Source organism: Styela clava, chromosome 4, assembly GCF_964204865.1.
Source record: "Styela clava chromosome 4, kaStyClav1.hap1.2, whole genome shotgun sequence".
NCBI classification, from domain to species: Eukaryota; Metazoa; Chordata; class Ascidiacea; order Stolidobranchia; family Styelidae; genus Styela; species Styela clava.
This window is the reverse complement of record NC_135253.1, coordinates 5,660,694-5,732,782: the sequence shown is the minus strand read 5'-3', so window position 1 is coordinate 5,732,782 and position 72,089 is coordinate 5,660,694. Positions and strand designations below refer to the sequence as shown.

The 72,089-nt window shown below is 35.0% G+C and overlaps 4 protein-coding genes and 1 long non-coding RNA gene across 7 annotated transcripts; 3 read left to right on the top strand and 2 right to left on the bottom strand.

Annotated features, from left to right (window-relative positions):
• The first annotated feature begins 1,727 nt into the window (after positions 1–1,727).
• Positions 1,728–5,719, top strand: LOC120335430 (uncharacterized). Its single transcript, XR_005568665.2, has 2 exons — positions 1,728–3,215; positions 3,293–5,719. It is a non-coding gene; the product is annotated as an uncharacterized LOC120335430 (long non-coding RNA).
• An 8,330-nt stretch (positions 5,720–14,049) lies between these two features.
• LOC120335449 (uncharacterized) lies at positions 14,050–50,850 on the top strand. Its single transcript, XM_039402954.2, has 40 exons — positions 14,050–14,430; positions 14,875–15,054; positions 15,353–15,439; positions 15,884–16,074; positions 16,963–17,058; positions 17,475–17,546; positions 18,339–18,454; positions 19,250–19,375; positions 20,785–21,006; positions 22,039–22,114; positions 22,958–23,165; positions 23,670–23,944; positions 24,185–24,308; positions 24,626–24,917; positions 25,628–25,821; positions 26,380–27,030; positions 27,862–28,092; positions 28,952–29,298; positions 29,872–30,081; positions 30,795–31,048; positions 31,463–31,678; positions 32,632–32,824; positions 33,787–34,017; positions 34,140–34,715; positions 35,259–35,369; positions 36,093–36,348; positions 36,796–37,220; positions 37,675–37,828; positions 38,733–38,904; positions 39,398–39,963; positions 40,656–40,810; positions 41,483–41,632; positions 41,716–41,852; positions 42,545–42,584; positions 42,970–43,076; positions 44,601–44,752; positions 45,257–45,439; positions 46,061–46,177; positions 46,342–46,421; positions 46,791–50,850. The coding sequence occupies exons 1-40, from the start codon at positions 14,202–14,204 to the stop codon at positions 46,887–46,889; spliced, it is 8,301 nt and encodes a 2,766-aa protein (XP_039258888.2). The 5' UTR covers positions 14,050–14,201; the 3' UTR covers positions 46,890–50,850.
• A 1,166-nt stretch (positions 50,851–52,016) lies between these two features.
• Positions 52,017–56,794, bottom strand: LOC120325704 (general transcription factor IIH subunit 3-like). Its single transcript, XM_039391814.2, has 6 exons — positions 56,605–56,794; positions 56,406–56,445; positions 55,793–55,937; positions 54,881–55,003; positions 54,267–54,400; positions 52,017–53,566 (listed from the first exon to the last, which is right to left on the bottom strand). Exons 1-6 carry the CDS (start codon positions 56,790–56,792, stop codon positions 53,294–53,296), a joined length of 903 nt encoding a protein of 300 aa, XP_039247748.1. The 5' UTR covers positions 56,793–56,794; the 3' UTR covers positions 52,017–53,293.
• Positions 56,795–56,818: 24 nt separating this feature from the next.
• On the bottom strand, positions 56,819–64,364 carry LOC120325703 (protein arginine N-methyltransferase 3-like). 3 transcript variants are annotated; one of them, XM_039391811.2, is made up of 2 exons: positions 64,286–64,364; positions 56,819–58,987 (listed from the first exon to the last, which is right to left on the bottom strand). In XM_039391811.2, exon 2 carries the CDS (start codon positions 58,903–58,905, stop codon positions 57,286–57,288), a length of 1,620 nt encoding a protein of 539 aa, XP_039247745.2. In that variant the 5' UTR covers positions 58,906–58,987; positions 64,286–64,364; the 3' UTR covers positions 56,819–57,285. The 3 variants fall into 3 exon arrangements, with proteins under 3 accessions (XP_039247745.2, XP_077967579.1, XP_077967580.1); XM_078111453.1 differs by lacking the exon at positions 64,286–64,364 and adding an exon at positions 64,259–64,277; XM_078111454.1 differs by lacking the exon at positions 64,286–64,364 and having other exon boundaries at positions 56,819–58,307; positions 58,794–59,232.
• A 793-nt stretch (positions 64,365–65,157) lies between these two features.
• LOC120325702 (protein CIP2A homolog) lies at positions 65,158–68,680 on the top strand. Its single transcript, XM_078111452.1, has one exon. It carries the CDS (start codon positions 65,332–65,334, stop codon positions 68,203–68,205), a length of 2,874 nt encoding a protein of 957 aa, XP_077967578.1. The 5' UTR covers positions 65,158–65,331; the 3' UTR covers positions 68,206–68,680.
• Positions 68,681–72,089: the final 3,409 nt, after the last annotated feature.

Below are 72,089 nucleotides of genomic sequence, written 5' to 3'. Positions count from 1 at the left end.
TTAGTTGTTGCGTGTATTGAAGGAACGCATTTCATCATGATGTAAACCAGTTTGAATTTTGAGGACTTATTTCACAACACTTCCGATTCCGTGTAATCTGTGTAGCATTTCAAAATTTTGAGTACACGACCAAATGTTATGTGCTTGCTTTTAACTTTGGTATAATATATGTATTTTCAAATTTCTATGTATCAACCGAATCAATGGATATACCAGCCGAAATAAATCTATTCTAAACTAATTGAACTTAAAAGCTTAAAGAAATGGTCATCGTAAGTCTGCGACACCAAAATCTAGTACGAGTCAAAATTTAAATGAAATATGCTCAAGACACAAAAAAAAATTCCAAAAAATTCAACAATAAAAAAAATAATAATATAAATTTTGACAAAGGATTCGAATATGAGAAAATGACTTAGTAGTCGAGGGAAAGACAATTAGGACACAGTATTTTAAAAAATGTTTCATTATATTATTCAGCTGTACTTTTGTACGATTACAGAGCTCAAATTTTTATTTATTGACACATGCAACATCAAAATGCACAATCATTTTTATTCGAGCTAAATAATACATATGTACGTATTTACAATAAAACTGTGTGGTGGTTTTTAGTCAATTCGCCGCAAAAATCTTGTGAAATCGGTTTTCTGAAGTTAGCAGTAACTATCCGGTTAACCGGATAGTTAAAATACGAAATACCCGGATATATCCGTTATCCGGATAGTATGAATTATAGGTATCCGAACTAACCCTATATACAACTGATAAAGCAAAGACGCATTCTCACGCTCATTCACGCAAAGAACCGTCATGAGCACATTGTTACATAACAAATTATATAGATAATGCCATCACGTGTCTTGGTTGGTGATTTCGGCTGCCATGAACTTCGTTCGATTTACGTTGAACAGTATTCCCGTTGACGCTAACGCCGTCAGGCAAATTTATAACTTGCGGACACTATCTTATTAGATTGCATGATGATATTGCAGTACAATATGTGCTTATAATTTAATGTTAATTTAAGCCTTAAATAAACATTGGTATTTGTAAGGTATACGAAGTTTTTGAAAAATTGTAAAAGGTATACCACGATAAAAAAGGTTGAAGAACACTGCTCTAGCCATAGACACATTTTTGCCTAAATCACAGTGTGCCATTATGACGTCACATGACTGCGTCATACAAATTAACTTAAATCCGGCTACGATCAAAAAGTTGAACTATGGCAAATTAAAGACTCTCAATGGCATAGCAATATCATTAGGAAGTTTTTTTACGTTTTTCTCAAAACAGCTAAAAATGACTTACGCAATTCGGTTATTAGCGTGACGAAATATAATTTTTTTTTACATATACAATCAAATCCAATAGAAAACATGATTAAACGTGGGGGCCGGGGCGCCAATTTCATATTTTGCCCCGGGCGCAAAATATGCTGGCTACGCCTCTGTCCGGTTCTTTAGGAGGGGGAAGAGAAGGAGAAAGTTGGTACTATTAGACCATAAGAGAAAGTCAAAATCAAGAAGCAACCTGTTCCAGTTAGACGAAGTTCGCGAACTGCAAGAGGAGTACCACCTATACGATTCTGACAATATGATTGACCCTAAAGTTTAAACCTGATAAGAAGTTTTATAGAATTTGAAACCTAAAGGGGGAGATGTTGTATACGCGTCTGGCCATTGTTTACGTGTGACGAGAAGTCCCGAGAAAGTAATCAACTGCCAGACTCGTACGCGATCTGCCCGGGCACTTGTCGAATGTTTATCTGGCGTGCGGTACTGCTTTGCTTTGTCTTACTGGTATAATTGAAGTCTTATGTTATGCTGTATTAAATCTTGTGTGCATCTCTCACCGAGTCTTTTCTGACCTTGCGAACATAGAACAGAACAAATGGAACAAGTTAGTTTGACTGCAAATGCAGTGAGAGTAAACATGTAAATGAACTTGATATGCTTTGGCACTTACCTACGTCACATGTTAAAAATTATCGGAGAAGTTGTAATGCTTCCTCCTTAGCATACAAAACTGTAACAAAAAGATGAGAGCGTAATTCACTGTGGTATGGTACCGGTGCCTTAACTCACCAGTACCATACCGTACCTGTAAGCCTGATACCGGTATTCGATCGTGGAATGATTCTTCTTTGGCATATACAAACTCAATTCATTTTCTGTTGACAAAATAAACTAATACGTTAATATACAAAACTTTGAATTTGTGCAATAGTAAGTCACCGTGCTGAGTTACGGTACCGAAACTGTCCTATCTTCACCAGTTCCTGCTTTGTGCCAGCTTCAATTGCAATTGCAAGATGATCCGACCTGCAACTGCAGTAACACCAGCGATCTGAAACACCACTGTGTTATAAACACTACTGTGTTATAACACCAGGTACGGTACCACCAACGACAAACATACCGCGCAGTTCACATTGAGCCTTCTGGAAAAAAATTCTATCTTTAACCACTGAAAATTTCAAAGCAATTGGTCCAGTAATCAAAGAGAAAAGCGATTTCTTCAAAACGTGTCAAAGAACAAGAACAACATAACAAAACGATAAAAAACAAATAAATAAAAACTGATTATGAAATCAGGAGAGCAAACAAAACCTTAGATAAGGTTCGAAACGTACAGAATATAAGATGTGAGGTTTTGCCAAAAAGACTTGGTACGTGTTCCCTCATCTGAAATTATTGAATCAATTCACACACTCACACACACAACCATGGGACTATAATAAAATTAAAAAAAAAGAGAGCTTTAGATAAATTTTACAGTAAACAAATAAAAAAATAAATAAATAAGTAAAAAAAAAAATTAGAATAAAAATAAAACTTGTAATTAGAAATGAGAATTGTTTGCCACACCATTTTGTAAAAATCCCCAAATCGAGTACAGATTATGTAAACAAGAGTGAAGGGTATTTAAAAAAAAGAAAAAAAGATTGATGCCAAATTGCCCAATCAACCAGCAGGGTCTGCCACTAGAAGCTGTTGCCACATTCTTTATTTCTACAATACCGGAACACAGCACAGTTCGTCACGCAGAGGTGGAAGGTGGTTTTAGGTGGAACCAAAGCGTAACTATATATAATATATGGGTGGAACAAAGTCACTTTGAGGTTGAATAGCCTGTTATTATAAAGCATAATTCCCATGATTACGATTCGGAAGAGCTGAAATCTGGAAGGGGTGAATTCTACATGACAGGTTAGATTGTGAATATGTACGGCCGGTACCTATGGGAAAGTGCATTTTTTATTTCACCTTATACATTGTAATAGCAGAATCTGGCAATAGCATAACTGCAAACGGAACAATTCCTCAGCTGAAAGTATAAGCACATATCTAGTCTTTGGTGACTGATGATTGAGAACGGTACTGAAACTTATAGTCGAAGATGTTTTGAAAATTGAAACATAGACTATACCTGCAGACCTGTGGTGAACTGAAGCTTGGTATATTTGCTGTTTGCCAAAATTTTCTCCTAGTATTAAATTTTGCCGGGTATGCTGACAGCTGAACTAAGCGGCACAAAGATAAAACACAAGAAAACTATCATAATATATATCAAATTTGCAGTGTTTTTATGTAGATAATATACGGTACACAGTATTCAGGGTGGCGTAAGAACCCGCTTTTGGAATGTGATAATCAGCGACCCATTTTTGATTTTAGAACTATAAGTTTGGCAGGGTTTTCTGAAATGACAGAACTGAAATGACTGCTCTTCGAGAGTTCAATACAAGAGCAAATCTGTTCTTAAAAAATTTTAAATCCCACAACTGTATACAGTATCTCGACGTCACGAATCATGCTGAATACCCAAAGTCTTAACCATGATGGCTCAATCAGTATAGTGATCTTCACTTCTGAATTCAATCAAGTGTGCAAACAACTAATAATGCATTTATTTCATGGATTTTATGCGAGAACTGCCCTAGGACAAAAAAGATTGTCATTCCACAAAAATGCTAATGCCAAATCTTTTTGTAACGTTGTTGCACAACATTTTTAAACCAGACAAAATTTAACTTTCAGACGTATCAATGCATGGTAACTGTTGGTACTGTCAATAAATTGAATAACAAGTTTAAGCAATGCAAATATTTGGCAACAAAAACGGTCTCAAACATTTTTCCATAGGTGCTCTTGTTTTATTGTCCTCTATCTGTGAACTTCTCATCATTTTGTTGTCAGAATAATAAATTTAAGGTGTGCTCCTCAAACAATTTCAAATCATGCCTGATGTAGTTTTGATGTTCAAAGCGAAGTTTTTATATCTGTTATTCTTAAACTACAAGTAACCATTTGAAATGTATATGCTGCCTGTGGATTGATTCTATACAATTCTTTAATTAAAATATATCTGCATGTGTTATTGATTTGCCAGGACCACCCTAATAATATCATTTTAGTCAGTGACCCAAATATCAATTATATTTGAAATCATCACTTGGCTTATTCAGCAATGTACTGTAATTCATCCCATTTGACTTTTGTTAAGAAGGAGTAATGTCACTAGATTGTCAGTACAGTACAGTACAAAAAAAAGTGCTTGTGGATCCAAAAATCCTCATTTGTCTCACTATCATTACTTCCATCTGTATAAAGACTGTATCAATATTCGTACTCTGAACAAGACTCAAAGACAAGCAGTGACTGATATCGGTCCAAAATCAGCTATCCATTGTTTTACTCCATGACGACATAGGCATTGTGACTCGGATCTCACCATGCTAAGATGATTAAGTCCTGCGCCTCAATCACTATGCCCTTCACACTATGAGAAAGTTGTTGTAGATGTTTTTTTAATCATACATGTAGTATGTGTTTTAGATATAAATTCATTTTTATGCTGCCTTATTATAACGGCTTGCAATGCACTTGGTGCTCGAAGATTTTTCTTTTGATGTATATTTTGTGATTAGCCCAAAGAATTTTCATTGTCCTGTTAAATGGTATTCCAATGTTCATGGAAGTTTTCTCAATGCAGTATTAAAATTACTTAATCTTTATATTTCGAGAGTTACAAGAGAATTAAGCAAATATTTACCAAGGCTTAGTGCCCATGCGTATAAACTTAAAGCTACCTTGTGCTAAAATACATAACAAGATCACCTTGCTCTTTAAAGTTGTGTATGTTGAAATATTTGCTATTCAACACCTATCCATCAATAGAAGTTGAACAAAATTCCCCATTGCTATTTCTAGTATGGAATTAAATTTAGTTAATCATTATACTTGTGACCCTAATATCCCAGTTTGTTCTTCAAATGGAGTGACATTGTACACTATGTATTTGTTTGCATAGTTGAGAAGGAAAAGAATGTCAGTTCATTGTGTGTACCTGTTTATTCCTATCTTTGTGTTTTGGGCAGCATGCTTGAAAGTGACATATGTTCGTTTGGCTTGAAATTACACAAATCTCTTAATAAGGAGTTCAACTACTCACATATTGCATATATGGAATAGATCATTAAATTTGTAGAGAATGTAATTGTTTGTGCTGAATTATACCTTTAGGTGTTTGTTTATTATTAGTGCATAATTCGTTTTCACATGGCTAGATGAAACATGACATGAATTTCATATTATGATGTTTTAAAAGCATGCTATACAATGCAGATTGCATTTTGCGCAATGCAGTTCTGCAAGAATAACAAACTCGTTGAAACAGACTTCAATGGATGACCTGACTATGTCACCATCATGGTATCGTCTCGTTACTAGAACGCCAGCAACAGATCTATTCGTGCGTATTATATTTGGTCAGTTAACCCTTACCGCACCATTTGGGCAATCTACCTTTAGCAAAAATCGATATGCGCCGCACGGGGAAATGTGGAGTAAATTCTTATTTTGCTCGTCTCCGCAATTCTCACACTCCGGATATGAATGGCTTATTTTTCTCGTTCCGCGGAGCAAAGAGCCTCCCATTCAGGTAGGCTCGGTCGTATCCCGGCATAGTATTTTGATAGCGTTGTAGTAACTACACCAGCGAAATACCATGCTCTTTCAGGCGCAACGTGATCGCGCAACAGCCATATTTCTCTTTGTTTCTCTTTTATGATTCGGTCGATATTAATAACGCAGGCCGGCTCCGAGCGTCACGTTTGTGTGTGTTGTGTAGCATTCTGCTCGCGTCAATGGAGTCCAGCAACTCTCGACAATGCAGCATCGATACCCGCTTACTTAAGCGAGACAGCAAACGTTCAGTTGCCACTTTTATACGCTTTTCCGCGTATTTTTATTGCTCATTGCATTTTGATTTTACCTTCCTATCGATCTTTATTTCTAATATTATGTAATCAGTCTACGGCGAATAGTAACTACTACCACGAACATTTGATTTCGCATCGGATTTTGCGCTTAGAACAGTGGTCTGATTTTTGGTAGCCGTATCGTTGAGTTGTCTATTAGAAGTGTTATCTTCTTCTTTGGCGAAGATACAATTGTAGTGTATATTCTGAAAAGGAGCCAGGAATAGTCCATATATAATATATAGTTGAATAATGTTACTATTAAATAGGTTTGCACATAGATTGAACAGTAGTTTTCAAGTTTTTATCATCAGACACTGTGTTACAATTCCGGTTGAAAAATCAACAAGTTTGCGAACTTTACTCGTCGCACGCCTCACCCGTGTTTGTTTTCCCTCGTCAGGCAACAGTGTGAATAGTTCACACCGTTGCTTGATAAGTAGTTCGGATATATAAATTAAACCTGATTTGACCCCATAAATTTCGTGCTTTTCAAATTAGAGTTTTGCGAAATATGTTGCATAAAGCACTTTATGATCACTCACAAATAACACATTTATTTTTATGTATTTACGTTGTGTAGCCTCCGTACAAAACATTTTTTTTCAATCGTAGCAATAACCCGAAAGGGCTGAGTTAACGCCGCGTCATGGGCAGGTCCAGGCGTGTAAAAGAGCATGTAGCGCATTTCTGGTGGTTTAGTACGAAAGCGTTCACTTCGCTGAAGTGCGCAACATTCGTCCGGTGCATGACCCTAACGACCAGATCCGCGGTTATGTTTAATAGTAAAAGGATCGATTCATTTTTTATCATGCAGCCCGATCTTCGTAATAAAATATGATATACCTATTGACTGGAAAATAATTTTATTCGTTGTTTACCAAAGTTTTAGCCACGACATTATGTGCACGGAATCTGGAATTCTAACAAGCTCACTAATTGATAGGTGCTTTTGCAATGTGCATGATGTCTCTTATACTGGAGTATTTTTATTTGCGCCCAACTTTGCATGGAAACTTATGTACGATCGTGTATATATGCTCCCTTTGCTTGTATGTTATTTTATTGGTATTTATCACCTATTGATAGTTTTAAAAGACGGGTTTGCTAAGAAAATTACAGTATTATAATATGATACCCAACGTCGACCGGTATTAAAAGGCATGTTTTTGTAATAAAATCTCGAATGCAATGCGCCATGTAATGAAAACAATTTCACTTACGAAAATATTGTTGGATGACGTCATCTAGTGATTATCCGGAAATATTTCTCTGTAGTTGATGTTACACATACATCAAACAACATGGGCCACTGGACGGGAGAAGCGTTAGTGATGGTACGAAACAGCATTATAGAGCGTGACGGCGCTGGCATATTATCTATTTTAGGTTCGAATCTATTTCGTCATTTAAATAGGAGCAAAACAAGACCATGTGCATGCTTTCATCGCGTCGAAACCAGGCTGCAAAATAGTGCATCTTGCGAGGTTAAAATCAAATTACGAAAACGAATTGGATTTACTAGGAATATACTATAGTGGAATGAATACTCGGGTCGAAGCGGATTTTTAGGTTAGGCAGGGGTTGTCGTTTTTTGATAAAAAATCTTGACTTCCCAGCCAGCTGCTTGAATATCTTTGGGCAAGAACAATATTTTGGCTAGCTACGTGAGCTCTGATGGCAATATATGCACGAGTATATCTGATGGATATTTTTGTAAGATTCATCAAATAAAGAAAAAAGATATTGTAAAACGCGATTAAAGGTTTCAAAAACCATATCTGTTTCCTTGCATGGGCTGTTGATCTTGCATACATTGCTCACTTGAATATATTTCAACGAATTGATCCATTTTGCCATCTATAAAATTTGATTTATATATATATATATTACAGAACTTCAGGTCAGAAAGGAATTCACACAGAATGAATTAGTTTCGCAATTCCAGCACTTTTATGTGCATCGTAAGCAGGTTTACAGGGCTATGAATATTCCATGAACATAAATTGTTTATAAGAATATGACGTGGACTTCGGTAGCTTATTGAAACACCGACCCCACGTGTATTTCGTTTTTATTCAAGATCATGCTTGGAATGAAGATATGGGGCAAGAATTCAAGTAGCATTAGCGTTTATCTTCCTTGCTGATATCGTGAAAGGACGTAGTCACGTAAGTTCGAGATACCGTTGTCAAATTCTATACTGCATCGTCAATAGTATAAATTTATAGCCGTTGTAAAAAAAAAAAAAATTGGGAGGGTTCAGATTCCAGTTCTTTTTAAGTTCTTCCTCTATCGTTAGTACTTACTTGTATGGCGGAAGTTGTGACAAACATTAATTTTTTTTTATACAAAATCGTAGTTCGATAATTGTCCCATATCGTGTAACTAACTCGTGTAATAACTTCACGCTCGGTTACCTACTCATTATTTTTTAAACGAATTAACCTACTTTACATCTGGACTGCGGAACCGATATCGGAGTTTTTAATGGGAATTGAATTCTATCCTTCATATGTGATAATATGTAAGTTAAAATTTTCTACAAAAGCATTGAGCGTTTTAACATAACAAGTTTTTGTTATCAAAAATCGGTCATCTCTTAAGTTCGGAGCTGGAGTCGAGCTCGAAATTTTTCTTTATCCCTGGTCGGACTTAATTGTAAAAATTTTTAGACTACACAGCCGCGCTTTTCACTGCGTGCGGTTAAGATCTTTCTCGTTGCCATCCTTTTATTTGAAATTGCTGCCGAAATGGCCTCTCCGGGTTGACGAAAACCGATTGGTTGCTCTAGTGGTGGCCCGTATAAACCCTATCATCCCACTTCTGCCCGAGACGTATCTGGTCGTGATTACATTTTGTAACGTAACACTTTATACTGTGATACACACACGACCCGGCAATCTAAACCGCCAACGTCATGACTGAGCTCAAAACAAATACTGATGTCTCGTTACGAGCCCACATAGTCAATCAAATCTGTTTCCCGGCTGATTTTTACTTTTCGGCGACATGTGGCCAAACTTGAACTAAGCATCGATTCATCAATGCGCACGAGTGACGAATGTTCCAAAGCAGTCGCGCCTGATTGAGCAAGATAAATGCGAACAACTTTACGTTGCCCGTGGAGAAAATCGTAGGAACTATTTTGAGCAAGTGTCACGCCCGTAGTAAAATCATTGAAAGGCATTTCGACTTTCGCGAAGTCGTTGTTTGTACAATGGCAAGATATATGTTAGTAGATATTGTAGGCTTGGTCAGTTTTAATAGTAGGGAACTCTTGTTTGAAGAAAAGTGCAGAATTGGTACAGCTTGGATTCAGTCTCTATTTTTTATCAAATTAGGCCCAAATTGTATTGTTGTAAGGGATGTAGTGTACACATTATGTCAAGTAATTGGGTTGTCCTGGAGTTGAAAGTGTCCAATTTTGTATTCTAGAATTTTTTCTTATTGATTTATTTCGACTTTAAAATTTGATAATAAATCTGTTTTGCAGCAAAATATATTTATTGTTATAGAAAGGCGTGCCTAAATATTGTACACTTCTTTGCCTAAGTGGATGTGTATTTATTGGTCGAAAAGATACTATGTGATCAAAACGACAAAATTGAATGGTTTAAATGTCTTGCATCACGTATCCACTAAATTTAGCCGTACCGTTTTGGTGTGATTAAACTGCTTGTTTGCGGAAGTCTGACTTTGGTCAGACGAAATGTTACAAAATGGAATTGGTGAAGGTCTTATGCAAGGTCTTCGAAGATTCAATTTTGCCGTGGAACCCTCAATATAAATACAGTGTAATCGTCATTTTACTGAAATGCTGACTTTACGGATAAAAGTACGATTCCGTTTTTCGCCCATTCTTATTCTCATAACAAATTTTCCAATAAGAAATAATTTCGATTCAGATCAAACTGAATCTGCGCCTCTCAATGCGTGGTACGTGGTGGCCTATAGATATGAGGTACTATTTCAGATGCGAAATATGTGTTTTAGTCTGTTAACTCGAACTAAGTACCGTGCTTTATCAATGTGCGCAATTAGACCAATAAGCTACATGGGCGGCAAATATTATGCTACATACTGTTTAAATGGGAGAGTGTAGATGAAGCATGTCAAACATATAGCTATCTCACGTAGTTGACTGGTACTAGTCGATTAAATGGCCCTGCGTCATTCATTGTTTGATGACTGGAACTCAAAGGAATTTCGACCGACGCATTTCTTCTTTGTGTTGTTGGCTTTTGCTTTTGTCAAGCAGAGATAAGATAGGCGAGTGTGCTTGTAGGTGAATGTGTGTGGAAGGGGTTTCCATTCTTAGGCCAAAATTGCCAATGTCGAAGTTTATATATTTAAAATGGAACTATTAAGCAGGAAAATGGACTTGATATACGCGCTGACACCGTTTCAAAGCGTGTTATTCCGGAATTGGGTTACGCAATGTTACTCGTTCATTTGCATTGCTGGTAATTCTATATTTTCGTTGCTCAGATCGACTTCGGTGCCAGGGTAATTTTTACTGACATTGTGTATGATTATAACATTAGCGAACCCACCGCGCCGAGAATTAAAACATAAACCAGGTTTTGCGCAAAAACAAGGCGTGCTGAAGATTTATCCATAAAGCCATTCGGTCATTCCATAAAATGAGTATTTGATCCATGTTTGAAACCGGTGGTATTTTCGGAGCAGACTTCTGTCTAATGCCGCGGTTTCATAACCATCGCTTGCAATCTTATGAGAAATAGAAACGAACTTTTTTATCACTTATGATTCGCTCATGAGTTTGATATTATTCGTTTAAAATTGGTGATATAATATAGTTTTCTACAACTTATTATGTACTTTTTTCAAATTTTCACACTGTACCTTTATAAGAATTTATTGTGTTAGTGATGTTTACGGTTATGCGTTTTGAAACAAGTAACGTATTTGTATGATAAGGAATTCAGCGACCAGCATTAACATAGCTTGAGGTATTGCGGTACTATGATGCGTAGCTATCGCAATGTGGTTCCTATAAGAGCACTCGTTTGTACGTCCCGGTACTGCGATACGCGATATCAAATATGAAATTTGCGGTTTATTTCCAACGTATCATGCGATTTATCCATGCAGCTTATTACGTGAGCTGTAAATATTATTAAAATTTGAATGATTGATAATTTAGCATTGTACTAATAGACGCGACTTGTATAAGCCATTTCTGCCAATTCCGAGATTCAATTAAGTTTGTGCAATTTTTTCTTTACGTAAATTTGATTGGGGCATTGCATTAGAAAGAATATACCTGATACGCAGACCATATTTGTCACTTTAACTTGCATGGCATGTTCTCTCCGAGCACGGCGCTAACATAGTGAGATTCACAAGGACGCTAGGACGTTGCAATATGAAGTTTATCTAGTTGACAATTTGATTTATTGCCGTGGAAAATTGCAGTTAACGTGACGAAAATTGAAAATAAAAGTCTTCACATTCATAGCCGACAGGGGTTAGGCCGAGCAAAGAATTTTGTTGATTTTGAGTTATGTCGTATGTAGTGTTACCCGCAGCTAGAGATATTCAAAGCATTAATACCAAGTGAAATGAATATTTTTTGTCGCTAATTTTTTTTTCTGAATGAAATATTTCATCGCAAAAAACTTCCGTCTAGGAATTTCAACATTACATTAGAACATTAGGCAAGGGAGTCATGGACAAGTTATCAAAATTGAATACGAAACTCCCTCCTGTTCACAAAACAAACGAGTTGCGCTCGATTTAAAATGGGGAGTAAACATTGTGTCTTGTTGCACGATGTCAGAAACACGACGATTAATAAATGTATTTATTGATTTTCGCCTACGTTGTGCTGTGAACGAGGAATGCTTTACGTGTTCTCCTTTTGAAATTACGTGATATTTTTTAATTTTAAACCCGGCTAAACTTCAGACAACGAGTCGTCGCTGTCGCGCGGTGTTTGGGTTGTAAGAAGAAAGGAGATGCCATGATATTTGCTTGTTTTTTTAACCCGATTAATACAAACAATCTCTCTCGCCTTTGTGTATGACCGTGCGAACGATGAAGCGAAACGTCGTTTGGCGGCGGATAGTGATAACGTGAAGAGTTAATATTTTATAAGTCTGGTATGCCTGCGCTTCTGTTCCGCAGCGTAGTCGTCAAATATAGATAAAGTTTGTTTTCTTACCATTTAAAAGTGGCGTGTTAAATAACTTGGAAGACTGAATTTGCAAATAAAACATACGTTAAAATTTGTTTACTTGGTGATTTGATAAAACGTCATTTTCGTGTAGGTTGATATTTCTATGATTCCTAAATATAATTCTGGTGGCATTTTTCTTTCTTGGCTTAAACATGCTGTAAAATAGGCTTTTGATTTTGTCGCAGGTGCGCATGTCATATAAATACCTTAAGATATTGTCTGATAGGCTGGGACTGAAAATTGATATGCAGAATCATTCTTCATTCACTTATAGCCATAAATGTAAACCTAGAATGGTCGGACTAAATATGCCTCCAACTGGATAAATGAATTCAATGAATAGACATTCCTTAGCCCAATTGTTTTATAGTTTTCTGTGGCGTCCTTGTTGGTGTGAGAATAATTTTTGTGTCGGATCTATCTCCCACAGAGTGTTTACCAACAATACCATTTCTTTTTGTTTTCAAGTACCTCACACAATGCACAGAGGTATTCATTAGTACAAAGGTATAGGATATGATTGAAGTACATAGCCCATTCATGCTATTGTGCCATACCAGTCTGAATTGATTAATGATCAATTCGCTGAGGTCGCCTTTACTTTGTATCACATATAACCCGGACTATTTCAACTTTACATTTATATAGGTATGCTTTTACTTGCTTTGTGTCTATCTATCTAAATTTTGATCACTATTCATATTCCAATTTGATAAAAATTTACATCATACCGTACTTTCTTACACATACCTTATAATTCAAGAATAAAGCATGTGCTTTGCTTTACATTTAGCCTGGACTTTTCAAGCTTTTTTTCATCAATATATGGACATTTTACTTGCTCTGTGGCTGTCCACGTTTTACCAGTTATATGGTATAATCACTATTTATTTTCTGATTATATAAAAATTTCCACTTTCCTTTCATACAAACACATTTTGATTCAGGAAAGTTTAAAGATGTTATCTAACGAGGATGTTTAGTCAATTTTTTTATTTTAAACATTCATGTATCATAAAAGTTTTCTAAAATCTAAATTTTTAATATGTAAATTTTTCAATATGGTATCAATATATGGTAATGTATTGGCTATGCGCAAATTCCATATTTTTTGTGGGTACGAAATTTGCTGATGTTGTAAAAAATGTACCTTATCAGTTTCTGTCAAGTTATTGAGCAATTGCAGCTAGATAGCAGGACCTGTGAGGAGTAAATGAATGTCAAAGTCAGCTGTGGTTTAGTATTATTGTAAATGTTTACAGTTTTCAGTGAATGGACGTTGGGAGGTGCTATTAGTGATATATTTCATCTTAAGTGTTTCATGGTAAGCATAGATAAGTGCTCCTCATAGCCAGGAAATTTCTGCAGAAAAATTGTTATCAGGAACCAATACTGCAATAAGAGCTTCTTATCTTATGTTTTTGAGAAAGTATTAGTCACTCTCTAGTTTCCACTCAATTTATAAAAAGGAAGATGGGTCAATATTACATTAAATTCCATATAGTATATATCTCTTCACTACGTATATTTCAAAACTTTCATATAACTGACTTTTCTCAATATTATTTACAGAGTGTATGTCTTAGCACACATTTGCTTCAATAGGTGTGTTATGGCAAAGAGGGAAGTAATTTCCTCTGTAGGCGCCGTTGTTTTTATTACATTGTACTGAGGCAGCAGCCAATTGCTAGCTGCCCCAGAATACCTCTAGCAGCAACTGACTCGGCAATGATATCATCGTTCTCAAGTCAAACTGCAGTGCACATGATGTCCCGCATGCCTGGCTATGAAGGTATGCCACAAAATGAAAGTGGCATGCCTGGCACTTATTCGATATCCGAACAACATCCACCAAACCAACAATCTTCAGCCGGGGCTGTCCATCTCTCTAGACCCAACACTCATCTCATAGTTCAAACTGGGAATACACGTCAAGCTTACAATCTAGGCAACACAGGTAATACCGATAATGTTATTTTGTCAACATTGCTTTTTTCAAACTAAAATATCTGTTATGACTTTTTTGTTATGGTCTGGTAACAATTTTTCTATTATTTTACTATTTCCATGGTTTTGGAAATGGCTTCAAAATTATTTAGGGGAAATATTTACACTGAGCCAGTTTTTAGCTAATGGACAGCTTATGCGCATATTGGTTTAATAGGTTGTAGTATAATGGAAACTGCAAAATATTTGACAAAAAGATTTTTTATTGAGGCGTGTGCTCTTAGATACACTAATTCCACATTCGTGTGGTCAGGAGAATTGGGTATTGTTAGAATATTTTTTTATTCAATCTCCTGCTTATTATGTAAATTTGATCATAATTGCTATTTGTTATTCATACTTATGTTGATAATTTTAAATTGTTTATTATTGAAATACACCTTTGTTGTCCAAGGTCGCTCAAGCCTTCCTCACCTATCCACAACTCAACATCTTGCTGGTCACATGACAAGAAATCTTGTAAATCAAATACCTGTATCTAGTATTGAAGCAAAGCATATACGAGATGGGCTTGCTTTAACTGATCATGTATCTTCGGAATCACCACAGAAGAATGATGGACCAAATCAAGCAGGTATGCTATTTATAAAAATATTCCAACTTGAGGTATCAATTTGAGAAAATTTTGCTTCAACGGAAAACTGAATTCAAAATTATTGTCATTTGATGAAAGTGTAGTTTTGGAGATTAGGTAATTAAGGTTACTGTTTTTAGTCAAATTTATCCAATTATTCAAAGCATGCTTTTTGGAATATCATACTAATAATCGAACAAACGAGGTAACCCTTAACCACAAGCTAATGTCAATGGTGTCCAGTGCTAACATTCTACGTGCCAAATCAAACAAATAATCACATACTATTTTCTTTCAGGTACAGTGACATATGCTACTCCCCAAGGAACTATACTTCCTCCACCAATGTGTCGTTTACCTGGACCCAGACCACCACAGCAAAACAGTATGTACATTCTACTCAATATTTCTCTACTGATATTCTATTGCCTTAAAAGTCAAAGGATTTGAGTGGCATGCTAGGAAATGTATCAATGCGCAACCAGTGAATACAAGATTTACATATTGATCACTAAGGGTGTCCAGCAAATCTTTCACACATCACTATCCCTGCGTGGGATTCGAACCTGTAAACCCACTCAGGGCTATCTAAAGCGCTTAGCATGTTGTGCCACACTGCTGTGAGCATTACCAGGTAAAACAATTCAGTGGAGAAAAAATGTAGATCTTTATTGTAAATAAGTATTTACCAATAATACTATACTTGTTGAAGGATATTACATTTTATGTACCATTATTAATGGTCAATAATCAAAGGATTGAGTTAAATGGTGTGCATTGATTGATATTTTTTTTCCTTTTGCTAATGAGATTATTGACTTTTTAACAGATCACAACACAATTCGGCGAAATCAATCGCATCCAGAAATATTGGAAGGAAGACAAGTCACTCCACCTGCTCAGACAAGTCGCTCACGACCGTCCTCTTCTCTTGGCGTTACTGGCTCGGCTGAAAAAAGGAGAAAAAAGAGAATTTCAGACACTTTATCTAATCCAACCATTTCCACAGCTTCTCGTTGGGTAAGCTAGAATTAAATGAGCACAATCATGGCTGAAATGTTATTGAACTTGAACCATATTCATTATACCTCTGAAAATACATGTGTTTTATTGCATTTAGTTCAGAGATATCCAACCTTATTTATTCTGAAAATTTTTTGAGTTCTCATAAGTTGTACAATTAACTTACGAATCAATGCTAAGTTTTTAAGTCGTGACTAACAAACAGACATTCATCTCTGAGATCACAATAACATTTATTATACAACAGAGAATGCTCCGATTCCAAAATGTTGCATTCTTCTACTTTATTACGGCAACATATGATCATGTAATAAATGGGAACCTTTATTGGCCAATTTATTTGTGTAGTAATAGTGTCAATTTATGGCTTGCCTAATTTTCCGGTTGAGAACCCCTGATTTAGTATAGTTTGATTATTTCTCAATTATTTATATTGATGGACAGTTGGGATGTTTGTTTTCAAATATTGCTGTATTCTATCTCTATACTTATATTAACCAATTCAATTAAAGTTTTTTTTTGATCGATTTTGTATTAAAATCATGTATTTCACTGCATTAGAATCAAATTTTATAACAAGGATTATATGATATTTGAACATAAGTATAGTCTTTGGTAAAATGTCATGGTCATGTGAACATAGTTTTTCATCCAAACTGATTTGCTCTTTTGATTCGGATGAATTTAATGATTTTTTCACTTTTCACGATGCAGGCATTTCTCCTTGCAAATTTGCATCAGTTAGTCTATGTGGCACTTCTTAGTTTGGGTAGACAAGTGGCTGTTGAACTTTTTAATGACATCCTTCAGCTCTCCAATTTTTTATGTCAATACAACAGTTTTTGAGTTAATGTAAAAGTCATGGTGATTTCCCATTCACTTCAGACTCACTTGGAAAGGTGTCGTGGACTGGCGGTTTTGGCTAAACGAGGGGACACTTATAAACAAGCAAAGTTTGTTAAAGTCAGGTTGGATGGTCAGGTATGATTCCCACTTCTTAAAATTTTGTAACAAGAAAGTTATACAAACCAGAAAATAGCTACTGACATGTTCACCTTGCTTGTGTGGTTAATTCTGTTTGCTTCTGGTTAATTAGTAATCTGCATTTTGTAATTTCAAACCTCAATAAAACAAACTGATGGTGAGAACTATGGGATATTGGGAGAACATGAAATGTTGAAAACAATTCACAATAATATATTACTTCTAAAACTTTGCATCGCTATTTTATAGTGCTTACTTTTCCGAAGTTTCGTTCAGAGTAATAATAGTAACATCCCACAACAAATCTCATTTTGGTAACCATAAATTTATATTTTTGCCTCCTGATTTTATTCATAATGTAATAGTTGGTAATTTATAGTTGTTCAATTTTTTATATTATTTTGCCTTGTTAGGTTGGAGTATTGTTTGATGGTGACAAAGATAAAGCAATCAATTATTTTATGGATCCTGAGAAAACTGATCATGTGAGTTGTTAATTTGAGTTCAATAAAAGTTTGAGTTTATAAAAAGCATATTGATTTCATAGATATCAACAAGGTTCATCAGGGGTGCTTACTTTTTTGGAAAATAGTTTTTTCCTCAGTTATAAACTTTACTAATACCAAGTTGTATGTTTTTATTCTTGCATCTCAATAATACACACACTTTTTGGTTTTCTTCAATTTATCTGCAAATATTTTTCAGTGTTTTCTATTTTGCTTAGAAAATTTGATCATGGCGTAGGTTATATTTTGCTATACAAGTGAAACCTGTTTGAACAAAGAAGTGCTTTCCCCAATTTTTCTAGTTACTGAACAGAATGGTGTAATATTATTTTACGATTCAACAGTTTATTATTGTTGTTCAAGTTAGTTTAGCAAACTTGTTTTGTGTATTTCAAAAGAAATATTTTAATGTGACAAATGGGGTTTTCAATTTTTTTTATTGGGTTAGTGCATGCTATAAATGCTTTTATTACATCCTGTCATGAATGAAAATGTGTAAAATGAAAAGTATTATATTTGGAAAAATTGTGTTGTGTTGAGTATTCTGACTTTTATATTATATTTTTTACTAACAATCTCATTTATGGAATTTGCATGTGCATAGTTTTTTCTCTGATGATATTTATAAAGGTCATAATATAGTAGCCTAGATAGTGTGTTTAGGCTCGTATATATTTATAGCTTGACTTAATGGATTTTGTTTTGGACTTTGCGTTGAAAGCTCAATAATTTCCCATATAAACTCTTTTGCCTAATATTACCACTCTTTAGGTTATTGCTGATTTTCCATTGGATAAAGAGCACAATTTACTTACCAGAAGTAAAGTAATTTGCAAAGTTCTTCCTGAATCTTCGGTTTATAAAACAGCGTATGTGCAAAACTATAAGTAAGTTATATTCATATGGAAACTAAGAAATTTACCTATATTAGTTGATACCGGTATATTCAGGAAAGCATATTATGCTGTGCTTGTGACCTTGTTTGAAGTGCAAATGCTAAATTGTTATGCAAGTACATAGGAATCATTCAAGGTGTTTGCATTCAATTTACTTCTAACAAACAGCTACAGGACCAGAGTGACTTAAAATTTATTCTTGGAACAATGGTTTTCACTTCTCAGTCCGAAACTGCTGGAATTATCAAACTTCATCTTGAAATGATATATTGATGTGTTTTTGTGTACAAAAGGACCCTCAATAAACTTCTGTATAAGAAATAGTTGCATCGTCTTTTTTTTATCGTTTCATTAATGACAATGCATAATTCAAGTTAATCACGGATTGGGTGGTTGTAAAAGAACAGTAAATGGTACATCATTAAGAAGGTCTAAGAAGCTTCACATCATGTTGTTATCAAATATACCGCTAATAATTTATTATGTAACTTCGAGTTGGGTTGCGCAAGACTAACTCCCTATCCTTCCTCAATGCCTTTATGCTAGTGGATTCGTATGCGTATAATGCTAGGATTCTATCTAATTCAAGAGTCCTTCTGCACACTAACACAAATGTATTTCTGTATCGTTCCGTCCAACCAAAGTCAGACTTCTTCAGACGAGCAGTTTACAACAATGGCCATTTGTGTTAGTGGGCAGCAAGATTGTTCTTGAATTGGATTATTTATTATCATGTTGTTGTTATAACAATCATGTTGATTATTATTATTATGTTGATAATTTCAGTGAAGAAACTGGAATCTTCACTGTACGTATGGAAGATGACGTCAATGATTTATTCGTCCCAAGAGAACGAGTCCGTCAGATGATTGCACCATGGCTTTTTCCTAATCTACCTTCTCCACCTCCAAGGTATGTTTATTGCTGGTCCAAGCATGGTACCACAATATACTTTTATCTTCGAAATTTACATTTTTCATAGTATTACTATAATAAAAAAGCCATATGATATGGATAAAGGTATTTTATTCATGAGGTATCCCATAATTGGATTTTTTGTTTGATAATAGTTAATGTCAAGTCTATTAAATTGGGAAATTATTCTAATTCTAAGTATTGTAGATAATTTTATTGTGAATCACTGGAGTAGAGATTGACATTATTAATGCTCACGAAAATGTCACTAAGGACAAGTGGATAAACAAATTTTGAATCAGGGTGTGCAACCTTTAATACAGGAGGGCCAGACACCAATACCTGGGTGAAACCGTAGGCCGCACCTTCGTTTAACATATGCTTACTAGTGGTTGCTGGTACAAAAATTTGGGTTATTGATTTTATGACATGCATTGTTTCGCTTTGCATAAGCTAGCTGGTAGGGCATTGTAATGTCATGACCATAGATAATAAATTGGACTCAGGTATAGGCTTTCAACGCAAAGAGATTGAAAAAATTCACACATACCAGATTGAACAAAATTAAAAACTCGTTACGCAGGCCGAACACCATTCAAAATTGGCACTTTTCCGAGGGCCGCAAGTTACAAACCCTTGATTTAAATCATGGCGATATGTAATTGAATTCGTGTTGAATATGCAATAATTTTTTTTATATTGCCTTTCTCTTAAGAGCAATGTCAACATTTTTTAAACTTTATTCACTACTTTACCATCAATTTTACCATGCCATACTTGAATCAATCATGCAGTGACTAATGATCTAGACATGATCAATATCACCTTCAGGCAATAATACACAAAAAAAATTGCCGGTAATAATGAAACTCTGAATACTTTATATGGCATTTACAATGACTGAACAATAATGGCTTCAATGGTGGGTCTATGTTTTGTGACATACTGCAACACAAAATGATTTCAGGTGCACTGTGGAATGTTATTTGATTTCCCAAAAAATTATTTTTTATTCAGCCTTATTTAGAACTTGTCATAAAATGCTAAAGATTGTTAAAATTAATGCTGTTAGAGAAGTATGATCGACTATACCAGCTTATGTGTTGCTTTGATTGTGAAACTTTTTCTTGTTGTAATTTACTCTGAGGTTAAATATTCTTTCCAATACAATATGATTTGTATAATATAACATAAAATAAAATCACATGAATTTGAAATGTTTAAGAATCTCTGTTCTGTGCCACTAAAAAAATAAAGATATTTTTTTCATATTGATTTCCCAAATACAGAGGACACAGGATCTTTTTGCTGTATTTTAAATCTTACGTAGTGTTCATTGGTAATTTAAACAATTTCAATCAGAGATAAAACCCATTGATTTTCTTCCTTTCGTTGTCAAATTGCAGACACGAAGGTGATTCAGATTGTGATTCTGATTTTCGACCAACAAACACAGACGATGAAGCAACAGAGACTGCTTCGGAATCCGACAGCGAAAACAACAACAATAATTCGTCGATGAATGCTGATATATCAGCGGAAAGTAGACGAAGTGCTTTAGTAAGATCTCGTAGAAATCCAAGCGGTGAAGTCAGGCTTCATATGACTGGATCTTCCATGGACCACAGGTAAAATGTTTGAACTTCTTTTTTTGAAGAATTATCTGTACAGAGTGTCATTACTATTATGAAATGTCATTGAAAAAAATTTATTCAAAACTTTTAAACTTCAGTTTGTGTATGATGGTACCCAAATGTTTCAGGAATCTAGGAAGCTTTGCGGTTGGTACAAATATTGTGTTCTATCTAGAATATGTTCCAAATGAACTTATTTTTTCGGGTTCACTTTGAATAATTGTCCATTCAAGAATGTCTGTAGTGACCTTTATTAGGAATCGAACTGTTTCTTTTTTGCCTTCTCCTGCTTCTAAATCAAGTTTTACCTCAATTAAAATTTAAGATATAGGGTAAAGTAAAGTAAATATGCCTGTTACAGCAGCATATCCTAGGCTTTTCGTCTTATTTTGTATTTCACATTCATATTTACCCTCCTCATTAATGACAACTGGTAACTCCTTTCTAATTTGTATTTCAATACTGACTACTAAGTCGTGTTTTTCTGGTAAGTAAGCAACCAGGCAGCCGGTTGATATTTTTCGCTGACTGGATTTGAAGGCTAATTTTCTTCGGCTTATCCTACTTAAGTATCAGCAAAGGCTCTTGTGTGTTTGGCTCAATTTCAAAAATTGATTTTGTTCTGGTAGCTAGAGAGTACAGTGAAATGACCAAGAAGAAATCAGATATTTAAATATGGCCAGAATTTGTCTCGTTCCATATAGTGAATTGAGAATAATAAATCTTGAAACTATGCCGTTTTAAATACCAAATAATTGTCATTAAACTAGCTCATCAAAATCAAAGTTCACAATCAGTGTCGTTTCATCATTATTTGCAAAGCCCATGCCATTTCGTAGTCAGTTAGAATATTCTATTTTATAAATGAAAGAATTTTGCTAGATTTGTTTTCAGAATAGTGCATTATTGTTACTATTGATAGTTAATACTATGACATATGCCATACCATGTTTAATAATTTTTTCAAGTTAAAATGATATTTGTTTTTGATACAATTGCTTACCCGTATTAATCAACTTTATTTAGTTTTGATGGAAATCCATATCTTGATCGTTCACGTCATCAAAGTGGAACAAGTGACATCAGCATACCTAGTCCTGAGGTATGGTCTCACTTTATGTTTTTTAAAATATCTAATGGAGATTTGTAGAAATTATACAGGGAGTGGGTATTATAAAATTTTCAATATTATCTTTCTTGAGTTTTTTGAAAATGTAATTTCTATATTTATAGTTATATTTTGCTTTATCATTTTGTTTCTGGCCAGACATTTAAATACTTGTTACTCAGGCTGCATCTCGCATGCAAATCTTTTAATCTCAATCATCTCGATGTTTTGAATTTTTGAGAACATAATTTCTATATTTTATAGTTCGATTTTGCTTTTTGGTAGGTATTTAAATACTTGTTATACAGGCTGCATCCCGTATGCAAATCTTTCAATCATTCAATAATATTTCTTACTTAGTTCCACGCAATATCAATTTTACATTCGAAGCGAGTTTTAAAACGAGTGAATATGCAAATTGAAGTGAAATATTTTCGAGAAAGCAAATGGTTGCTATACCTTGCTCAACTAACAGAAAATTTTGAATTACGATATACCATATTTCTTCGCGTATAATACGCACTTCCAAGACCAAATTTCAAGGTCAAAATAAGGGGGTGGGTGCGTATTATGCCAAAAACATCGTAAAGAGTAACGAAAACCCAATATGCGTATTATGCATGGATATCAAAAAATTCTCGCCACAGGTGTGCTAAAATACACATGCGTGTTATCTGTGGGTGTGTATTATGCAAGGAGAAATACGGTTATTTCAACCTTTAGATAATATATATTTGATATGTTTGAAGTTTCAAATTTAGAATTTGGGATTACTGGACTATTCAACTGTGATCACTTTTTATTCATCGAGTTTTGTTATTTTTATGTTTTTTTCAGATGATCAGAGGAGGTCGAAGTTCATCAGCTAGAGCGATGCTCTCCTCCCCAAGAGGAAGTTCTTTGTCGCGACCAAATTCTGCTCTCAGTGAGCGCAGTATCAGTCGTTCGTCATCTCGTTCTGTTACTCCAGTAACTGCTGGTCAACAAAAATATAAGAAAAATGAAATTGTCACCATGTCAACTGGTGTAAGGAAGAAATTCAATGGTGTGTTTAATAGCAACACTTCGAACAAAGCCCTTATACAAGCATATACTGATATCTAAAGCTATCATATGTATTTGATTTTGCGCCCACGGTTCAAAAAACTTTTTAGTTTTAGCTTAGTCTACTTAATTTGATAAACACTGCTGAGATTGGCTACAATTAACTATTTTTTTAAAAGGAGGTGCAGACATGGAGCCACTATCAGCAGCTTTCACTAGATATCATTACCGATGACTGCATTAATTTTAAGTAAATTGACTGCGGATTGTTTGATGCTTTATTCTTCTGCTTCAATTTGTAGACGGAAACCTGTTTAAAACAAAACTAGAGTTTTTTTAATGGAAAAGTAGCGCACTGGGTATTGAGTGTCTCAGGAAACGGACCACGAAAATAAATTTGAGAACCTCTGGGTTAGGGATATTGAAATAATAGTCTTCATTCATTCTTCATTATTGGAACCTGAAAAATGACAGAATAATATAATTTCATTGTATGTATAAACAGGTAAACAATGGAGAAAATTATGCTGTCGAGGAGATTGCATGAAGGAATCGCAAAAACGGGGACTCTGTTCAAGACATCAATCCATGCAATCCAGAACTGTTCCATCGACTCCTAATGATGAAATATTGGTTGGACATCAAAGTAGAACTGCTGACCCTCTTCCTGGTAGAGCAGCATCTGCCGTTTTACCATCTGAGTCACCTATAAGACATCGCTATGTCCACAGAGGATCTAGTTCTTCTCTACAGGGATTGTATTCTCCTACTAAGGTTCAGGTAAGATAACAAGTTTGTAATTATATTTTGTTTAAATACAAAATTTCAAATAAAAATAACTAAGAAATTGAAGTTAAAAGGTTTTTTTTATCTATGGAAATTTCTGTTTTTCTATAAAAATGACCATTTGTCTGTTGAAATATTGATTCATACCAAATATTTACAACTATTTTCAGCATTAATGTAAGTGTGATGCAAGTATACCCTGTTATATTAAAATGTGGAAAATTGTTGTGACAGGTTAAGCCACAATACCACTTATCACCACCTGCCGCATCTCCTGCTCCTATATCTTCAAAATTTCGTAAACGGTACGTCACAGTGACTGATGAGCACGAAGCTGCCAGAAGTCTCGTTAAACTAGGTACTGTGGTTTTGTGTTATTAATTTTTAGTTTCAGGTCACCCAAAAAACAAAAACCATAAATTATCAAATACTTCTACCAAATTAACAAAATGTATTTAACACTTGAACTTCTGTGTGTGTATGGTTGTGCCCAAACGTTTCGGTAATCTCGGACACTTTGCACAAAAGTTATGTTCTCTCTAGAATATTTTTTAGATAACCTGGACTCTGTTTTGTCACCCTGTATGTGCATTAGAATAGCAAGTTTTGTTTGTTTTTAATAAATATATTATATATTGCGTTTATAAATCTTCGATATTATCATTTGTTTTACAGCTTGCAGCCCTATTGATTCGAAAGTACATGCTGGACCGAGCCCTCGAAAATCCAATGAATTTGTGACGACGCCAAGCCCATTGACTGTTCGTAATGGTAGCCAGTCGAATCTATTTGCACCCATACCCCAATCTCTGACAAGTACACCGTTCAGAGACAGCTTGGCAGTACCTGCAGGAGGCCAGGGTCCCATTGGCACTGTTCTTCTCACCAACACAACGCCTACCAAGCAATGGGCACATGGAAAACGGCATGAAGCTGTAGAAATGGTATCGCCACAACTGCCGATAAGGTAAAGTATTTTTCTCCTGGCTCCACCATTAAACTTTTATGTACCAATAACGTAATATGAAGATTAGAGCAGTGAGTGTGACTAGATTATTACTTATCGATCTTTAGATCGGTAAGTATGTTGATAGGTATTTGTCTGTTTGTCTGTTAGATGAACGCGATATCTCACAAAGGCGTGGTTGAATCTGCTCCATATTTCGCATGTGCATTCATCATATCTCGGAACAGAAGCCTATTGATTTTGGATGAATTATATTGTATAATTAGCGAGTTATTAATTAATTAGTGATGGGACACGCAGTGTCACTATAGAGTCATGAATCGAAACCGCAGTTTCGATCGATGAGTCTTCAGTCTCCGACCGATATTCTCGTTTTGATGTCGAAGGTTAAGGATCATAGGTTTAATTCTGTGGATCTCAAACATTTATGATGCTAAAAGTTTTTTTCTAATGGGTTTGCCTCAGTTATTTTGTTTGGTGAAAAAAATTGATAACAATTAACAAAACAGTTAACAAAGCGCAAGTAAAAGAATAAGTACATTTTGGTCACAGAATTAAACTAATCAAACTTAATTTAATATCACTTCTATTGAATTGAATTTACAAGTAATTGTTACCTTTTTAGATCCCAGATTTTATATTTATCAAAAAAATATATTAAAGACAATAAAGTGAAATTGATTTTGTTAATACTTGGGCTTTTCTTTTAGACATGGTAGTCATATCGCACCTTCGTTTGGACAAAGTTTGTTCAGTTGTAAATCTCCAAGCAAATCAAGACATGGGGTTTTGCTGCAACCTAGTTTGCAACATGGAAGGTACTCAATTGCTTTAACCCATGCAACTAACAAACCTGATGGCACTTCTATAAATGATGGAGCTGACTCAGGAGTGGAAAGTATAGGTGAGTGCAGAGCAGGACTTGATTGATGAAAAAAAAAAAAGGAAATTTTTTGTATTTCCCTCTCCTAAATAATTATCGTATTAGATTAAATAAGTATTCAAATATTAGTTTATTATATATTCAAAGTATTACACAAAAATAGTTATTCTATTGGAGATTCTATTTGCACTCTTTTTGTAAATCTCTAAGTTTTTTTTCCTATGGACCTCACAGACCAATCAGCTTCAGAGCATATCATCTTTTTTTTTTATCTTATTAGAAAATAGATATCTTTTTAGAAAATAGAAGCTGCGGGAATAGGTTTTCATCAAAATGTTGCAATGTATAGCGAAATGAAATGGCTTAGCAGTAGGAGCTTTTAACACATCTGTGTTGGCATTGAAGATCACACATCTCTGGTTCAAATCTTGTGCCCCGTTTTATCCCGGGTGTGATAAATTGGGTAGATCGGTCCTTCCAAATAAATGTAGCTTCGTACTTCGAAAGATATCAACGGCTACTTGTTTGGGGTCTTGTTGAGAACAAAATAATTACAATATTCTTTCTTGTCATAAACAGGTCACACTCCGACTCCTACAACCCCTGGCATTAACTCAAGACCTCACAGTCCTAATGTTTTTGTCAGTCCATCATCCAGTGGAATACAACCTGGTGTAGCTCAAGCTGTTGCTGGCCATTACAGTCACCATTATTCACGGAACGAGGGTTATGTGATTTCACCTCCAACGATAATATCTAATCCTTTGAGAAATCAAAGGTTTTTTCCTCATGACCAAGGTCAGGATGGTGGAACAGAAAGACAATCTCATTCCGGGGCAGATGCATCAGTGATAAAGCAACCCGTAGGAAAATACATTCGGGCGCCTAATTCTTCAAGGCTCAACTACATGCCAGCGAATAATCAAGACCACAGAAGTGGTATAATAGCACCTACCCCTCAGCATGCGGCCACATCTTCCAGTGGCAGGGTCCCACAGCATCCTCCTTTACCCATCGGGGCATCACTACCATCTTCTGTCAAATATGGTAGAGAAGGTCGCTCCGCTTTTCGAGGTGCAGATGGAAGGAAAAGTGAGGACCGAACTCGACAAGAACAAAGACCTGATGAGGCCGGTGGTATTTTAGTTCCAAGAACACGAAGCACTTCATCGTCAACCACTATATCTGCTAAATCAAATTCAAGAGGCAGCACGCCTGCTCATGACCCAGGTAAAGTACAAAATTAATTTAAAAAACATTGAAATTAAATTATAACAATATAGCTTATTGGTTTGAAAAGTGGAGAACTTCATATCATTGTTAACTGTGAATTTTTGGTTTTTGTATTACTTTCCATTTGTATCCATTTTCACACCTCTGAAATAAATTGATCTAAATTAAATTGATGACCTTAGTTTTCCCGACTTCGACTGACCACCAAATCACAACAATTTGCGCAGCTTTTAATGTTGATGATGTCATCATACCCCCAAAAAACAATGAATCCCATAGATTTCACTGAAATTTTTGAAATAGGCAAAGGTAATAGCCCGCTTGCGACAATAATATTAAACCACTCAAAATTTTCTTCAAATGATTTTTTGTAAAACCTCTTATGCTCAAGAAGGTAGGTAATTCTGTTGTTGTCAATGGTCATGGGATTTTCCTAATAGTTAAACTGAGAACTAGTTTCTCCACTATTTTTTATTAGTACTGATAGATGTTCCACATATCTGGTATTCTCAGTGTTCAATATTAATACACTTCAGCTTTTTTGCCAAAGCCAAATAATACAAAACATTCTAGAATCATAAAGCTTTTTTCCAAGATGCTTGCTCTGAAACTTTGACTTTGCGATTTGCAAATATTTTATAAAGTATTTTTAACCTCGTTCTGAATAAGGTTTTGGGTAAGCATGTAACAAGGAGTTTCAAACCGAGTTCTGTAACATATGACAACTATTTACGTATTACAGGGCCATTGACGGAAATATTGTTCTGTGGGGAATGCTCCATTCAGAGCCCCCTAGGTACTAGCTAATCTTTATATTTCTTTTAACAGACTCTAATGCAAGCTATGTTGACCAAAATCAAATCACTGTGCAACAACAACATCAACAACAACATGTTCCTGTACTAACCATTCCTGAACAAAGACACACTCGAATTGTACACAATCAACCAACAAATATACCAAGTGTCAGCGCTCATTCTAGTGCCATGCCACATTCAAGGTTGCAAATGCAACAACAAGCAGTGCTTCAGTACCCTGCTACACATTTGGTTCAGCAAGGTATGTAAATAGCTACTAATGCAAGCAAAAGTTAGGTTAAATAATTTTGAAGTCGTAATTTTTTAGTGATGTAGGGACATCATTATAAAACTTTATTTGAGTCTTGACTCTGAGTATTCACCATATGTTGTGAGAGGATTGCTGGACTCCTCGCCGATGTAGTGTGTTTTGCATAACCGCTGGTCCACGTAACCACTGGTCCAAGTCCATGCTTTCGAAAACTGACTAACTAATCCCATACCCAACATGTGGTGACTGGACGAGAGGCCATGGTTCGCCATATGATTAAGTTCTTGTATCGCCTTTCCTCGCCCCCAGGATAAATATGTAAATCATATCCTCTTATTTAATTTGGAATGTATTGGGTCTAGGTGTGTAGTCGAGTAACTTAAGCTGGATTTATTCAATAAATGATAATAATGGAAACAAGAATGAGACCTTCCAGAAGTATGCGCATCAAGATGTCGCACAATCTGAACTCAGGTTGTGTACCAAGTTAGTGTTCAGGTTATGCGACATCTTGGTGCGCATACTTCAGGAGTACCCAAGAATGATATATCTGTACACAAAGATCAAAAGAACAATTATGATTACTGCTACAGAAATAAAAGTTATACTTAATTTCTCTGAAAGAATTTGATAAAATTGTAATAGCTTCTAGTGATTTCTAACTTTGATTACTGGAAATTTAAAGTTAGCTGTGAAGAAACATGATTGTTTCCCATCAATAAGTTAGCAAAATGATCCATTGGTCTTCTTTATTCATGTCCAATAATATAGTTTCAGAGAATTATTTCAAGCTATTGATACTTTGAAAAAGATCTGAATTGTGATGACATACAATTCAATTATTTTTCAGGTAATGCTATGCTTCGAACCGTTACTCCTGGATTATATCCTTACGTTGGTTCTGGCTATCACCAACAAATTTTAACTTCAAACACAGCTCCTGTAGCAGTTGTAACATCCACAGTAACTTCTGTAAGCTGCTCATCAGCAGTGGTCTCCATCGGTGCCAATCCTGTCGTACCTGAAGGGTTAGTGCCACAGATTCTGTACCCTGGTATTTCAGCTCTTGGCGGTCTCCCACCTGGAGCGACGTATATTGTTGTTCACCCCAATCAGTTTGCAAGTATGCATCAGACAGCATCTGTTCTACAACAACAAACTAACCAATCTTCTCTACCAACACTGCCTCCTCGACAGGTGAAATGAATTTTTTTCATTTATATAGCTCTATATATATTTTTCGCCTTTTGTTCTAAACAGGGCTCGTAAAAACAGCCATTAATATGTAAGAATCTACTATTTTTGGGAGTATCGGAATTGTCCCATTGCGACATTGCCTGCCCAATTTATTACACCCCGAGTGAAGTGGGGTGGACATTTGATTTGAACCCGAGATGTGTAGCCTGTAATGCTAATACAGTTAACTCCAATGCTCGAACCGTATCTCGTCCCAATTTATATTTTTGGGACTGTTTAGTGGGTCTTCTATTTAAAATACTTTACATTTATATTGCCATTCCTATTTTTTCATGTTTTGAATACATTTTTTTTTTCATAAATTTGATTAGAGTAATGTTGTTGATTGTTAACTAAGAGTAACAAAAAAGCTATTATGTAGGTCTGAAAAGACTCATATTTGACTTACGGAACCTTTTGACTGTACTGGTGGAACCCTGGTTGGAAAATACTGATGTAGATATCCTTTTGAAGCACAGTTTTTCGGCTTGTGATGCCATTTTACCATATTCAATTTTTTTACTTTTATTTTAGATGGAAACAAAACCTTCTGTTCTGCAGCAACCATCTCAGCATCAACCAACGTCAATTTCTCGTCAGTCTCACGATATTTCAGCAACGGTTTCTAATCCTCATCGATCACTGGAATCTTCTGCATATCCTGTACCTGACTCATTGAGACAACAACATACTTTGCAAAGTACAACTCGCCGAACTTCAGAGGAAACATTGCCACAAACAGAGGTAAAGGGTTAATATTTGGATGAACAAGAAGGCAATTTTTAAAAATATATAGACTTGAAAGTCAAATGACTAATATGACCACCATAATGTCAGCAAAATTTCAGACAAATGTTAATGATTTTCACAAATGTCTCATAAAGGTGTGGCGTGAATAATAAATAAACTGGGGTGAAATGTCAGGCTCTATAGGAGATAGGAAATTTTAAGTGAAATAAAATATCTTAGTAATACCTTTGTAGCAGCAGCTTCTATCTTTTTTGAAAATCTGAAAAAGAGTGGCCCATGAGGTACAAAAAAAAACAATTTTGCAAAATGATACATAGGCCCACTTTATATCCAAAAATAACTGAGTCACTAAAAATGAAGGTATGAAAATACTTGTTTGAATAGGTGTAATAAATTCATTTTCCATTTCCAAGAATGTCAGGGTTTTCTGGATGTTTTAGAATATGTTTTCTAATAAAGCTTATCACAAACAAACTGAAGTAGTCTGAAATTATAATCAATTTTCAAACAATATATCTAAATCAGGGTTGTTTTATTTTAATCATTGTTAATTTTAGTTTTTTACTTCATCTAATACCCTTGCATTAAATAATAAAAATATATGGTATCGATAAGTTCTCTTGTCTCTTGACAACTTGAAAATTGTCAATAATCTCACATACACCTTGTATATTTTACATTTTTCACGTAATACTTTCTTTTCAAAGGTACCTCATGCTATCCCCGAGCAGAGGCCTGTTTACCAATGGCACCAATTGTTGCCATATTTGGGCCATTTTCCTTCAGCTGAGACGACATCTCCTCCACCAATGAACGGAGTAGCAAATGACGGACAGACACAAATGCCTCAAGCAGAAACCGATGGTACAACGAATGTTCAAAGCGTTGAAAGAATACAACAGTCGAACCACACGCATCATGATACTTCAATGAACCGTGTCGTGGCAAATTCTGCAAGGAAGTGAGTTTTTTTCATTTTTTTTTTTGGAAAAATTGCTCAAAGCAAGGTCATATGCACTCACTCAGAAATCGTAGAGATTGATCTTCGAGAGAATTTTTGGGAAACCAATGAAGTGCCAAGAGCTACTGAGACAAGAGGGAGCTGTGATTGATTAGCAGTTACTTGAATCACTCTACATTAGTGATGAGTCGACCCATTTTCTTGAATATAATCATTCCCCCACAAGATTTCAAACACCCTCACAATGTTATCATATTCCATTAATGGAAATTGACCACCGGTTTACAACGGCGAGTCCAGCAATTCTTTTACACATAATATTCCTCTGCGAACCCGCACAGGGTAATCAGATTCAACACTACCAAAACTCTACCAAACTTTTGTTAAAATATTATTATACTTTTATCTTTACAGCAGGACTGACTCTCATGAAGCATATCAAACTTTTGAATATGTAGTACAAAATCCAAGACATAGTACAACAGAATTTACAAAACTCGCCATCGCAACCTCAAGCGCTCGTTCTAATCCCGGTGAATGTGAAGCTGCCGTCAGACGCTCTTATTCATCGGATATTGATCATCGTCAAACAAAAGATAACTCGTTACACCCACATGATGAAGACGATGTGTAAGTTTCATTTCCCAAAATTAAAATGCTCAATTTTAAATATGAGTGTCCTCCTCAAGAAAACTTCTCTTACTGAGACTAATTTGTTCTTATTGGTACAGCTAGTAATGTCTATTAAACCAAAAAAAATCTTAACGACATTAACTGGTAACAGCCTTTGTAACCTTACCGATTTACTCAATTTTGGGTACTCCTGAAGTATGTGAACCAAGATGGTCGACACCGGAACGTAGTATGTGTACCAGGTCAGGTCATAATTTTATTCCAATTTTCCTTATTTTAGTTCTATTATGAGTTCGGGACTAGCCAAGTGACTCCCGTAGTATTTGTATCTGAAATTATGGCCTAACCCTAACCTGGTACACATACTATGTTCTGGTGTCCGCCATCTTGGTTCACGTACTTCGGGAGTACCCAATTTTGTACCAATTTTTGTTGTGTTATGTTGGTGTTGCATGTTAAAATCTGGTTTAACCCTATACCCATCGCTCAGAGTATAATAATTGATGACAATACTCGACCGAAAAGTTTTTTTTTTCCTAAATATTGGCTCCTTACCATATCTTACCATATCTCTTGTACAAAGCCTCATAGCTAAGATGTGTAAACGTCCCATAAAAAATGGATATAACATTGACTCCTATGTTACATGCGAAATGAGAAATTTGTGAAATTCTTGAGCTTCTGAAAATCAGCATTTATAATGATATAAACTATGTTTCTGATTTTTTTTATACACACCTTTTGCTCCATACATGACTCTGCATAAGCAGCAACTGATATGTAAGCTGCCACTTTATTTTGGAATAACATAATCTTCCAGGCTCGGCCTTGCTCACCCAATTTTTTTATTCGGTTGTGGTATTGCTCATTTAGATGATAAATTCAATACAAATTAAGATTCTTCTTTCTTTGATCATTTACTAAACATTGAATAATTTTTATTTTTCTAGGTTTTTACCCACTGTGAATCCCCATGCATCCCAACAATACTTTTCAATGTCGTCTCCTTCGAGTAATTCCACGGAACAAATCCAAGTTGCAAGACCATCAAGTGAGAGTGAACATTTGCCTCACGTTTCTCCACCTAAGAAACGATCATTGTCAACAGGAGTGGCAAATAAAGATGATAAAACATCAAAAAAGGTAATTAAAAGGAATTATGTAGCCATATTTTTGCCAGTTTCTGGACAATATACTTTTCTATTATGTGCCACTAATATCTGTTTTCAAAAAATTAGAATAACCCTTATCGCCTTTTTCTAGTGAGATTTGCTTTTCCTGCAGAAAAATCATGTATTTTCAATAAGTCAACTCGACACATAATTTTTTTTACATTATTTTTGTTTATTCATGTACAGACAGGCCACAGCCCACAGACGTTGCCTACATATATTATTACACCCTTTTGAGGTGCCAAATGTATCAATTTCAAAAAATTGGAAATGAATTTATTGACATTAAAGAATCCAGAATACCAAATTGGAAATTAATATCCCTATTTCTAAAATATATTTACTATAATTGGTGTTAGTTTAGGGATTCATATCAATCAGATAGTTAATGATGGAAAAATGTGCGCAAGCTATATGTTATCGATTTGAAATAAAAACTTGAGGTGCTATCGTATCCATCGATGAAATGATGAAACATATAAAGTAAAAATTTTAGGTCTTAAAACACATAAAAGCTTATGCAATGACCAGCTATGCCCAAAACAAAATGAATATTGAAATTCATATGAAATTGGTTTTAATGGATAAAATAATTTCTTGATTTTGGGAGTACCGTAATATAAAGATTGCCATTTTTATAATTTGGCATCTGATGGTCAGACAAAAATAGACTTAATTTTACCTATATCACTGTAAAAAAATTGAAAATTAGATTGAAAGTATTTGCATTATAAATTAAAAAAGTCTCCAATGATTTATATAAATTACCTGTTGAAATTGTCCAATTTCCCCAATATAAAATATGATTTCAGAATGCACTCGGAACAGCAAAATATTCTTTCTTGGTCATCATTGGCAGTAACCCATCTAGCTTTCATATCATTATCAACCACCTAATAAAAAAAAATTCTAATTAGAAAATTTGGATTTCAGCACAAAGGCACTACTGACAAACAGATACCCACTTCGTGTGCCAGTTTACTTGGCGAGGATCACATCAGGAGACCAATGAATGCTTTCATGATATTCAGCAAACGTCATCGTGCACTTGTTCATCAATATCATCCCAATCAAGACAACAGAACTGTTAGTAAAATACTTGGTGAATGGTGGTACGCTCTACAACCATCAGAAAAGAGAGAATATCATGATTTAGCTTTTCAGGTATAACTGACCTAATAATCTTTCATCGAATCTTCCAAAATTACAAAAATGAATCCTACTGGGCAGCTATTTTCCCGTCTTTCACATAATTCTTAAACTCAAATACTTCTATTCTGTTACAGGTAAAAGAAGCACATTTCAAAGCACACCCTGATTTCAAATGGTGTAACAAAGATCGCAGGAAATCAGGAAGCACATCACGATCTCGTCGGACATCAGAATCATCAGTGGGCTCTGCAGATTCGAGTTTGTCTCGACCACATAATCCTTCCACATCGTCTCACCACCCTGGCGTTTCTGGTTCTGGTGTTACGTCAGGTAGTGCCACCCCTTTTTCTCCTATGTCACCAAATGCTTCTGGGCACTTTCAAAATCAAATGTTGTCACCTGGCACAGCTTATACATCTTTGGCATCTCCCCCAATAAACCCAAGAATATTCCCTGTTGCAACCCACGGAATTTTGCCGTCTGTTCCCCATGTTGCACCACTAGCGGGGGTAGCAGCTCAGCGTCAAAGTATAGTCCTGTCAGAAGTCACTACCTCATCTGTTGTTGCGAGTTTGCAGAATCCTAATCACAGCAGTCAGCAACCAACCACGACGACTCTTCCTCATCAATTCTTAAAACCGGCAGCGGAATCGATAAGCAGCAGATCCAGAACTCCATCTTTGGAAATCGACCTCAAATGTAGAGAAAAGGTAGTGTGTCTTTAAATTAAAATACAGTAATTTTAGAAATGTTCAAAATGTGGGTTGAATGGCCTGCTGGTTGGAACGTTGAACCTGGCTTTGTTGGCATCACAGGTGAAATACATCAGGTTCACACCTCACACCCACCATCTTAACAGATGGTGTAAAAAAATTGGGTAGACTATAGCAAACCGGCAATAGTTAGATTTGAAAAATAGTGGCTCATGCTGTATCTTGTAAAGGGAATGGTTCAGAGTTATCGCGGTTCAATGTTGTAAACAAATTATGGTACCGTACCAAGAGAGATAAAGAATGAGAATGACAAAAATCTTTCACTTTCCATAAACTTATGCGAATCCTAAATTGTCTTTAATTAGTATATATTCACCCTACAATCACTTTAACTTTATATTCGCTGCCGATATATTGTTCACGTTTTTCTTCCTTTCGTACTAAAAAGAAATCTTGTCGGTCTTCAATGGGTTTAATTAAAACAGCTGTTTATTTGAATATGTTAGCCACAATAATAACACTGTATTATAATATATTTAGGTTGTTACTGATTCTGACATTGATATTTCCGATGATGAACCGGATGGTAGAAGAAAGCATCAACAACATTATCCTATTTTGCACAATACTTCATCTGTATCTCGAGCTCAGGTAATTATCTCTTATTTTTCAAGTATTGAATTAATTCCGGATTCGTATAATGCACTTCATTCTTGCTAGAATTTTGTAGCTGTCCAAAAAAGCAAAAACGGCATTGATAAAATTTGACAACGGTAGCGTCGAAATGTGGCAACAAGGTGGTAATTCAAATCTGACATTATCTATAAGTTTCAATGGATAGTTTTTATTCGCATAAATTTATTGTAGGGATTCGTAAATAATTGTAAACCCTTTCACGGGCTCCATAACACCAAAAGTTCGAGAACCCTCTACTTAAGCCACCATGTATGCGTAGGACAGATTTTTTATACGACGTATTTATGTCTTTCGCTTTGAATATATACGTTAGGACTTTGTTTTGGAGAGATCAGAAATCAGAATCGGCATTGCTTACGCAATTTATTACGAGGTGGTGCATGACATTTGAACCTTAAATTTAAACCTGTGATGTCATCTAGGTTAAGTCTAACGCATCAACCTTTAGGCCATCGTGCCCACGCACCAGCACTTTTAACCAATGCGATTATACATTGCCAATCACCAATCTGAGAATTATTTCATACAGAGCAACTAATGATGTACCAGTAATAGCAATCTAGTTCTTCATAGCCACATTGATCGTCAAGGAATTGAGTTTGACTGTTTGTAATTGTGGGCCGGGTACTAAGATTTTATCTTTTCAACTTTATATGTAAAAAATTCTTTGTTTACCAGACTTCCTCATCCACCGATACAAAGTGTAAGAGGCCCAAACCCATCAAACCAATGGCAGGTTCCAGTGGTTCTGCCAGTCCACTTATTGGATCAGGTCCTACTGCAGGAAAAAGCTCAAGTCCTTTTCAACCCACTGGTAAAGTTTTCAAGACGTTGTCACCTAGGCCTGGTCACGCTCCTCTACCGAATACCACTGGTAATATGAAAAGTGTCGCATCTGCCCAGATGTCCAATGTACAGGCTTTGAGCAGTTCAGGTATGTGTACAAGTTTTAATGATTGTGTGTACATGACTCGTTCTGAAAAATTAAATTGCGCTCAAATTAGTGATTTGCTTTGAATAAAATTCTACCTATTTCATTGCTATATGGGAAATCATTTTTTTATTATATAACTAAATTATTTCTTATTCCATTATCAGCATTACCTACAGTCTATTAAAAAAGTCTAAAAAGACGTTTGCTAACTGATAACATAACTTGTAGACTGACTAGAATGCGTTCTGTTGTTATTTTTATTCTCAATATTGCATAATACAACTGATAGTATTATCTTTTATGTAAATATAAAGTTTGTATATCTCTAAAGGACAATACAGATTTATCATTTATGGAATTTACCTTTGCAGCTGTATTATTTAGTAATTCTGTTGCTTTTTCACATCATTTTATAAATACACTTGAAATTTCTTTCCTATTTTGCAGAACTTCCTGGAGTCGGTCAGTCTATCAGTCTCTCTCAAGGACATGTCCAATTTGCCGTAGCACAACAGAGTCGATCATACCAGCCTACCATGATTATAGGACCGGGCGGTGTACAATATTTGGCTTACTCTGCTCCGCAAGCACAAAACTCTACATCCTCAAGTTCCAATGTCCCTGGTGCTGGCGGAAATATAGTCATTGTACCGTTACAAAACGGCCAGATTTCTAGTTTAAACCATCCAGTTCCTCCACAGAAATTGCCGACTACATTTGCAAATCAAATTCAAGTGACAACCAGAAATACAAGTATCGTTAGCTTTTCCGAAAATGCCAGAATTTCAAGCTTCATGTCGCATGTAACCACAACAGCTGCGGCAGTCAGTATTACTATGGCTTCATCTACAATCAACACTGCTATTTCACAGGTAATTTTTCTTTATCAGAGCTTTCAATAATCTCATAGCCCAGAGTATCTTAAACTGAGACACCATGGAACGGTTCTCTGAGGGTCACAAAGAATTTTACTAGCTATCATTTATAAGGACTGCAGGAATTCAAGGTGAATTAACTGTGATTGTTTATTTGTCGATCAAATGCCTTTACTTTTTTACTTTCTTTTGTTGGCTAGTTATCAATAAATATTGCCAATAAAAACCTAGTAGAAACCTGTTAAAAGCAGAACTAGGTATTTTTATACAAGAGCAGGTGGCTACAGATTGTTGAGTCTTCTGAATAGGTCCATGGATTGTGAAAGTTTGAGAACCACCGTTTAGTAGGCTATGTTTTTTTCTGATTTAGTGAGGTTCTAACTCATTCTGGTTTCATGCACCCTTTAACTGATTTTGCAATAGCAGTTTGTATACAATTCCATTTATCTAGGTATCAATAAAGACTACGACTGTCCCGCCAAGTTACGTGACAGTAATGTCCTCTGTTGCAAACGCCACATCTGCACTGAACGCTTATGCCACATTGCCAGGGGCCAGGCCGACACTGCCACCACAAATATCAACACACGCGACTCATAATTATGGTAAGTTAAGTTTTTGTTAAGCGTGGGTTATGTGGCCAAGTGGTTAAAGCGTTATATATATACCTAAGGTGTAATAAATTGGGTAGGCAGTAGGCACTAGGTAATGCGTTTCCAAACTCTGCTATGCAGAGCCTTTTCCAGAGCAGAGGGTATATAAATGCACCATTTAAAAAAATTAGGCTGTAAATTACCGGTATATCAAAATTTGCAAGCAAAATATGTAAAAATCAGTTTTGTTGCAGAATTATTTAAAATTGGTTGTGATTCATGTCGAAATTTGCAAGCAAAATAAGTAAATATCAGTTTTGTCGCTGAATTATTTAAAATTGGTTGTGATTCATGTCGAAATTTGCAAGCAAAATAAGTAAAAATCAGTTTTGTCGCTGAATTATTTAAAATTGGTTGTGATTCATGTCGAAATTTGCAAGCAAAATAAGTAAATATCAGTTTTGTCGCAGAATTAATTATTTAAAATTTGTTGTAATGTATGTCAAAATTTGCAAGCAAAATAAGTAAATATCAGTTTTGTCGCAGAATTAATTATTCAAAATTTGTTGTAATTTATGTCAAAATTTGCAAGCAAAATAAGTAAATATCAGTTTTGTCGCAGAATTGTTTATTTAAAATTTGTTGTAATTTATGTCAAAATTTGCAAGCTAAATAGGAAAATATCAGTTTTGTCGCAGAATTAATTATTTAAAATTGGTTGTGATTAAAATCAAAATTTGCAACCAAAATAAGTAAATATCAGTTTTGTTGCATCATTAATTATTCAAATTTTGAGTCATAATTTTCACCGTCGCCAAGCTTAACCATTATTATTATCCTGTCATTTATTACCACTAAGTTTCAGAATGTAGTCCCAGTGATAGAAGCTCCTAAGTTTTAATATTACTTCAAACAGATACAAGAACACCTATGTCATTTCCAATTGGAGTCCCTCCATCCGTGCCACAAATGTTTCCTCCTGTTATGACAACTGAAATTCAAAGGGCTCGACTTTCACATCCAATTGCTTCAGCATCGGCACAGTTTGGGAATCACCCAGTTATACCAAGTTCTCATTCAGCTAATATGTAAGTTTTACTATTTTATTATAGTTTTTTTTAGTTATTATTGAGTAATTAAATTTAAAAATTTAACTTAATTTGATACTCATCCAATGAAATATCATCTCCTTCCATTTTAACGAATCACAAAACTTTTTTTATATTTTATTTTTCTAAACGCTGGACACGTAAAACAGTTAGTAATATGGAACAACGCCGCAACACTTCTCATATTTATAATTGGGGAGAGGAAAGCTGAAAAAATGGCATAATCATATGGCAAACCATGACCTTTTGTCCGGTTACCAGTCCATGTCGGGTATGGGAATAATTTCAGATTCATGGACTCTATGTAGCACAATGCGCCAATCTCTGTAAACCACTGATTTGAATATTAACTGATTGCATACATTAGGTTGATATTTTGAAATTTCTCTATTGAAATAATATCTCTCCAGTTTACCACCATTTAAATGATTTTTCAGTCAAATCTGAATTCTATTTCTTATTTGTATTCCAGTGAAAGAAGAAAAAGTCTTGGGTTTCCTTCATCTGGTGAGGATAAGGTATCTTTGCCTTCTACCGGTACCAGAGCACCAGTTATCGGATACAGTCCTGCTATGGCGAGTCAACCTATACATCGACGCGGACATTCTATACCTACAACAATGCCATTATTAACATCGGCAACACACTCTATTTACCCCGTTGCCATACCACCAACTGTGTCACATTATCGTAGCACTTCTGTCCCCAGTCAACACGAAGGGCAAGTACAGAGACCAGAGCCTGCTCCAATGATCAAACCTACTTCTGCCATGTATTTTGTAACTGTGCCCTCCCGCCTCGCACCGAGACTTACAGACGGTCCGTCACCAACTTTGACGGCACAAAGTCGTATTATACCAGGACGAGATGATTTTGCAATGTCAGCTTCGCACAATGCTGCAGGACCAACAATTCAAGATTCAAATGTCTCGCATGGAAGTAATGTCATGACGATTCCTCACAACTTAGCTATTAATGGTAGCTTGGCTGGAGCGTTGCCGTTTCATCCTGCCCATCCACAGTCTTTTGTCATTGCAAGTATGTTTGGTTTGAAATACTTTTTTGTGATTCCAATTACGAATGTTGGGATTGTAAGTAGGAAGATTAAATAAATATATAATTTCAAGTATAGCCTGGATCAGAGACATTTCAAAAATTTTATTTATTTGACACTGAATGCATAGTCAAATATAGGTTTCTAAAAACTATTTTTTATGACCATACTGTATACCATACCAGTATATTTATGGTATCGTTCGGATTACTAATATTTATAGTATAGAATTTTCATATTCATATTGGGGGAGAGGAAGGCAGAGAAGACGGCCTAATTGCATGGTGAACTACGAACCTTCTTATGTTATTAGTGTGTGTTGTGTACGCGAATAGTTAACTAGTATCAGATGCACAGACTTGAACCTGGTGTGGAAACCACTGAGAAATGACAAAGACAAAATGTTAATTGTAAAATGATTGCTTTGTTTCTGGCATTATGTAAATCAATACAAGTATTGATCTAATAACTAATATGGTTAGATCTCCAACATGTTAGTGATAACCAAACACTCTGTTAGCCAGGATTATCATATTAATTCATGCAACTGTTTGTTTCTCACCATTTGTGTATACATTCCAAACATTCTTTTATTAAATACATATGTATAATCTTAATAATATATGACTGACCCATTTAAATTTAATTTCCTAATTTTTTCACCATTTATTTTCAGCTAATGTCTCAACTACACAACCAAGTGCTACTTTGCTGGACAGACATAGGATCAATGTGGCTGCACCATTGAAAGTTCGTGCCTCTGTAGCTAATGTACCTATTGTAACGTCCGAGTCATATGCTGGAGGAACAAGTCATTTTGTTGTTAGAGATGTAAGTTTATATTTGATCGCATTGTATAATGAATTCAATACAAGAGAGCAAAGCTCATATGATATGTAAAGGCTTCTAGTATTACCAGGCTGAAAAGTTGAAAAAATACAAAAGTAACAACCTCTTTGACTCTTTCATCTTAAACTTTCAAAATTTTGGAAATGATTTGTCTAGTAGTTGAAGAGTAAATGGACTTTTTTGTTTCGACCATAAATGCTAGAATATATCGACAATACCAATTTAACAAAGGTATCCACTGGTTAGCTAAAATGTAAAATTCTAATGAGTGATTTGGATAACTATTCAGTAGTGTTTCTATCATTTGACACACTACCGCTGGTCACTATAAACAAGAGTGATGCTTAGCACTGGCTCATTGTCTTGAAAATGAAAGTTTTCTTCGTTGATGATCTCCGTTTATTAAAAAGAACTACAATCATCATTGGCTGAATGGTCTTGAGTTTAAACTCTGGCCAGTTGAGTCACTTTGTCTTTCAATCCAAACCAACTATCCCAGAGTACCAGAATTTAAAACTCTAACTTATTTACAAAACTCACAAAAGCTTTCCATGACTCAATGCTCTGTACAGAGCTTTATTCACATTAAGACACATTAAGCAGAATAATATATAAATAAATACAGATAAATCTAATTGAACCTTTTTTGTGTAGGCCTTCTCTTCGGTGAACACCACAAATTCATTGCAAAATGTCATGTCATCGATTGAAAAACCATCAGCTGGTTCAACAGAGATGAAAAGTGTGGTAGAACCGAATCGATCTGTGCCTTATTCTGCGGTGAGAACTAGCAGACTCAGTCAGGTATGGACATGGAAAACACTTAATAAATTACCCAAGTGTCTTGTCAAAAATGAAAAAATAATTTCTAAAACATTGTTTTACAGGATTCTAATGCTTCTTCATCGAGTACAACTTCATCAGTGTTAAAATTAGATCCTGTACCATCTAAATTTTTATCGAGAAGAAAGAAAAGTCTGCTTTATTCTTCATCCGAAGGAGAATACCAAGAAGAAAATGAAAGGTAAATTAGATCAGGCATCTTGATGAATAAGTGAATTTGAAGATACTGATAAGAATTAGGAAGACGGGGAATATCTAATATCTCAAGACTGAATTTCATCAAACCAAATTTGGTCTGATAATTGGATGCGGTTTGTTAGGCATATGACATTGGGCCGTTTTGTCAGCTTCTCTCTCCTGGATAAATATGGAAATCCTATTTTTTAGATCAGGGGTTTACAACCTGCGGCCCGCAAGGAAAAATTGTGCGGCTCGCAGAGAAGTGCTAATTTTGAAATCTGTGCGGCCCGTGAAACGAGTTTTTACTTCGGTTTAATCTGAAACATGCGAGTAATCCCAATCTCTTCTCATTGCAAAGCCAATATCGGAGTCCAATTTATGCATATAACGTTACAATGCCCGAAGCTAGCTTATGCAAAGTAAACAACGCATGTCATAAGATCAATAACCAAAATATTTGTGCCTGCACGGGCCTATGTTGAAAAAGGTGCGGCCTGCGGTTTCACTCAGTCACTTGTATCTGGCCCTCTTATATTAAAGGTTATACCCCCCTTGTTTTAGATGATCCTCAATCTTACATCAGCATAACTTCATTGAACCCTTGGATCTTAATCCTAATCCACATCAATGTGCTATAAAGTCTATATGACATTTTCGCCTTATCTCAATTTATGTGTATTTTATTTATTACAGATTGGAAAAAGAGTTTGAAATATCTGAAGAAGATGCTCAGGTAGAGACATATTGCATTATCTTGTTATCTATTTTCTTATATTGAGCAGATTGGCAATGGTCATATGTAATAAATATCGATATTCTAAAATCAGCACTGTGAAAATATTCTAGATATAATGCTAACTTGTGGTATTATATGGATTTTTTGGGGACTGAGTTAAATATGCTTTTTGTCCTTATAATATGCTTTTTGCGGAGTGGACTCTTATACATATAACACAAGGATACTGTGGCTAGAATGAAAATAACTTTAGGTGATTCAAAAATGTTACAGAAATATATGTGTTATTTGCAACTCTTGAATACAAAAGTGATAGTATGCCTATATGTCAAACTCTTTAAATTTTTGGTTTGATTGTTCATATCCTATTCTGTTTTGATAGGCAAATACAACTGACGTCATTGAGGCACCATTTTACAACAAAATATCTTCTGTCAAAATATTACAAAAGAAGGCGGACATGAAAGATCAGGATAGAGATAGAGACAGGTAGGGATGTCCGTATCCGAATACTAAACTATTCTAGAATGCTTCTGAAAAAACATTTCGAATATCGTTTAAACTAAATTACTAGAACCAAAATAATACTTCACAAGTGTTTCAGTAACTTTATTTCCCAACATAAGTGTGAACATGTGACATAGTCTGTCAAACTAAACTGATGCGAATCACTGGAGCATTCTCTGAGAAAGTTATTTCTCTGAATTAAAGAAAATATACTGTTGCCATCACAAGCTTCTAATCACGGCTGGGAAGCTGATTCTTAATCACAGTGGCTTTGGCTACAGCTCCAGGGAAAACAGTTCCTTTTTAGAGCTTCTGAAGTATGTGCATGGCTCACAACCTGAACCCTAAACTGGTACACATAATAATGTTCATGTTGTGCGGCACAGTGCCGTATGACTGTACTAGTACCGTAGCCTACTGGCACAGATAAACTCCGATTCCATTAGGCTACCGGTACGGTACTGCTGCACTGCTATTCAATCAAACAACACCGTACCCATCTTTACCTTTAAAACTTCCACCGTGCGTTATGCAGTTATGATAAACTCGCAATAGAAAACTAATCACTTCCATAACAGAGATACCGGTACCGTACCGGTTGCCTGCACCGTCAACATCAGATTGTCGGCAATAATCGCACAAGTCTGGACATGCCCAGACATGCCCGTTTCGTCACGCTTGATAGAAAGCAGAGGTCACTATGGTTCACGCGACGGACGATTCAGCACTTACTAACGTACTTTGAAAAAAAAAATACTGAAAAAGATCGTGCGCGACGTCGCAAGTTTTATACATGTTAAATTACGATTAACCGAAATTGGAAAAAACTATTCGAATACAGCTCTAAACGAAAACGGAAACGATAAGGACATCCCTAGAGACAGGTTTGTTTAACGGGATATGAAATTTTTTCCATACGTGTATAGGCAAGTGTAGTGATGTAATTACCGGCTATAAATAATAAATACCTGCTTTTAAATTAAACTTAATCTCGTGATCGTTATTGTGTACTTTAGGCCTTTTGAAGTTGTAAACATGTAGGCCTAAAGAATAAAGGCAAAAGGTCAACTCTCATTCCACATCTTTGCCTCATTTTCCTTTGAAATGATAGAAAATCACTCATGTTTGCTAAAATCGGTTCAGCAAATAAATAAAATGCAGCTCAATAAATTGCAGCAAGTAGTGTCTTCCTCTTTTGTAACGTAACAGTTTGTAGCAATAGACACAGACACTACATAACAGGAAGTGAACGACATAGAAAAATAGAATGAATTTATTGATCCCTATACACAACACTTCTAATAAATACAATATGTAAAACATTCAATCATATATTAGTTGTTCAACACAATTCTGTTAATTTCCGAGATGCACTTGGAAAATCGCCTTTTTTGGGAACTGCTATTGGGAACCTGTCTTTTTATAGTGCAAGAAGTAAAACCAAGTTCAGTTATTGAATTTCATATTTCGAATTCTCAAGATAACAAGTGTTTTGTTTTGTTGCAGGATACTATGTCAAGTCAATTTTAAAGAACAATTCAGTCAACTTCCGCAATTTAAACCAGAGTTAGTACCAACACCTGGAACACCGAAAGAACTTCCGACAACTCCTGATGTTCTGTTGCAAAGTTATAGAAAGAAGAGAAAACTTTCTACAGGTAATTTGTAATCTTTTTTTTCTATTCACTATGGGTTGTCATCGGAGACGCACGCAGTCAGGACTTTCAAAAAGGGGGGTTCAAAATAACGCCACCCGTTGAAATTGTGGATAATGATTTTTTTGTTGAGCAAAATATTACAGATATGTGCATTTTAAAATGTCTTGCTATAGTAATTTAATTGCGTACACCATAACTCGTGTTTGCGTCAACTGACAACAAATTATAAACATAACCACACTAAAATAGTTTGGCTAAATTACCCGATTTCAAACATGATATGAGGTTCATATTTGGATGAGTATTTTAATATTATTCTTTGTATTTATTTTGATTTTAAATCAGAAATGTCTGAAGTATCCAAATGTATTCTAAATCGGGTATATTTGAAATTTCAAGTTCTTGGTTTTAGGAATATTCTGTTTCCATTCTCACTTATTATGGGCATCTCCTCTCTCTGTTTTAAACATATTATTGATATTTATTTTCTTGTATATACTCCAGAATCTCCAAACACTCCAACTTCTCCTCATTTAAAACGAAGACCAAGAAAAAAAATCCACAATATTGGTTGTGAAACACCTCACTCAGCTAATTCACTACCAAGTTCTGCAACAAATACTCCTGCGTCAACTTCTGGAGGCGATATATTTACATTCGAACATGGAGAGTCAATCCTAAGAAAAGGTTAGTGTGAGATATATTGTATAAAAGACTATTTTGCTATCTTCAACCGTGTGAATGTTGACAATTTAGTTGCACCATAAAGTAGGACAAATTGGTCGATAAATTTGTGAATGGCTGAACATTTTACAACAGCTTCCAATTTTCTCGGAATAATGAATGCTCAAGCCATTTGATGTTATATCAGAGAGACGTTAACAGCTATCAGCATTAAATGTTTTTCTCATTTTTCTTATCCAAATTTATCAAAGCAAGGCACAAAGCGTTTCATAAAAGTAGAAGAAGATACTCATGGAACAGTGGCAAGAAATCAGTTATATGTTCTGACAAAATATCCGAGAGATACTTGTTGTCATCGCACTTAGTCTGTAGCAGCAGCAAACTGGCTAGGTGTAGCTAAGTTCACAAAATATTTAATCTCAATGCAAAATTATGTTATTATTATAAGTAGATCAAAAAATTATTTTTTTTTCATTTAACTTGATTTTACTTTTTCCTTGTATGTGTTTTAGTGGTTGAACCGTTTTTTTAATGGGGTGTTTGAAACTTCCAAACTATGGTTCACTCTTGAAAAGATACATTTTTTTTATTATAGTGCTAATATTTACATATCTATTTTTTCAGATGATTCTGATACATCTGAACCTCCTGATTCAAGAGGAAGTTCATTGAGGAAGATTCTTGATCTCAGGAGATCTCTTGTGATGAAATTATTCGAAGAGCATGGATTTTTTCCGAAAAGTAAAAAACATGCAAATATTTTTTTTCTATCTCTAATTTCAAGACACTTATGACCCATGACTCAACTTGACCTGCTACTTCTACCCCAAAATGATGCTTTTTTGTTGTTTCATTAATTCTGATTAAACTAAAATAATGTTATTTATATATTTTTTCAATTTCAGATCAAATTACGGCAGAATTTCAAGCCAATCACTCTGATGTGTTCCCGACCAAAAATTGTCTTCAGCTGAAGATAAGAGAGGTATGTCAATGCGATCAATACGTAACTTTTGATAGTTTTTCTCATTTCAGTCTAGCAAATCTTTAAAAAAAAATGTTAATTTGATTGTTTTCCTGTATCTTGTCAACTGACCAAGACATTTGGAACATATTCTTGAGAAGATGTTAATTTTGTTTACAGCGTCAAGGATTACTGGGACTTGTGGGTACAATGGGTACCCATGGTAATTTACGGTATCTATTCTGTTTTCTGGGCCACCTTGTTCATATATAATTCTTGGCTGTCATAATTACTTGCAACTCTTTTATCGGTACTTCTACTGTTAGTAGAAAGCTCAGAGTAATCTTGCCTAAACAAAAGCTTGAATATTATTTTTATTTCTTTTTCTAGGTTCGTCAGAAAATATATCAATGTCAACAAGATGAAGAACCAGCTACAAAGCAAACTTCTTCTACGACTTCGAATCTAGTACAATCCAAAATATCTTAAAAACCTTCCAAATTATTGTCCGAGGGACAACAAATAGACTTGGCTAAAGGGAGAGCAATAAAGCTAAATGCTCAAATATTACAAAGAAAAACCAAAATAACTCAATAAAATCATTTTGGGTTATTTATCATGAGCGGCCGAATATAACCCGATTATGGCAAAAACTTTATGAGTTATAACTGCCAGATTCAGAACTGATTAAACCATTGACTGATTATGAATCCGAAGCACAAAATTTCTCGAATGAATGAAGCATTTTGTCGAAAAGGAAATTTGCTTGTCATTTATAAATTTCATGTTGGAGATTTAATAATGTGAATGACTGACTATTCATTTTTGTACATACTTCTGAATTGAATATTCTTTTTTTTCCTGTACTGTAGTCGATGTGTTTTTATTTTGAAGGTGGCCAAATTGTTGGAAAAGGTGGAATGCATATTCGTTTGTCTCTGTTTTTAACAAATCAGTGCCTATTGAAAAGCGTACATTTTTGAACTTGAAGAATAAAGCCAGTTTGAGGTCTCTGTATGCATTTGAAGGTTTTTTACTTTTTGTTTTCGTGTCGGTTTAATATGTTTTCTTGCATTTCATCGTGAATTTTGAGTTGTTGTAACGATAGTTGTTCTTGTATTCAGCATTTCACTATCTTCTTCTTTCTTGTGCGATTTAGCATATTACAAATGCTTTTACATTGTTAACAACAACACAAATTGCTAAGTTCCATTTTATTTTTATGCTATTATCATTTTAACGAAGCGCGAGGTAGTGTATGTATACACGGTGTCCTATTTGTTCTAATTTAGCTTCATTTTTTTGTTACCACTACCATTAGCGTTCCGCTATTTTTCTTTGTTTGCTTGACACCGTTTTTTTTTCTTGTATTGTACATATTTGTACTTTTATTATTATTCTATTATGTTTGTAAATAATATTGCCATGTTTTTATGTGCCTGTGACCAAACAAGGGACAGTATTATTATAAAATTATGGCACAGTTGCTCAAGCGACGTGACATACGCTTTTAAAAATATAATGCACATTTTTGTGACAATTCGTTCGCTTATTTTGTCACCCAATTTTCTACGCTTGTCACATTTTCTTGTTATGTTTTCGTCGAAATGCTTGGCAGTTGGGTGTCTATAAAATACCTATTGCAGAATGAAATTAGCTTGTTTAATCAAAACTATATATTTCAATTGATAATGACTTAAAGATTAATTATTCTACTTGATTGAACGCAACTATATTATCCTATCCCTAATATAAAATTAAGTCTACTATTTCGGAAATGTTGTCGATGGTTTTGAACTAGTTACCATACCAATTATCTTCTTTATAGACATGAATTGGTAGATAATATTTGGTCGAGTGTTTTTGTTCAATTTGTATTACTAATTGCAATTTATAGAAATATTCGAAAATTTCATTTAATAACAAATTTCAGCTATCATGCGTGTGTTGAGTTGTCTTTCAAAAGTGAGTTCAGTGACAATATGGGATAATTCTTGTCACAGATTTTTAAACTGCCTTCATGAAACTTTATGTAAAAACGATTTTATTTTACCCATTCAAATTGTTGAAATCGAGCATGGACAGGGGTACTTTGCAGTGGTTTCCAGTTCCTAACCTTACTCGGCCTAATATAAATGTTTTCGATTTAACAGGGTGTGTATTTTTGTACATAGCATTCTCTCTTCCATTGTTTTTTCTTTGTATCTTCATCTTTAATTAGAAATTTTTCACTCAAGCACTGCCAAGCATGGACTGAGTCAAAATACTATTCTTGACAATGCTCGGTCAAGTGTGAATTTCTATTAAATATTCGTTTTTTGTTCATTTGATGAAATTTTTAGCGGTTTATTATTAAAAAAATATTAGATGATTTTGTAATTATCCTGATCTTATGATTTTAATACACAAATGCTCTTCAAGTTCCGTCAAAGATAAAACTTGTAATCGGTAATATTATCTGATTTTATCTCATCTCAAGTTTTATATTCATACTATTAATGTAAATTAACTGAGGTATGATTGAAAAAATTTTAGATAATTGAAAAATTTTTAGATAAATGTTGCACTGTCTTTTATGTAGAGAATTATTTTGGCGATTTAGTAGCTCACATGAGTTATTATATTATAAATGGACAGTTATATGAATTATATGGCCACAGTAGAACCAAAATATCTCATGTCACATTTTTAGTTTTTAGAAAAATAGCATTTTATCAATAGTTTGGTTCTAACAGCTAAACTGAAAAATTGACATAAAGGGGTACCACCGTAGTATATGTACTAGGGCAAATTAGGATTAGGCCATAATTTTATTATGATTTTTCTTAAGCTTTCCGGCTGAACCGAGAGTTCGCGGACTGGCCTTTATTTATACAACTTGATGTGAAGTAGGCGAACAAATTTAGTTACCTCCATAAAGGTACATACACTTCTGGGGCGTCCATAAAGGACTACTTAAAATCAAAACTAAAACAAATACAACTTCGAAGACCCAGAGATGGTCCCGGGTCCATAATGACAGATAGATATAAAAGTCCGTTACAGAATAATGTGATATGAGCTACTTTCGTTTTACTGCGGCTATATTCTTGAGGGTAAAAAATCTAAAATTTTGCATATGTGGTTTATTATTATAGCACTAATCAAATGTTATTGAAACAAACTGCACTACTACTTTTTAATAAATAATATTTTATTTTCGATTTAAAATTAAACAATTCCCATTATACAGTACCCTGTTCATTTACATAGCTCATTTGCGACATTTACCGAATATATGTCGCCTATTCATAATACTTATATCCATTAGATTTGATTTCATAGTTTAATTTCTTAACAATATTTTCAAGCGACGCGTTTTGGGGTTTCAGGATTAAGAATTTAATAAAGACGCTGTTATCTGTTACTACTTCACTCTATTATAAGTTTTCTTTCTTCTGTTCAGATTTTTTCTCCGCATTCTGAATTGTTTTTGTTGAGCATGAGCCTCAGGCAGTCAGTAGTTCACTTCGACTGTATTCTAAATGGGTCAAGACAATGATTATAAATATAGATAAAGATGAAAATGTGTAGTACTCTTATTGGCCACTTTGAATATAATTTCCCTGGCATATATGTTAAAATTTTCAAAAATTCATACCATACTTACCGAAAAAGTTTCCAAAGTTGTCACAGTATTTTTTATGTTTTAAAACAACAATTTTCAAGATGTTTTAAGATTCCTTTCGGGTTCCTTGATTTTGAAAATGATTTAATAATTGATGACTTGATATGCTTTCTAGTTTCTATATTCAAACCATTTGGCTAACCTTAGCTAAAAGGCTGGTTTTATTCTGGCCTGTGTTTGATTATTTGTTCTGGCTGAAAACCAGAAAGTTTTAGAACTTCTATTCTTTTTAATAAACTATTTCATTTCCATATGATAGTAGTAATGTATTAGGTAAAACTATTAGTTAATTGTTATAAATAAATTACTTTGAACAATTCGCCTAGTTTGTTTGAAACCCTGATTTTTGCATGCAGATGATCGCTTGTTAAAACAGCTTTTTGCCATTGTAAACTACCTATTACTCCCCACACAGAGATAATTTATGTTCCCCTATTATTTTTCCAGTGTTGTTTATAGGCCTTAACAAGTACTATCCTGTGATATTGTAAAGCACATAACTTAGCATATCGAGCAGCTAATTATATGTTATAATAATCCATGATAAACTACTGATAATGCAGATTGTGTTATTTGGCTCACACTTTTCAATGTTATGATGGTTAGCTATTTTTTCATTATAGTTAATACTTCTGTGGCTTATGCTCTACAAAGCACAATTTATGTTAGTGCATTTGTTGCCTTGGTTCGTGGTATTCAAAGCATGATCTTACAGATTTTCTGCCAATTCACCTTTTCTGTTCTGTTGTGTAGATTTTGAATAAAAGAATTTAAATTGCTCTATTTGGTATTGATGTCTTGGATGCTAGCTAGGGTGCATGAGATTTGGAAAAACTGATTTTTTCTGAACGGAAAGCGGTGGCCTGTTATGACAAGTTTGTTTGGTAGTTCAGAATAAATCGGTATTCTAAAATCACTTGTACCGAATAATTGCGATCGGGTAAATAGTGGGAATGGAAATTCTTTCAACATATTGCTTGATCAGATATTTTAAAAAAGCAAAATTGTAGAGGTAATTTTGTCTTCATTTCAATTTAAATGTCCTGAGAATTGGATTTTATTCGATAGCAAACAGGCATCCCCTGTGCTGATGAAATTTTACAATTTTTTTTTACTTTTGTGCAAAAATTCATGTAATCCTACATTTCTACACCTTCCATATTGCATATTAGGGTAGAAATAAAATTAGGAAAGAATTGGCATTTTCTTTGTTGGGTGGGGGAGTATTGGAATAAAATCATCAGTAAATATTAGTTGATGGTTATTTTGATAATAAAACTGGAAACGCAAGAAAGCGTGCAATAGTCTTCATCGTTTTTACCGCTGGGCATCCAACGCCGACTTTTTTTTATTCTGAATTCTATTTTATGCACGCTGTGATTAATGTTTGATGTCTACCTCGTTTTCTTCTCGAGAATACGCAAGCAATTAAATGAGAGAGATATCTCCGAGTATGTTACTACAGGTCTCTGGCTGATGAATGAATTAATCGAAACACGAAAATCCTAATGGCATGTGACAGTAATGAATGCTGTAACTGGTAACCAAGCCATACGGTTCCATTACATTTGAACCCATGGCAATTGCACCTGCATACTATTGCACCTATGGAAATTTTTTTGTTGTACGGATAGTTGAACCCATACTAACCCTAACCCATGGGTTTCAGCACCCGTATATTGATTGAACCCGCGGATATAGACATGGGTTCAAATGTACGGTCACCAAGCCATACAAATACTATACCAAGCTTGAACGCTGGTATCACAATGTGCTCAAACTATAGCTGGCACCCCACTCAATTAATTCCAACAGCATAACTATTAAGTGAGAGGTGAAAAAATTTATTGTCAAACCATTCAAAGCCTGGCCATAAACAGTTTATTTCAGTGGTACTTAAACTGGGTTCGATCGAACCCCTGGGGTTCGGTGGAGCTGTTCCAGGGGTTCGGCGAAGGTGCTCTGAAACAGTTGCATATTATGAGACTTTTTTATCACCATGCATACTAATTATGCAAAAATAACTATAGTTCATGATGACTAATTACTAATGACTTGAACAATTGAATGGAACAATTAATTGGTGTTACCCTTATTCATATTCTACCGTACTAATAAAATTTAACTCAATTTTACGGATAAATCGAAGATAGGCAGTAATTGTACATGAATGAATGCAAAATCATAGCGTGTTTGAATTTCACTAGGTGATAAATTTGCAACAAGGAATAGTTTATCGCAGAGCTTTACCCGAAATTATTATGATCCATTCAGGACAACCTCGATATGGCGCCGAATTAATCCTATCTCTATTTCTGTAAAATAAAACAATTGGCAAACGATTTTATTCGCATTTCAGCGCAGTTTAAAGTTTGAGAACAAATTGCTTGAACTACCAACGTTTATGGGGTATATTATCATCTTTCGGATTTTCAAAGTTATTTTTTATCAGTTTTCGCCTGTTCACCCGCATAACTTATACAACAAAAACCATCTGCTCATTCTGCCGCCAACGTCATTGTGACAAAACAATGGTTATTCCCACATGGTTATTGATATCTAAGGTTTCATCACAATGTTCATATTCTATAACCTTGCAAGAATAAGCTTCCGCTTTATGACGTTACGATTTGGCTTCTAATTTCAACCGTTCAGTATAATGGGGTTCGGCGGGAGCTTGCAGAATAGCGCAGGGGTTCGGCAGGCTCACAAAGATTAAGAACCACTGGTTTATTTGAAATAATAAAATATTGCAACAAGTATTGAAACTATTGTGTGATAGAATTAAGCTGCAAAGTACAAGGAATGAAAACGTCATTGAAGTTTAACATAGGTTAACCAACCACAAAATTACTCGCAAATCACCTAGAAATATCTAGTAAGTTTGTTAACACCCTTGAATCAAGCTCTTGGAACACTGCATGTATCTTGCATCCAATAAGCCATACCGGTATTCCTTAACACGTAGCTTATACAAATACTGATGTGATACACAGGGTGACCAGAGAAAGCAGAACCCAGGTCCTTCAAAACATATTCTAGAAAAAACCTTTCTAGAAACCTTTCTATTCTAGAAACTTTTGTGCAGTCCCAGATCACTGAGGCTTTTGGGTACAATCATACACAAACAGAAGTTAAGTGTTAAATAAATTTCTTTTTTTTCGTAGATATAATTTAGAAATTCATAAGTTTTGTTTTCTTATGACACTGTGTATCTCTTTGGGCATCATGTTGTAGAGCGGCCATTGTGAGCAGCCCGTTTCTTCCTTTTACTTTTCAGTCCAAGCGAAGGAGGTGGTTTAAAAGCAGTTTCACATGTAGAGCAGATAGGACTAAACTGACAAAATATTGACAAACATACAGAACAGACAAAACCGACATCGACGAGACTACGATGACAAAAACAAGCAGCTCTGTAGTCAACACCACTTCTTTTTTCTGTTGATGAAGTCAGAGTTAAACTTTGTTTTCTAAGATCGGGATTGACAAGAAAAGCAGTCTGAAACAAATGCAATATTAAGTTATCAAAGAATCAGTTTTTGGACACGAAGTGTACATAAATGAATCGTTTTGTTATTATGTTTAATATGTTGTTGTTGTTGGTATTTTTCTTCTTGTTATGAAAAAATCTCTTTTTTCGTTTCATTAACTAATGGACCACTAGCTTTGAAATTTTCAGTGACTAAAGATTATATTTATTTATTTCCAAACTTTATGTGGGCTCTTCGTGATTGGTTTTTCACTTCGAAATTTCATGTGATGAGCTCTTCAAAATTAATAAAAATTATTTGTAGCGGTTCTGAGACCTTTATCGAGCTACTCGAAAGTCGGAAATATTTTGACCAAACCATAAAGTAGACTAGTTAAGGTACTGTATAAAGTAAGGTTGACTACTGCTTCACTTTGGCCTTTGTATTCATATATTTGAGCATCGCACTCTCAAATGTTCCAAATATATTTCTGTGTGGGTCGAGGTGGCAGTAAATACACAAATTTAAATCCCATAACACAGTCTCCTGCATTCCCTCTTGTATTTAATTTTTTGCAGTCACCGCAACACTTTTAAAGCATCAACGCAGATTACACTGAAATCGACTGTCCAGACCCAACAACAAAACAACTAATGGCACAGTTTAAACAATATGTACTTGTCACTAGTAATAGAGTAATAATAAAAAAAATAATTGAATTTAAATTACCAATAAATACTGTAAAAGTGACTCTTGATTAGGAATCTTCATATATATCCCCCCTGTCATGTCACATGCTTGTTGTAATAAACCAGAATCCTGCCCCAACACACAGGAATCGATCACAATTTGATGCTTTTGTGCTGAAATAATAAAAACATACCAGTTAAAGTCTCAATATGTAGACTATGTTTCACCGAGTATTGGCTAATGAATGCATTGAAGCATTCTGCAAACAGCTAATAATGGCAAAAACTAATTTCTCAGTATGGTATGAATTTGTGATAAACCTAAAGAATCACAATGTGTTACCATATTTTTTCTGAAAATCCCCTTTGACTTTTTTTAAACAAAATCATAGAAGATATTGATTCTATTTCCTAAAATATGTCATTGTTTATTTTGTAATTAATATTGATTAATATTGTTTCAAAAACTTTCTGTTTCCCAATGAGCGTAGCTTTTTCATTAGTGCAACTTTGAGGAAAGCTATGCTATGTAAAGCCAATCTGCATATCCCTTAACACACAAATTAACAAGGTGAACAACATTTCAGTTGGGATTCAGATTGTGGTCTGTTATTATACCTGTGGCTGCAACTGTATATCAAAAGCCATAAATACCTGCGAATATTACATTCATAAAACTCATATATTGAGCAGCGGCATCATCTGCAGCTTTGATGACAAGTATACGAGATCTTGTTTTCTCTCCCATTCGTGACTCCCTGTGTAATTTGTTGATATCTGGTTAACAAAAAGAATTGAAAGTTGGTTAAAAAGTGGAAAACCTGTATATGTGTGAAGAATGCTACCTGGTTACGTTTCCTTTGGTAGAAAAAAAACTATAAAGTCAGTCAACCTTATTAATATTCATATAATCAGATAATATAGTGATAACTCGCTAGTCAAACGACTCGACACTCGAACATAAAATCCGAGTCAAAAACGCTGCGGTACTCAAACGGAAATTCAGAGCTTATTAAACACCCGGGCCGAAATGACGCCTCCAGAACCATGCATCTTGACCATTTAACAAGCATCAGTTCGAGTCGGTACATTAGTGGGATGACACATGTTGAATAAATTTTGTGATTTAGTGCTTGTTCTTGCCCTTTTTGCAGTTAATGATGGCTCCAAAGAAAAGTCGTGATCACTGTATATCACACTAATAGCGAAACAAATAACAGTTTTTTCTCAATTTCAGCCCTTCACAGAGTTACCGTACATATCAAAACCTTCGAACCAATTTATTTCTCTGCCAGCATTGACCTGAAAATCTATGCCAAACTACAGGTTTATGCATGAAATAGAGTGTTGACATCAGTTGACATGTAGCTGGTATTGAATGAATGGTTGCTTGCAATTCCTATTAGTAATGAACTTGTGTTTAAATGAGGGCTTACAGCGTTTCATGAGACATACATAAAGCATAACATAAGTAGGTTGATATCGATATTTGCAACATTTAGAACTGAATTGAACACTCAAAACTGTTACTCTCAAATAATCTGAAATTTTAGGTATGAAACTTACAGCAGAGTGCAACAGTCATAGATCCTGCGATTAAGGAATCACTTCGAATATTACTTTCATTTAATTTTGTAGTCATCAGTGATTTGAACTCTTCAATGATTGTGTCATTTATGGCCGTAAATTTTTGGTGATCTTCGCCATCTTTCTAAACAATATTTTTGAATAGATCAAATTATTAGAAAAATATAGGTGTACGCAAATAGAATACAGCATTAGTCTATCTTGGCTTTGAATAACAAATATTTTATTATGGAATTAGCCATGCGCTCTCTGTACTCGGGGGAGACATTCCAGTTGGTGTTGCTTACTTTGGTTATGTCTGTGTACATTTACTAATTATACATTTATACTGAGTTAACGCACAAGGTTATAGCCAATTCTTGTGCGGCTTGATATAATAATAAGTTTTATGGTATATAGGTGGTAGAAAATATTTGTTAACTTTATATAAATAGCGCTGATTATTTGGTTTCTGCGAGACTAACTACTTATCCTTCTTCTATGCTTTTATGCCGTGGATCCGTATGCATATATTGCAAGGATGCTGTAGCAAGAGTAGAGATAAGTGCAGCAAGACTCTTGAATCACTTAGGTTTTATATAAATATCCTTACTTTTTGAGATGATTCCTCTCGTTTGGGATATAAATATTTTCTGAAATAAAAAGATTGTATGAATGAAAATAAAAAAAAAACAAATATACAAATCCACTTGATACCCAATTTAATGTTCCATTAATGTTTACCTGTATATCAAAAATGTTCTATTTTTTTTCCTAAAATATACAATTAGATATAAAGAATAAGCACTAACGTTTGAGATGTGTGACTGGCCAAGACTGCCAGTTTATTTTCATGATGCAACATCATATAAGAATTCACAAAAAGTAGCAAACAATCCAAGCATCTTGCTATCTGTGCTCTCCCTTGTAATGCTTTCAAGCCCCACCATACTGGATTCACATCAAATATTATAACAAGAAGCTGACTATCTTCAGCCATATGCAATATATTTTGAGTTTATGCAACTGAAAACATTAGGCAGATTGAATAAAATTAATTGAAATAGCTCAATAAAGTCATTGTTTGAGTTGGTGTATTGTGGCAGTAGTTAAAACCATTGGCCTATTACGAATTTGAACTAAATTTTAAAATTAAATCATATACAAAAAAACATTCAACAAATTAAATATTCACAACTAATCATTGGAGGTAATTGGAGAATCTCAAAATATAAAACCACGATGCGATACAGAATACACTCTATGACCGCACCGAAATGAAACTTTTGTGCCATTGAAAGCAAACATGGTACCGGTACCACAAAAACATGTAGGTCTGAGAAGTTAAAAATGTGTATTGTGTCAAAACTGATCTATGAGTATGGTGAAAATTTTCAACATACCTTTTTTTTACTAAAATTCATTCGCACTCAACATAAAAGACTTCATTCTCTAATTGTATCATAACATTATCAAACCATCGTATGTAATCATTATTCAATCTTATATAATTGTGTCTTATCATTGACAGTCAACGATATAACAAGAGATCGGGGATCTTTGACATTTTTATGACAATCTATTTTTCCATGAATAATATCTCCCTCAGACACATTCATACTTTCATCTAGAAAGAAGACAGCTTGTTTCCAGTGAGTGGGGGTACAACAAGGTGACGTTGAAAACATTAGGTCGCTTTTATCCGAATGATTTTGGAAGATGTCAAAATAGCCAGCAATAGCAGAAAATGATCCAGATTTTATTATTTTCAAAGAAAAATCAGATTTATAATTAAGATTTTTCGATTGAACATTTCCAACATTAATTCTATGGACCACGCATGGTTCGGACATGACAGAAGAAGGATTTAACGCTTGAATTGTTGCTTCAGATAAAACTTGTTTTCGAAGACAAGACATTTTGAAACCATATACGTCTTTCCAAAAAGTGACATTGCTAGACACAAGTTTATCATCGTGAATGGCTATGAGAGATATTGAACAATGGTTAGGAAAAAGTTCACCAGTCGGAACAAGCCATTTATCCCTAGCATAAAGCACAGAATCAAGCATAGATTCATATAACAAAAAATAACCCATCCACTCGGAAATAATAATATCCACATTCGAAACAGGAAGATCGACTTCTTCTACACGACCTTTGAGTATCGTTATTCTGTCATCAAGATTATTTTCTTTGACAATATCCATTGCCTGAAACGCGATTTCAGACATATCAATGCCGTAAACGTGTTTTGCACCTGCTTTTGCAGCAAACATAGATAATATTCCAGTTCCGCAGCCAACATCTAATACAATTTTATCCACAAAACGCTCTTTGTTGTTAAATATGACATCTTTATATGAATTTGTTCTGACAGTATCTTGAAGCATTTCGGCATGAATATCATGATGTGAGTATGTTCCAAAATAACCTGCATCTTCATATTCTTCTTCTTCATAAACAGAAGTATCTTGACGACACGCAGCAACAGGACGATATATACCCACGTCTCCTGTGAGTATAATATCTTGCATGAAAGATTTCATTTGCGAAATTTGATTCGATGCTGCTGTCAATTTAATAGATAAGTTTTCCCTTTCTTTTTCACTTTTTTTAAGCTTTTCATGAAGAATTTGAATTTCAGACATTTTGTTATCGCCATCAGGATTATTTGAAATTGTCGCATTTAGATTTGACGTAAAATCAGTTTCATCTTCACTGTCAAAATCCGATCCATCGTCGAGCATAAATCGCAATAGAGGATCATTTTCTATAACTGGTTTGAGGTAATCGTCAATAACCCACTCAGATTTTTGAGCACTCAACTCCTCACTCGAAGGTGGGGATTTTTTAAAATATTTTTTTCTCAAAAAGTTGATTACTTTTACATAACCGAAAAAGTCTAACGATAAGTCACAAAGAGCGATCTGCCAGATATCAAATCCATGGTTGTTCTTCAGTGCAGTGTAATATGCTAATGGTGATGAAAAGGGTTCACCTGTAAAGATACAAGTCACTTGATCATCTGTGTTGTCCACATCAAGCTCCTCAAATGAATCATCATCACTTTCATCGAGAATCGGAGCAGCTTGGGTCTTGCATGTGGCCATTTTGTGTTTGAAGTTCTGAATTCTAAAGTCTGTTTGAAAGCTTTTACTGGTCTCAATAATCGCTGTAGTCCTATGTTTCTTTCTGTTTTTTTAAAAACAATAAAGAAATAAAAGATAGCAATTGCGACAGCACTGTTTTCTACATTCCCACCCATACATTGGCCTATAGATTTTTAATTTATTCTAGCGCATTGCAATCATTTTTCAAAAGATTGAATTATTTCTCAAATTTCTATACCGATATTTGCCGGTAGTTTGTGCGGATTTCACTGTTTCATCTGCTTTTCATGAAGAGTGATGGTAGGTGCTTTATTCTCAAACATAACCAAATTTTCGGTCTTACTACTTACTGAATACAGCGCGAAACACCGCAAAGAGCGCAAAACAGCGCGAAACAGCGCAAAACAGCGCAAAACAGAGGGAAACAGCGCGAAAGAGCGCAAAACAGAGGGAAACAGTGTAAAGCAGAAAAAAATTTTGCAATGAGTTCGGGGCACCTTGTTTTGAGTTGGAGTACCACGGCAGCAAATTAAAAACACAAACCAACGTATGTAGCCAGTAATGCTGTAATGGCAGGTCTGCCCCTGCTGGTGACACATTTTGGGTACCATAATTCAGAACATTTTCCATATGGATATGGTTGGCTTTAGGGTTAGGGTTAGGTGAAAAGCGACCTCCAGAAGTATGTGCACCAAGATGGCGCACAACCTAAAAATAGTATGTGTGTGTGTGTGTGTGTGTAGCGGATTCAGGTTGTGCGACATATTGCTGCACATACTTCTGGAGTACCAAAAAGGTAGATAAAATTTCGCATGATGACCTATAATCCGGTACATAACCTTGTAAATATGCCGGAAATAGCGCCATAAAACGGGTCTTACTACTTACTGAATACAGCGTGAAACACCGCAAAGAGCGCAAAACAGCGCAAAATAGCGCGAAACAGCGCAAAAGAGAGGAAAACAGCGCGAAACAGAAGGAAACCAGCGCAAAACAGAGGGAAACAGCGCAAAACAGGAGACGCAGTCATTACCACCTCCAGTATTATATATACGCTTTGGTCATTACCACCTCCTGCCACGAAAGAACCACGGCGCCTCTCGCCATGGTTTTATGGCGCTATTTCCGGCATATTTACAAGGTTATGTACCGGATTATAGGTCATCATGCGAAATTTTATCTACCTTTTTGGTACTCCAGAAGTATGTGCAGCAATATGTCGCACAACCTGAATCCGCTACACACACACACACACACACATACTATTTTTAGGTTGTGCGCCATCTTGGTGCACATACTTCTGGAGGTCGCTTTTCACCTAACCCTAACCCTAAAGCCAACCATATCCATATGGAAAATGTTCTGAATTATGGTACCCAAAATGTGTCACCAGCAGGGGCAGACCTGCCATTACAGCATTACTAGCTACATACGTTGGTTTGTGTTTTTAATTTGCTGCCGTGGTACTCCAACTCAAAACAAGGTGCCCCGAACTCATTGCAAAATTTTTTTCTGCTTTACACTGTTTCCCTCTGTTTTGCGCTCTTTCGCGCTGTTTCCCTCTGTTTTGCGGTCTTTCGCGCTGTTTCCACACTGTTTTGCGCTGTTTCCCTCTGTTTTGCGCTGTTTCGCGCTGTTTTGCGCTCTTTGCGGTGTTTCGCGCTGTATTCAGTAAGTAGTAAGACCGGTGTTTAAGGCTGTAAGGTGTTGATTAGGTCGTCATACAATTCATCGAATTTTAGTATATTTAGTAATATAATATTATGTAGAATAAAAGTAAAAAATTGTTTTATTGTACGTGCTATCCAAACGGAAACATACATGTGTACGGGACGGACTAAAAGTAGGCACTTGCAAATTAGGCACTTTTTTAGGCACTCATTTAGGCACTTTGGAAAAAAGTAAAAAGGGCGTAATACCTTGTAATAACATAATTAATTAGTTAAATATGGTCAAATTAAATGTTGAAAACGCAAATTGCAACGGGCAAACTCAATAGCAATATTTAAAACGCAGTATTAAAGGCAGTCGCACGCGCTTGGTCACCACATAAGCTAGGCACTTCGAAAAATAAATAAAATGGCATATTCACTAATAAAAGAAAGAGAAATAAAAATATTACCCACACTGATTAGCCTGAGTAAATATCTAAGAGATGCACTTGAGTCCAGTACTGGAGTTTAGAAATAATAAATTGTTACCGGTAGGCACTTTTTTAGGCACTTATTTAGGCACATCGAAAAAAAGGTGAAATGGACGTAGTAACTCCTAGAAAGATAATGAATTAGTTCAAAATATTTAAATTAAATGTTGAACGCGAAAATTGCAACAGTTAAACCCAATACTGTAATGATTTTTAAAACGTAGTACTAAAGGGAGACGCACGCGCTCTGTCACCACATATGCTAGGCACATATTTAGGCACTTCGAAAAATAAAGAAACTGGCAATTATCACTATTAAAAGACAGGGAAATAAAAATATCACCCACACTGATTAGCCTGGGTAAATATCCAACAGATGCACTTGAGTCTAGTACTGGAATATAGAAATAATAAATTGTTACCGGTAGGCACTTATCTAGGCACATCGAAAAAAAAGGTGAAATGGACGTAATAGCTTTTAAAAAGATAATTAATTAGTTAAAAATTGTCAAATTAAATGTATAGCACGCAAATTGCAATGGGTGAACCGAATAACAATATTTAAAACGTAGTATTAAAAGGAGTCACACGCGCTCGGTCACCACATATGCTAGGCACATATTTAGGCACTTTAAAAAAAGAAGAAAATCGGAATTATCACCAATAAAAGACAGAGTATCAAAAATTTTACCCACACTGATTAGCCAGGGTAAATATCCAATAGATGCACTTGAGTCTAGTACTGGAATTTAGGAATAATAAATTGATACCGGTAGGCACTTATTTAGGCACTCCGAAAAAAAGGTGAAATGGACGTAGTAACTCCTAGAAAGATAATGAATTAGTTCAAAATATTTAAATTAAATGTTGAACGCGAAAATTGCAACAGTTAAACCCAATAACGATTTTAAAACGTAGTATTGAAGGGAGACGCACGCGCTCTGTCACCACGTATGCTAGGCACATATTTAGGCACTTCGAAAAATAAAGAAAATGGCAATTATCACTAATAAAAGACAGAGAAATAAACATATTACCCACACTGATTAGCCTGGGCAAATATCCAATAGATGCACTTGAGTCTAGTACTGGAATTCAGGAATAATAAATTGTTACCGATGGGCACTTCGAAAAAAAGGTGAAATGGACGTAGTAACTCCTAAAAAGATAATGAATTAGTTCAAACTATTTAAATTGAATGTTGAACGCGGAAATTGCAACAGGTAAACCTAATAACGATTTTTAAAACATAGTATTAAAGGGAGACGCACGCGCTCTGTCACCACATATGCTAGGCACATATTTAGACACTTCGAAATATAAAGAAAATGGTAATTATCATGAATAAAAATACAGAAAATGAAAATATTAGTCAAAATTATTAGCCTATTTGAATATCCGATGAATGCACTTGAGTCTAGTAGTGATATTTGAGAATAATAAATTGTTACCGTTAGGCACTTTTTAGTCACTTGTTTAGACACTTCTAAAAATGCGTAAAATGGGCGTAATAACTTTTAAAATGATAATGAATTAGTTTAAAATATTCAAATTAAAAAATTAATATGCAAATTGCAACAAGTAAACCCAATGATATCGGTTTTTATATTCTGCATATTTGAAAATATATTAATTCTTTACTTTGTAATTTTGTTTTTGATAAATTAAAATATAAGACATCCCTCGAAAAAAAGCCCTAGTGGTAATTTTAGGAAGAAATTTGAAATAAGACACTGTCTTAATTTCGGGGAAACACGGTAAAAGGTGTCTACCGGTAACAATTTATTATTCTCAAATACCACTACTAGACTCAAGTGCATCTATTGGATATTCACCCAGTTCCAGGCTAATCATTTTGACTAATATTTTTATTTTATTTTTTTTTATTGGTGATTATTCCCATTTTTTTTTCGATGTGCCTAGCATATGTGGTGACAGAGCGCGTGCGTCTCCCCTTAGTACTAAGTTTTAAAAATCATTATTGGGTTTAACTGTTGCAATTTTCGCGTTCAACATTTGATTTAAATATTTTGAACTAATTCATTATCTTTCTAGGAGTTACTACGTCCATTTCAACTTTTTTTCGATGTGCCTAAATAAGTGCCTATCGGTAACAATTTATTATTTCTAAATTCCAGTACTAGACTCGAGTGCATCTATTGGATATTTGCCCAGGCTAATCAGTGTGGGTAATATTTTTATTTCTCTGTCTTCTATTGGTGATAATTCCGATTTTCTTCTTTTTTCGAAGTGCCTAAATATGTGCCTAGCATATGTGGTGACCGAGCGCGTGTGACTCCTTTTAATACTACGTTTTTAATATTGTTATTCGGTTCACCCATTGCAATTTGCGTGTTCAATATTTAATTTGACAATTTTCAACTAATTAATTATCATTTTAAAAGTTATTACGCCCATTTCAACTTTTTTTCGATGTGCCTAAATAAGTGCCTAAAAAGTGCCTACCGGTAACAATTTATTATTTCTAAATTCCAGTACTAGACTCAAGTGCATCTATTGGATATTTACCCAGGCTAATCAGTGTGGGTAATATTTTTATTTCTCTGTCTTTTATTAGTGATAATTGCCATTTTCTTTTTTTTTCGAAGTGCCCAAATATGTGCCTAGCATACGTGGTGACAGAGCGCGTGTGTCTCCTTTTATTACTACGTTTTAAAAATCGTTATTGGATTTAACTGTTGCAATTTTCGCGTTCAACATTTAATTTAAATATTTTGAACTAATTCATTACCTTTTTAGGAGTTACTACGTCCATTTCACCTCTTTTCCGAAGTGCCTAAATAAGTGCCTACCGGTAACAATTTATTATTTCTAAATTCCAGTACTAGACTCAAGTGCATCTATTGGATGTTTACCCAGGCTAATCAGTGTGGGTAATATGTTTATGTCTCTGTCTTTTATTAGTGATAATTGCCATTTTCTTTTTTTTCGAAGTGCCTAAATATGTGCCTAGCATATGTGGTGACCAAGCGCGTGCGACTGCCTTTAATACTACGTTTTAAATATTGTTATTGAGTTTGCCCGTTGCAATTTGCGTTTTCAACATTTAATTTGACCATTTTTAACTAATTAATTATGTTTTTAAAAGGTATTACGCCCTTTTTACTTTTTTTCCAAAGTGCCTGAAAAAGTGCCTAATTTGCAAGTGCCTACTTTTAGTCCGTCCCCCCATGTGTACCTACTACCTACCGAGCAGTGGAGTAAACGCCTACGTACCATGCGTTGCGCCGAGAAAAACAAGTGAAAACATCAACATACAGGGATGCGAGGTGACGCTCATGAGCTTATCAGTCACTTTCGTGGGATTCCAGTATGATACGATACTGAAGAAAAAATTGTGTTTATTGCAAAAACAAAATATGTATATTACACAACATGATATGAAATTGGAAAGTTTACATCTAAAACATTGATTAAACAATGCGCGGTCGTATTTTGTTTTAAGAAAATCTGGCAACTCAGTTGAGGAAACACAGCCCGGTGAATTTGAAAATCGAAACAAGAAGTCTCGGGAAATGATGAAGATTGTGGTTGAGTCGTATCTTTTTGTGCGACGGTCTTATGATATTTCTTTATCAGCTCTTCATTGAGATTTTCTGATGTACTTAAAAACCTCAAAATCGTTGTCATTTAGGTCATGGTAGTTATAACTACGTTAGTACGGCGGAACCAGTAACTTATCGTTAGTCAGTCACGGCACCGTACCGGTACCGGTATTTCTGTATTTAAGCAGTTAAACTGGGAAAGTTTTATTATTTGTCAACCAGGAAAAAACAGTCATGATATAATAATAATGATGAAGCAATAAGAATAACGTTTCTTTAGCCAGAGTCATGATTGGAAATCACTTACCGTTATTGCTGTAGCCTATATTGCATGCAAAAAATAATTATTGACAAAATATTCAATAATAGTCAAAATTCAAAAATTTTCTCCAGACAATAAAAGTTAACAAGCTCATAAATATTACTTATTGTTTTTCAATAAGATTTGTTGATCTGTGATCTTCATGAAAATATTAGTACAAGGGATAGCAATATAACTAATTTTGAATATATCCGATTCGTTTTGGACATTTCTAATTACCCAAATGCAATCAAAGTAAAATATAATTATAGTTGTATACTGAACTGTACTAGACCCTATTTATCTACTGGTCATGTTTTGGTAGTTATTAATTATATTGTTGAAAATATCTCACAAATATAAACCATCACCGTTTTGCATCTAGACAACTAGTATTCATCATAGAAAATAGGGCCATGGATGGACGAGGAATGGATGTCGACCTTGCATCAAATGTCAAGTCATTGGCAATGGGAATCACACAATATCAATATCATAAATCAGAAAGTAATCTGTCTCATGTACTTCGCCATACTGAGGTTTTGCTCGGGGCATTAAACATGCATTCATCACACCAGCTTTTCAATTCAAGAAGTGTTCTTGGTTCCGAATGTATCGCATCAATGGTAAAGTTGATATCAGATTCTACGACGGATTCCCATTTATTAAGTAAAATAGTTGAGCTACTCAATACAATTTCAAAAGTCACAGATGTATGCTCTCATCTCCAAGAATCATTCAGCTTGGCTTCTGTGCTGTGTTTGTATATTGTACAACACTGTCAATTAGAACATTGTAGTCACATAATGCCCTCTGCTCTATTGCTTCTGGAAAAAGTTACATATGCCAGACCTATATCTTCTGGTATAAGTCATCTGAATCAATTATTAACATATATTTTACAAGAAATTGAAAAAGGAGAAAGTGATACTGGCCTTCCATGCTTGAGGGTTTTAAACAATCTAATTGTGAACAATATGTCAATACAGATTCAAACCAAAGCTCTTATGAATTCAAAAAGAACAAAGAATTTCATGTTGTTATTGAAGCATGGAGTATCTCAACAAAGTATTTTGTCACTTTCGATTCTAACGTGTATATTTTGGGGAGATGATATTGCCAAAAAACTATACAGATCTCAGAATTGGTTTAAGGCAATGAAATTAATTTTTTCCACTTTGAGTGGATATGTGAATTCAGATGCATTAACAGTAGCGGCTGATTTATGTACGGAACTTTTGAAACATGGAGAAATAGCTCAGCAACTTGCTATGTACGAAGAAGAAAATAGCTGCTCTACTAAGTTGTTTGATCATCTCAGTGAGGTACCGCGATCTTCATCAAAGATTCTTCAGGTTATTTGTGCTTTTTGTCACATAGGTTTGGTTCGATCAAGCATATGCCAGCGAATTTTAAAGGATGATATGCGTTGCTGGAAAATATTGTTAAACGTTGCTAGGGCTGAAAAACACGATCTATCAACATCATTGGAAAACTCACCATCACTTCTCGCTCTTGATTTGGTGAAAGAAATGTGTGAGGAAGTTGTAGAATCTGCAAATGAACCAATGAATGAGTGGACAAACTATCTATTTGCTACGTTAAATATCCACTTATCACAACCATTTCATAATGATCCTTCCCAGCTCAAGTTCTGTCTTCTTAAAATTTTAAAAAGTTTGCAAATTTTGCTTTGCCTATCATCTGAAGATGATGATTTACTATCAAAAGTTGGCAAGAATGTGAATTGTGATGTTTTAGAATCTGTACTTGAACATCAACTTACTCAAAATCTTACTGGAATTGTTACAACACAACCTGATTGGAGTGAAATCGGAGTTGATGTTGTTTTAACCACACTCGAGTTAATGCTCAAGGTGAAGCATGTTGTGCCAGGATTGGAAAAAGTAATGTATAAAACTTTACAAGAAATAAGAATGGTGCCATTTCTTGTTGCTGCTTTATCCAGTGGTAAAAGTAGTAAAGTTCAATGTGCTTTGCGCCTTCATCAAGAAGCTTCTTCTTTACCTGACTTTCCTTCAGTTTTACTCGGTGAAAGGATGGCTGAAGTCAATAATAAAAGAGAAAATTTTAACAGTGGTATTAGAATGCACAAGATTTCAGTACATGATGCATCAAAGGATTTAAAGACTGTGCAGTCTAATTTTGATCGACCTGATGCTATCTGGAATGATGTACATCGCACCAATGTTCTTGACAACATAAGCGTCGCTTCTGTTTCAAGTAGTTCTTCTTGTGAGGATAAAGAAAATCTTGATTCGCTAATTAACAAAATGCAGGGTAAATTGCAGGTTGATAAAAAACTGTCTGGAAGGACATCACAGATAGTGGAAATGTATGAACAGAAGATATCATCTCTCCAAACTAAAGAAAGCCACTTGCAGGATCTACTTGATGCTAAAGCTCTAGCACTTGCCCAGGCTGACCGGGTTATTGCTCAAAATAGATGTCAACGAATACAATCTGAAGAAGAATCAAGGAGATTGGCTCATATGCTGCAAGAATCTGAGATTAAATGTGAACACCTACTTTTGGAGATTCAAAGAGTGGAATCGAATCAGAAAGATGTTGAAAAAGAGCTCGAATCTACTGTGGAAGAAAACAAAAATTTGCAAAAAATAGCAGAACAATACGATAGCTTGCAAGCGGCGTTTAACGATAAAAAACATAGAATTGAAGTGCAGGAAAGAAATCTGGCTGCTCTTTCCCAAGAGTATGACACATTAAAAGAAATGCATGATATGTTCCAAAAACACAATGAAAAATTGAAACAACAGATGAATGAAGGGGTACATAGACTTGAAGAGTTGGAAGAAGAGAGGTTAAAACTTCTGAAAGATGCAGGGGACAAACAAATGCAAATTCACGAACTTGAAGGTCTTGTGATGGAGAGTGAGAAGGTTGCAAGACAACTTCTTGATGAGAAATCAGAGCAAGAAGTTTTAATCAAGAATTTGAAGTCGAATATACAAAACTTAGATGAGGAAGCAAAAAGTCAAAAGATAAAGCTTTCTTCTCTTGATCGAACTAAACAACAATTGGAACATCAATTGAAAGAACGTGGAAATGAAATTAAAAGACTTCATCAGAGAAATGATACACAAGAGAAAAAGGTTGTTTCTTTATATTCTGAAAAAGAAACTCTTACTCAAGAAATTTCAACCAAGGATGATGAAATTAAGAAACTTCATGAGAAGTTAACAGAACAGAAGCAGACTTTCCTAAAGATAACTCAACTTTCAGCCGCGTTACAAAACAGTCAAGGTTGAAGATAGTTTTGAAAGTCAAATTTTATGATTCGTCAGTAATCAATGTGTACCAAAATTTTAAATATGGCTCAATTTGTTGCAGATGCAGTATTGATTAAGTTGGATAATTTTATAAAATATTACCCTTTTTATCATTGGACATCACATTCCTCAATGCTTAATAATAGGTTTTCAAATGCCAATAATCTTTGTAACTAGGAATTATAGCCAGATTTGCTCATTCCTGGACTATTTTGCTTTGTTCTTTTTGTCAATATAAAATATTATTCCAAATGCATTTACTGTAGTATTATGGCGAACTCATTTGAGTTCTTTTTTTCAGTTTTTACAGGTTTCCTTGTATAATTTGCTGGAAATATTTACCAAATTATTGATTTATATATCGGGTGCCATCTTTGGGTAAATTTTCTTGATGGAAACACTTGTTTCGATATGAAATTTTGTTGTTGTAAAAATACATATATATTTAAACACATTTTTTTCAAAACAGTGAGTATATGGCTGCACATGGGGGCGATAAGGAGTTATCTCACAGTCTTTGAATTTGAGCTCAAAATATCACAGCTGGAAAATTGTTTGATGCGGAATTTCTCAAAAACATTTAGTGGAATATCATTTACAACATGGATTGGTATTTGGCGAAAATCGTCGTCAAGATTGGGATATTCATACAACGCCATTCTAACTTTTGAAATTTATAATACAATTCGAACAATGTGTAGATTTTTTAAAAATAACATCGTAAATTACTGTTGTAGGTCCAGATCGTATAGCAAATCGCTTTAACTTGAAATTCTTCTATATCAGCCTCTATTTCCTCTTACTTTAAATCTGATATTGATTGTCATTACTGGAAACGAAACCTTAAAAAATTCATTCGATTAAACTTAGAAAGCTAAGTATCTTGTTTTGACAAAGCGCATTTACAAGGACGTAAACACATGAAGTCAGCTGATCCGAATGATGACAACAAAAATGAAAAATACAAAAGTTTATGTGTTTTAACTCTTGAACCGACATGGAGTTGGAAGGATAATTATATATAATTTAGTTTACAATTTTGATGCCGAAGAAAGTAAGTGAGTAGGTTATCTATCGAATTTACACAGTTCAGCCTTTTTGAATTTTTTTTGCCTGGCTAATTGGAGGAATACCCCACAAGTCATCTGGTGGGTTTGGTGGTCGTCTCGCATGGTTCCATTACATTTGAACCCACGTACATTTGAACCCATGACAATTGCACCTATGGAATTTTTTTTGTTTCACGGATAGTTAAACCCATACTAACCCTAACCCATGGGTTTTAGCACCCGCATATAGATTGAGCCCGTGGATATACGCATGGGTTCAAATGTACGGTCACCGTCTCGCATAACCTCTATATAGGTAGTCTAGTAGGTTTTGTTGGTGGTTCAGCTGGCCATGGCCTGCTCACCAGTGCTAACCCTAACAGTATCCCAAAAACTTTATTCCCGATCATATAATTCAAATAGATATAGAACCTTGTGTTTTTCTGGTTAATAACCAGTTTTGGTTTCCCGCGGCTTCCATTTCCCTGCGGAAAGATGTCTTGAATTTTATAATTCTGTCTGTTATTTTTTTCTGGATGGAAAAAATAAACTTGACCACGATATTATGAAAGTTCACTTACCAACGTACCGTTCTGGCGGTCTTGTGAAGCGAGGTTATGACTAAGTGACTAAGTCTTGTTGGTAATGAGGTTTTCGTTAGGTTACTCAATGCGGTCTCTGAGCCACGAGAGAAATGTCAATACTAAGTGTGATTGACAAACATTAAACATATTTATCAATGTCCCACACGACAAATCACGATAATTGTAGACTAGGTAACCATGCACCAAATTCATAAATCCTTGGTGCGATATATATTAGCAAATTATACATCTACTATATTCTCCTATTTTGGTATTATCTGCATCAATTGTCCACGTGAAGTAAATAAAGAATAATGATCGTCCACGGGTGGATAGTCTACCAAAAACGTACGGCACTGAGCAGGCTATGAACAGACAAATGTGTGTTTATTATAAAGCGCTTACGAAAACCTCAGTTCGATCTCGACGCTAAATTTCTTAAAAATGATCTATCATAAAACGATTACGAAGTGACACATGATATCTATGTTGGTTTTGCATGAGAAAACACATAATGTAATTGGTGAAGTATAAGTGCGAAATGGGAAAAACAAATCTATCTCTATTACTAATCTCTTTGCTTTCGCGATTTGCAAAGCAAGAAGTTGTTGTTTTTGCTTTGATCGGCAATATGTCACGCATGCTGCAAGTTGTGATGTTTTCATCGTAATATCGATCGCGAAATTCCCCGAATTAAACTCTATGAACAGAAGCTTGTTTGACATTATTCTCAAACTGGAAAAACGAAGTGAAATCCTGTATTATCAACGAGATCATTTCCAATACATTTTGCATTGACTAAAACTAGGATTACCATATTTTTTTGACTTCAAAGTGGGACGCCTCAAAAGACACGACTTAGCTGTGATCCTGTAACTTTCCAGTTTCCGATTTTACTACATGGGTCTACATTTAAAGATTTGAGATCTACTGTGAATCTGATTGTCGTATCTGGTATTTTATGTATTCATTGTGGTATTTTTGTTTTTGCTTATGTTTATTTGTTTGTGTTATTTTTGCGCGGCGGTGTGGCTCATCGTGCTAAGCGTTAGGAATACGCTCGCCACCGCACCTCTAATTACTCTGCGTGGGTTCGCAGGTTCGAATCCCATGCGGGGTGGTTATGTGCGAGAAGATAGCTGGACTCCTCGCCGCCGTTGGGTGGTTCACGTAACCGCTGGTCGGTTACGGTTTCCTCCACCATCAAGTCCATGCTTCGGAAAAACAAATACCTAACTAATCCCATACCCGACATGGAATGGTAACCGGACGAGAGGCCGTGGTTCGCCATATGGTCAAGCCGTCAAATCGGCTTTCCTCTCCCCCGGGATAAATATGTAAATCTTATCCTTATCTTTTTATATGGACTGCAGCGGTCTGGAGTAATAAACGAATTGAATTGAATTGGATATCGGGTTCAGTTCCAAAAATAGAAAAGGAATATACGCTAACGATACAAATGATCTGAATTTAGATCATTTATGTACAGCCAAAGAAATAAAAAAATAATAATAGTCTGCCGTTTTCAAGCGTTGAGAATTTACTTATTCGCCCAAGCATGCTTTTCTGTAGATAACGCTTTCAAAAAGACGTTGTTCAATGTTACATTCACGTGAACGTCCGAACAGGACCAATTAGAATTGATTTTACATGTGATACGTTCGCTAGCAATGTCAGCGGTAAACAACGAAACAAACAAAATAACGCATTCACCTTCAGTGAGTGAGCTAGCGCTACACAGCAACAACAGTAACGAGAACATGTTCGTGTATAATGCTGGATGGCTGAACGCCAAAGCGGGACTTTTGGCTGACTTGTCGGGACGCGCGACAATATGCTGAAAAGCGGGACTGTCCCGCCCAAAGCTGGGAGTATGGTAAATCTAACTAAAACCCAAGTCAACTTTAAACATGAGTCAGATGTTCAGAATCTGCAAAGCCCAAGTTTAATTTTTAAATTACGTTCCAATTACGTTCAACAGTCTATTGTGTCAATCTTATACGCCGTATAAATCAGTTTAAATGATATAAGTTTGTGTTTGAGGGCTTGATGGCGTATCATCTAAATCAGGGTGGTCCAAGGTTGTCGGCTCCGCGGGCCACAAAATTATTTTTGCATTGTTCGCGGGCCACAATAGTGCCAAGAATAAGTAAACAGTGCAATACCAAAAGAACACCTTTATTGTGCAAACACATAGTTATCAGGCATAGCCATTCTAGGCTAATAGAAT

Coding starts and splice junctions, on each gene's coding strand:
- LOC120335449 (XM_039402954.2), top strand. CDS start 14,202: ATGATATCATCGTTCTCAAGTCAAACTGCAGTGCACATGATGTCCCGC. Junction 15,440..15,883: donor CAGACCACCACAGCAAAACA/GTATGTACATTC, acceptor ACTTTTTAACAG/ATCACAACACAATTCGGCGA. Junction 31,049..31,462: donor GTGGCAAATTCTGCAAGGAA/GTGAGTTTTTTT, acceptor TTATCTTTACAG/CAGGACTGACTCTCATGAAG.
- LOC120325704 (XM_039391814.2), bottom strand. CDS start 56,792: ATGGCTGAAGATAGTCAGCTTCTTGTTATAATATTTGATGTGAATCCA. Junction 55,004..55,792: donor TATGACTGTTGCACTCTGCT/GTAAGTTTCATA, acceptor TTTGTTAACCAG/ATATCAACAAATTACACAGG. Junction 53,567..54,266: donor CACTTTTACAGTATTTATTG/GTAATTTAAATT, acceptor CATTTGTTTCAG/ACTGCTTTTCTTGTCAATCC.
- LOC120325703 (XM_039391811.2), bottom strand. CDS start 58,905: ATGGCCACATGCAAGACCCAAGCTGCTCCGATTCTCGATGAAAGTGAT.
- LOC120325702 (XM_078111452.1), top strand. CDS start 65,332: ATGGATGGACGAGGAATGGATGTCGACCTTGCATCAAATGTCAAGTCA.